The following is a 72,089-nucleotide window of genomic DNA, read 5'->3' as shown; positions in this document are numbered from 1 at the left end:
AATGCATCCGCCTCTTCTTTATCGCCACTGTTCAACTCTATTTCATTCTCTTCATCAAAGCTTGAAGCATTGATGTACTCGGTCTGTTCTTCATCGTCCTTGACCAATGCTTCTCCACCCGCTTCCTCCTCGTTCACCCGATCATCACTTGGCATACACATCCAGCACCTGTAACAATAGGTATACCATTGTCATCCTCATTGTTAGAGTGTGCGTCCCCGTCACACATTGACCGAGTCCTGTACAGTTGAGTCAAGGCTGATCGTGCCCTTTCCCACGTCGTGCACGATCACCACGATGTAACTCTGTAACCTATATATACATGAGGAATACAGACGCAGCACTCTAGGGGCTCTATCCAATTCTCTTCTCTTTGTTCACATGGTATCAGACGCGTACTGATCCTAGCACCTACTCTCGCTTCCGCTACACACTCCGGCGATCCAGCCATGGCCACACCACCTCCCCCACCTCCTCCACCACCGGCAGGCACAAGCCTCGCCGGAGCTCTCTCTCCCAGCGCCTCCAGCCCTCTGCTCACGCCATCTGCGCTCGCCGCTGCTACCAACAGCAGCGCCCTCATCACCGCGGCCGCTGCCGATTCTGCACCTGTCGCGGCACCACCCCTCTCCTCCCCACTCGCGGGCATCTTCATCAACCAACATGTTCCGCTCGTGCTGCAGCTCAACCCCCCCAACTACACCCAATGGTGTACCCTGTTCGAGGTCACCTTCACCAAGACCGGCGTCGACGACCACATCAACAACCCTCCGAGCGCCACGGCCCCATACTGGATCCAGGACGACGCGTACATCGTCTCGTGGCTGTACAACCGCGTCAGCCCTGAGATCTTCGGGCTGATCCATCAGCGTCACGCCACGGCCGCACAGCTCTGGAGCTCCATCGCCACGCTGTTCATGGAGAACCGCGAGCACCAGGTTGTCTACCTCGCCACCGAGTTCCGCCACATCGAACAGGGGACCGGCTCCATCATCAACTTCTTCGCCCGCCTCAAGGACTGCGCCGACCGCCTTGCTGATCTTGGTGCGCCCGTCACTGACCGAGACCAGGTACTGAACATGTTTCGCGGACTGAATCCCCGCCTGCACTACGCCCTGCCGATCCTCACCATGCAGAGCCCGTTCCCCACGTTCCTGCGTTGCCGCGCCTTCCTGCTCCTGGAGGAGAGCCGGATGAACGCATCCACGGGCACCTCCTCTGAGACTGCGCTCTACGCCGCGCGTGCGCCCCATGGTGGCCACTCTAGCGGCGGTGGCGGCGGATCGAGCGGCAACACCTCCGGCGGCAACACCAATGGCGGCTCCGGCAACCGCCACAACAACGGGCGCCGCAAGGGCAAGGCGCCTGCCACTAACCCTGCGCCTGCTCCACGCCCAACTGCACCGACGGCGCCTCCCTCGATGCCATGGACCGGCATGGTACATGCCTGGCCGATGCCCTGGCGCCCTCACATGCCCGGCGCAGGCATCTTGGGCGCCCGTCCCGGCGCTCCCGCACCCTTCGCCGGCACTGCGTCTCACTACGGCGCGCCGCCCCCGTACTTCTACCCCGGGGCGACACCGGCAGCCGTGGTCGCTGCTGCTGATCCTGGCGCTGCCTCGTCCAGCGCCCCGCCACCAACATGGGACCAGGCTGGTCTCATCCAGGCGTTGAACAACCTCTCCGTCCAGCAGCCGCAGCCCGTATCCGCGCCCGGGCCGTGGTACCTTGACACCGGCGCCTCGGCGCACATGTCCTCCTCGTCAGGTAACCTCGCTGCTCTCAAACCTTGTTCTTCTTCTAGCATAGTGGTCGGCAATGGTTCGTCGCTCGCAGTCACGCACACCGGCCACCAATCTCTCCCCACCTCCTCCCACCCCATCCATCTACGTGACATTCTCGTCTCCCCCAACATTCTGAAGAATCTTATTTCTGTCAAAACTCTCTGTCGTCATAACCCTGTAACTGTCGAATTTGACCACCGTGGTTTCTCTGTTAAGGATCGGCGAACCAGGATGGTGATCCTGCGATGTGACTCTGACAGCGACCTGTACCCGGTGACGCCACCGTCCATCCACCACAGCTTCCTCGCCCTCACCAAAGACCTGTGGCATCAACGTCTCGGACACCTTGGACGTGATGCTCTGGACACCATTCTTCACCATGCCGATGCTGCCACCGACAGCTCCATCACCACTCCTTGCCACGCTTGTCAAATAGGAAAACAAAGTCGTTTACCTTTTTTAGATTCCAGTCATGTTTCGTATTTCCCATTCCAATTAGTCCACTGCTATCTCTGGACATCGCCTGTATCTAGTTTATCAGGATGTAAATACTATTTGCTTCTACTCGATGATTACAGTCACTTTGTATGGACCTTTCCTCTTCGACAAAAATCTGATGCTTTGCACCATATTCAGTCTTTCCAAACCTTCATCCAATGCCACTTTAACCTACATATTCTTACACTACAAGCTGACAATGGGCGTGAATTTGATAACAACGCCAACCGTGCCTATTTCTCATCCCAAGGGATCGCTCTACGCATATCTTGCCCCTATACTTCGCCACAGAACGGACGCGCCGAACGCATCATTCGGACCCTGAACGACACTGTTCGCTCTCTGCTAGCTCACGCTGGTCTGCCGCCTCCCTTCTGGGCCGAGGCACTCAACACTGCAACATTCGTTCTCAACCGGCGACCATACCGTCCGCGCCAAAACCACTCCCCGTTCTTTCTTCTATATGGCATACACCCAGATTACTCCAACCTCCGCGTTTTTGGATGCCTCGCTTACCCAAACACATCGGTCATTGCCCCACACAAGCTCGCTCCCCGTGCCACACCCTGCATCTTCGTCGGCTATTCACCGGAGCACAAAGGCTACCGCTGTCTCAACACAGCCACCGGCCGAATCATCACGTCTCGCCATGTTTGCTTCGACGAACATACCTTCCCCTACACCACACCCTCGAGCCCACCACAGGCAGCCGATCCCCTAGACAACCACATTCCTCCCTCCTTTCAGCTATGACGCCATCCTGCTCCCGTCGCATTGCCACGACAGCCTGCCGCGCCCCAACTCACAGGCGCGGCACCCATCTCTGCCACGACCCAACCTCCCATCGCCACCAACGATCACACTCCGGCGGGGTCTGTCACTCCACCGCGCCCATGCACGCCAACCCGCTCCAGTCCTAGCTCGCCACTGTGCCCTGCCACACCTCGCCCAACCTCTGCTTGTCGTGCTCCACTTGCCCCTACACACCACATGATCACACGCGCACAGATCGGAACGTTCAAACCCAACCCAAAATATGCCAATCTCACTACCACCACCACCATATCACCCATCCCAAAATCCGTGTGTGCTGCATGTAATGATCCATGTTGGCTAACCGCTATGCAAGATGAGTACAGGGCTTTGATGGCGAACAGGACCTGAACGCTCGTGCCGCGGCCTCCCGGCACCAATGTTGTCAGTGGCAAGTGGTTGTTCTGGCATAAACTGAAGAGCGACGGCACCATGGAGCGCTACAAGGCGCGCTGGGTCGTGCGCGGGTTCTCCCAACGCCCCGGCGTCGACTTCGACGAAACATTCAGTCCGGTGGTCAAGTCCGCCACCATCCGGGCTGTGCTCACCGTCGCCGCTGTGCGCGATTGGCCTGTCCACCAGATGGACGTCAACAACGCGTTCCTGCATGGTCATCTGACGGAACGCGTGTACTGTCAGCAGCCCGCTGGCTTCGTCGGTACCTGCACCATCGACAATGGACCTGATCGCATACTCCGACGCGGACTGGGCGGGCTGCCCCGACACTCGGCGCTCCACCTCCGGCTACACCGTCTTCCTCGGCGACGCCCTGATCTCATGGTCCTCCAAGCGGCAGCCCACTGTGTCCCGCTCCAGTGCAGAGGCGGAATATCGTGCCGTCGCCAACGCCGTCGCCGAGTGTTGCTGGCTCCGTCAACTGCTCGGTGAGCTGCACGTCGTGGTGCCCAGGGCCACCGTCGTCTACTGCGACAACATCTCCTCGGTGTATATGGTGGCCAATCCTGTCCACCATCGCCGGACGAAGCACATAGAGCTCGACCTTCATTTTGTCCGCGAGAAGGTCGCACTTGGATAGCTCCGAGTTCTTCATGTTCCTACGACTCAACAGTTTGCCGACGTCATGACCAAGGGGCTCCCCACGCCGGCGTTCCAGGAATTTCGTTCCAGCTTGTGCATCCGGCCACCGGACGCTGCAGCTGCGGCGGGGTGTTAGAGTGTGCGTCCCAGTCACACATTGACCGAGTCCTGTACAGTTGAGTCAAGGCTGATCGTGTCCTTTCCCACGTCGTGCACGATCACCACGATGTAACTCTGTAACCTATATATACATGAGGAATACAGACGCAGCACTCTAGGGGCTCTATCCAATTCTCTTCTCTTTGTTCACACTCATCAAAGCACATCACGACAAGCTCCTTGTCAACCGAGGCGAGCAAATCTTTCGAAATCGATATTTTTTTTACGTGAAGAAGCATTGTTGCTTTGCATATGTGTCTTCAGGTGCCGATGGCAACTTTTTTAGTATTGTTGATTGAGCTGCACGCTTTGGCGTGTTGGCCCTTTGGCATCAGTATTATGATGCTTATATTTTGTCAAGTGTCGGCAGCAAAAAATTTAAGCGATCAGCTCATGTTGCAGGCCCAAGGGACCCGAGTAATCTCAACTTTGCTTAGAACCGAAAATGTTTTTTTTTATCGGCAGTAGCCCCCGATTCAATCAATGGAACCATGTGCACTTTCGGCTTCATAGCTTAGGTGCACCAGCGTGAGCCTTTTTTTTAATTTGTATTGTTTCCATCGATTGCAGCACTCGCATGTTCCCTGAGGCTGTCGTGGAATTTGTTTGTGTTTTGTCGTATCACTCGAATATTTTGCAAGGCTTCAGATAAAACCATTGTATACAGCCCCGAGTTTTTGTCGGGTTCGCTTGCAGTATTATGATTTTTCCATGGTCACGGTGTGTGACATCTTGAAAATTTGTCGGGTGTCCCGAGTCTACTGAATACTTCATATGGAATAGTACTTGCATCAACTAAACTTGAACTTTATTAATAAGTTTGCAACAAAGAGTAAACTAAAATATAGCTAAAAGAAATCCTTATCGAAAATAAAAATGCTAGGAAAGATAAAGATATATGCCACCGCTCATCTTCTTAAGTAAGAGGAGGGTCTCCTTGAATTTGGCAGACGTCTGTTGATGTGCCGATAGCTTCCAATGTGGTGCCGATATCTTCTGTCGAAGCTTTGGCAGCTGCTGCCGAAGTATTGGTGGCTTCTGTCGAGGCACCTACAACTTCCACCGAGGCTAATGTAGCAGGATTATCAGGCTGCTTCTTCGATTTCTTTCCATTGTCTTCCTCCCTAAGTGTAGATCCCTGGTCCTCAATAGCTAGCTTTTTTGGGAACAATATCCAAGGTCTTGATCTCTTACTTTACCCCAAGTTTGGCACCAATCTTCTGGAATTCTTGGTCACAGTTGTTTGACCGAGAAATCTTCCATGAACCGTAATATTGGTTCCATTGTTGCCTGGCATCTTGAACTTTAGATATGCATAACGAGGTACAACCATTAATTTGGCATAAGAGAGACCAAATATGCAAACCAAATTTTAGCATGCTCTATGTATTTCTTCATTAATGGGTGCAAAGTATATGATGCAAGAGCTTAAACATGAGCACAACAATTGCCAAGTATCACATTACCCAAGACATTATAGCAATTTACTACATGTATCATTTTCCAATTCCAACCATATAACAATTTAACGAAGAAGAAACTTCGCCATGAATACTATGAGTAGAGCCTAAGGACATACTTGTCCATATGCTACAGCGGAGCGTGTCTCTCTCCCACAAAGTGAATGCTAGGATCCATTTTATTCAAACAAAACAAAAAACAAAAATAAACCGACGCTCCAAGAAAAGCACATAACATGTGATGGAATAAAAATATAGTTTCAGGGGAGGAACCTGATAATGTTGTCGATGAAGAAGGGAATGCCTTGGGCATCCCCAAGCTTAGACGCTTGAGTCTTCTTAGAATATGCAGGGGTGAACCACCGGGGCATTCCCAAGCTTAGAGCTTTCACTCTCCTTGATCATGTTGCATCATACTCCTCTCTTGATCCTTGAAAACTTTCTCCACACCAAACTTAGAACAACTCATTAGAGGGTTAGTGGACAATAAAAATTAACATGTTCAGAGGTGACATAATCATTCTTAACACTTCTGGACATTGCATAAAGCTACTGGACATTAATGGATCAAAGAAATTCATCCAACATAGCAAAAGAGGCAATGCGAAATAAAAGGCAGAATCTGTCAAAACAGAACAGTTCGTATTGACGAATTTTATCGAGGCACCAGACTTGCTCAAATGAAAATGCTCAAATTTAATGAAAGTTGGGTACATATCTGAGGATCACTCACGTAAATTGGCATAATTTTCTGAGTTACCTACAGAGAAAACAGCCCAGATTCGTGACAGCAAAGAAATCTGTTTCTGCGCAGTAATCCAAATCTAGTATGAACTTTACTATCAACGACTTTACTTGGCACAACAAAACACTAAACTAAGATAAGGAGAGGTTGCTACAGTAGTAAACAACTTCCAAGACACAAAATAAAAACAAAGTACTGTAGTAAAAACCATGGGTTGTCTCTCATAAGCGCTTTTCTTTAACGCCTTTCAGCTAGGCGCAGAAAGTGTGTATCAAGTATTATCGAGAGACAAAGTGTCAACATCATAATTTGTTCTAATAATAGAATCAAAAGGTAACTTCATTCTCTTCCTAGGGAAGTGTTCCATACCTTTCTTGAGAGGAAATTGATATTTAATATTACCTTCCTTCATATCAATAGTAGCACCAACGGTTCGAAGAAAAGGTCTTCCCAATATAATGGGGCAAGATGCATTGCATTCAATATCCAAGACAACAAAATCAACGGGGACAAGGTTATTGTTAACCATAATATGAACATTATCAACTCTCCCCAAAGGTTTCTTTGTAGAATGATCAGCAAGATTAACATCCAAATAACAATTTTTCAGCGGTGGCAAGTCAAGCATATTATAAATTTTCTTAGGCATAACGGAAATACTTGCACCAAGATCACATAAAGCATTACAATCAAAATCTTTAACCTTCATCTTAATGATGGGCTCCCAACCATCCTCTAGCTTTCTAGGAATAGAGGCTTCGCGCTCTAGTTTCTCTTCTCTAGCTTTTATGAGAGCATTTGTAATGTGTTGCGTGAAAGCCAAATTTATAGCACTAGCATTAGGACTTTTAGCAAGTTTTTGCAAGAACTTTATAACTTCAGAGATGTGGCAATCATCAAAATTCAAACCATTATAATCTAAAGCAATGTGATCATCATCCCCAATGTTGGAAAAAATTTCAGCAGCTTTATCACAGGCAGTTTCAGCAGTTTTAGCAGTTTCAGGCAGTTTCTCGCGCTTTGCATTAGAAGTGGAAACATTGCTAACACCAATTCTTTTATTATTAATAGTAGGAGGTGCAGCAACATGTGTAGCATTAGCATTACTAGTCGTGGTAATAGTCCAAACTTTAGCTACATTCTTTTCTTTAGCTAGTTTTTCATTTTCTTCTCTATCCCACCTAGCACGCAGTTCAGCCATCAATCTTATATTCTCATTAATTCTAACTTGGATGGCATTTGCTGTAGTAACAATTTTATTTTCAATATCCCTATTAGGCATAACTTTCGATTTCAAAAGATCTACATCAGCAGCAAGACTATCGACTTTAGAAGCAAGTATATCAATTTTCCCAAGCTTTTCTTCAACAGATTTGTTAAAAGCAGTTTGTGAACTAATAAATTCCTTAAGCATGGCTTCAAGTCCAGGGGGTGTGTTCCTATTATTGTTGTAAGGATTCCCATAAGAATTAGCATAACCGTTACCATTATTATAAGGATATGGCCTATAGTTATTACTAGAATTGTTCCGATAAGCATTGTTGTTGAAATTATTATTTTTAATGAAGTTTACATCAACATGTTCTTCTTGTGCAACCAATGAAGCTATCGGAACATTATTAGGATCAATATTAGTCCTATCATTCACAAGCATAGACATAATAGCATCAATCTTATCACTCAGGGAAGAGGTTTCTTCGACAGAATTTACCTTCTTACCTTGTGGAGCTCTTTCCGTGTGCCATTCAGAGTAATTGATCATCATATTATCAAGAAGCTTTGTTGCTTCACCAAGAGTGATGGACATAAAGGTACCTCCAGCAGCCGAATCCAATAAATTCCGCGAAGAAAAATTTAGTCCTGCATAGAAGGTTTGGATGATCATCCAAGTAGTCAGTCCATGGGTTGGGCAATTTTTAACCAAAGATTTCATTCTTTCCCATGCTTGTGCAACATGTTCAGTATCTAATTGTTTAAAATTCATTATGCTACTCCTCAAAGATATAATTTTAGCAGGGGGATAATATCTACCAATAAAAGCATCCTTGCATTTAGTCCATGAATCAATACTATTCTTAGGCAGAGATAGCAACCAATCTTTAGCTCTTCCTCTTAATGAGAAAGGGAACAATTTTAATTTTATAATGTCACCATCTACATCTTTATATTTTTGCATTTCACACAATTCAACAAAATTATTGAGATGGGCAGCAGCATCATCAGAACTAACACCAGAAAATTGCTCTCGCATAACAAGATTCAGTAAAGCAGGTTTAATTTCAAAGAATTCTGCTGTAGTAGCAGGTGGAGCAATAGGTGTGCATAAGAAATCATTATTATTTGTGGTTGTGAAGTCACACAACTTAGTATTTTCAGGGTTGGCCATTTTAGCAACAGTAAATAAAGCAAACTAGATAAAGTAAATGCAAGTAACTAATTTTTTTGTGTTTTTGATATAGCAAACAAGATAGCAAATAAAGTAAAACTAGCAACTAATTTTTTTGTATTTTGATTTAGAGCAGCAAACAAAGTAGTAAATAAAACTAAGCAAGACAAAAACAAAGTAAAGAGATTGAGAAGTGGAGACTCCCCTTGCAGCGTGTCTTGATCTCCCCGGCAACGGCGCCAGAAAAAGAGCTTGATGGCGTGTAACTCACACGTTCGTTGGGAACCCCAAGAGGAAGGTATGATGCGCATAGCAGCAAGTTTTCCCTCAGAAAGAAACCAAGGTTTACCGAACCAGTAGGAGTCAAGAAGCACGTTGAAGGTTGATGGCGGCGGGATGTAGTGCGGCGCAACACCAGGGATTCCGGCGCTGATACGTCTCCGATGTATCGATAATTTCTTATGTTCCATGCCACATTATTGATGATATCTACATGTTTTATGCACACTTTATGTCATATTCGTGCATTTTCTGGAACTAACCTATTAACAAGATGCCGAAGTGCCAGTTGCTATTTTCTGCTGTTTTTGGTTTCAGAAATCCTAGTAAGGAAATATTCTCGGAATTGGACGAAATCAACGCCCAGGGTCCTATTTTGCCACGAAGCTTCCAGAAGTCCGAAGAGGAGACGAAGTGGGGCCACGAGGTGCCCAGACCCTAGGGCGGCGCGGCCCCCCCCCTTGGCCGCGCGGCCCTGTGGTGTGGGGCCCTCGTGCCGCCTCTTGACCTGGCCTTCCGCCTACTTAAAGCCTCCGTCGCAAAACCCCCAGTACCGAGAGCCACGATACGGAAAACCTTCCAGAGACGCCGCCGCCACCAATCCCATCTCGGGGGATTCAGGAGATCGCCTCCGGCACCCTGCCGGAGAGGGGAATCATCTCCCGGAGGACTCTACGCCGCCATGGTCGCCTCCGGAGTGATGTGTGAGTAGTCTACCCCTGGACTATGGGTCCATAGCAGTAGCTAGATGGTTGTCTTCTCCCCATTATGCTTCATTGTCGGATCTTGTGAGCTGCCTAACATGATCAAGATCATCTATCTGTAATTCTATATGTTGCGTTTGTTGGGATCCGATGAATAGAGAATACTTGTTATGTTGATTATTAAAGTTATGTCTATGTGTTGTTTATGATCTTGCATGCTCTCCGTTACTAGTAGATGCTCTGGCCAAGTAGATGCTTGTAACTCCAAGAGGGAGTATTTATGCTCGATAGTGGGTTCATGCCTCCATTGATATCTGGGACAAAGGATGTAAAGTTCTAAGGTTGTGGATGTGCTGTTGCCACTAGGGATAAAACATTAGTGCTATGTTCAAGGATGTAGTTACTGATTACATTACGCGCAATACTAAATGCAATAGTCTGTTGTTAGCAACTTAATACCGGAGGGGTTCGGATGATAACCTGAAGGTGGACTTTTTAGGCATAGATGCATGCTGGATGGCGGTCTATGTACTTTGTCGTAATGCCCAATTAAATCTCACTATACTCATCATAATATGTATGTGCATGGTCATGCCCTCTTTATTTGTCAATTGCCCAACTGTAATTTGTTCACCCAACATGCTGTTTATCTTATGGGAGAGACACCTCTAGTGAACTGTGGACCCCGGTCCAATTCTCTATACTGAAATACAATCTCTTTGCAATCTTGTTCTCTTGTTTTCTGCAAACAATCATCTTCCACACAATACGGTTAATCCTTTGTTACAGCAAGCCGGTGAGATTGACAACCTCACTGTTTCGTTGGGGCAAAGTACTTTGGTTGTGTTGTGCAGGTTCCACGTTGGCGCCGAATCCTGGTGTTGCGCCGCACTACATCCCGCCGCCATCAACCTTCAACGTGCTTCTTGGCTCCTCCTGGTTCGATAAACCTTGGTTTCTTTCTGAGGGAAAACTTGCTGCTATGCGCATCATACCTTCCTCTTGGGGTTCCCAACGAACGTGTGAGTTACACGCCATCAAGCTCTTTTTCTGGCGCCGTTGCCGGGGAGATCAAGACACGCTGCAAGGGGAGTCTCCACTTCTCAATCTCTTTACTTTGTTTTTGTCTTGCTTAGTTTTATTTACTACTTTGTTTGCTGCTCTAAATCAAAATACAAAAAAATTAGTTGCTAGTTTTACTTTATTTGCTATCTTGTTTGCTATATCAAAAACACAAAAAAATTAGTTACTTGCATTTACTTTATCTAGTTTGCTTTATTTACTGTTGCTAAAATGGCCAACCCTGAAAATACTAAGTTGTGTGACTTCACAACCACAAATAATAATGATTTCTTATGCACACCTATTGCTCCACCTGCTACTACAGCAGAATTCTTTGAAATTAAACCTGCTTTACTGAATCTTGTTATGCGAGAGCAATTTTCTGGTGTTAGTTAGATGATGCTGCTGCCCATCTTAATAATTTTGTTGAACTATGTGAAATGCAAAAGTATAAAGATGTAGATGGTGACATTATAAAATTAAAATTGTTCCCTTTCTCATTAAGAGGAAGAGCTAAAGATTGGTTGCTATCTCTGCCTAAGAATAGTATTGATTCATGGACTAAATGCAAGGATGCTTTTATTGGTAGATATTATCCCCCTGCTAAAATTATATCTTTGAGGAGTAGCATAATGAATTTTAAACAATTAGATACTGAACATGTTGCTCAAGCTTGGGAAAGAATGAAATCTCTGGTTAAAAATTGCCCAACCCATGGACTGACTACTTGGATGATCATCCAAACCTTCTATGCAGGACTAAATTTTTCTTCGCGGAATTTATTGGATTCAGCTGCTGGAGGTACCTTTATGTCCATCACTCTTGGTGAAGCAACAAAGCTTCTTGATAATATGATGATCAACTACTCTGAATGGCACACGGAAAGAGCTCCACAAGGTAAGAAGGTAAATTCTGTCGAAGAAACCTCTTCCTTGAGTGATAAGATTGATGCTATTATGTCTATGCTTGTGAATGATAGGACTAATATTGATCCTAATAATGTTCCGTTAGCTTCATTGGTTGCACAAGAAGAACATGTTGATGTAAACTTCATTAAAAATAATAATTTCAACAACAATGCTTACCGGAACAATTCTAGTAATAACTATAGGCCATATCCTTATAATAATGGCAATGGCTATGGTAATTCTTATGGGAATTCTTACAACAATAATAGGAGTTCACCCCATGGACTTGAAGCTATGCTTAAAGAATTTATTAGTACACAAACTGCTTTTAACAAATCTGTTGAAGAAAAGCTTGGGAAAATTGATATACTTGCTTCTAAAGTTGATAGTCTTGCTGCTGATGTTGATCTTTTGAAATCGAAAGTTATGCCTAATGAGAATCATCATAATAAAATTGTTACTACAGCAAATGCCATCCAAGTTAGAATTAATGAGAATATAAGATTGATGGCTGAACTGCGTGCTAGGTGGGATAGAGAAGAAAATGAAAAACTAGCTAAAGAGAAGAATGTAGCTAAAGTTTGGACTATTACCACCACTAGTAATGCTAATGCTACACATGTTGCTGCACCTCCTACTATTAATAATAAAAGAATTGGTGTTAGCAATGTTTCCACTTCTAATGCAAAGCGCGAGAAACTGCCTGAAATCAAGCTAAACTGCTGAAACTGCCTGTGATAAAACTGCTGAAATTTTTTCCAACATAGGGGATGATGATCCCATTGCTTTAGATTATAATGGTTTGAATTTTGATGGTTGCCACATCTCTGAAGTTATAAAGTTCTTGCAAAAACTTGCTAAAAGTCCTAATGCTAGTGCTATAAATTTGGCTTTCACACAACATATTACAAATGCTCTCATAAAAGCTAGAGAAGAGAAACTAGAGCGCGAAGCCTCTATTCCTAGAAAGCTAGAGGATGGTTGGGAGCCCATCATTAAGATGAAGGTTAAAGATTTTGATTGTAATGCTTTATGTGATCTTGGTGCAAGTATTTCCGTTATGCCTAAGAAAATTTATAATATGCTTGACTTGCCACCGCTGGAAAATTGTTATTTGGATGTTAATCTTGCAGATCATTCTACAAAGAAACCTTTGGGGAAAGTTGATAATGTTCACATTACCGTTAACAATAACCTTGTCCCCGTTGATTTTGTTGTCTTGGATATTGAATGCAACGCATCTTGTCCCATTATATTGGGAAGACCTTTTCTTCGAACTGTTGGTGCTATCATTGATATGAAGGAAGGTAATATAAAATATCAATTTCCTCTCAAGAAAGGTATGGAACACTTCCCTAGAAAGAGAATGAAGTTACCTTTTGATTCTATTATGAGAACAAATTATGATGTTGACACTTCGTCTCTTGATAATACTTGATACACACTTTCTGCGCCTAGCTGAAAGGCGTTAAAGAAAAGCGCTTATGGGAGACAACCCATGTTTTTATCTACAGTATTTTGTTTTTATTTTGTGTCTTGGAAGTTGTTTACTACTGTAGCAACCTCTCCTTATCTTAGTTTAGTGTTTTGTTGTGCCAAGTAAAGTCGTTGATAGAAAAGTTCATACTAGATTTGGATTACTGCGCAGAAACAGATTTCTTTGCTGTCACGAATCTGGGCTGTTTTCCCTGTAGGTAACTCAGAAAATTATGCCAATTTACGTGAGTGATCCTCAGATATGTACGCAACTTTCATTCAATTTGAGCATTTTCATTTGAGCAAGTCTGGTGTCTTGATAAAATTCGTCAATACGAACTGTTCTGTTTTGACAGATTCTGCCTTTTATTTCGCATTGCCTCTTTTGCTATGTTGGATGAATTTCTTTGATCCATTAATGTCCAATAGCTTTATGCAATGTCCAGAAGTGTTAAGAATGATTGTGTCACCTCTGAACATGTTAATTTTTATTGTCGCTAACCCTCTAATGAGTTGTTCTAAGTTTGGTGTGGAGGAAGTTTTCAAGGATCAAGAGAGGAGTATGATGCAACATGATCAAGGAGAGTGAAAGCTCTAAGCTTGGGGATGCCCCGGTGGTTCACCCCTGCATATATTAAGAAGACTCAAGCGTCTAAGCTTGGGGATGCCCAAGGCATCCCCTTCTTCATCGACAACATTATCAGGTTCCTCCCCTGAAACTATATTTTTATTCCATCACATCTTATGTGCTTTGCTTGGAGCGTCGGTTTGTTTTTGTTTTTTGTTTTGTTTGAATAAAATGGATCCTAGCATTCACTTTATGGGAGAGAGACACGCTCCGCTGTAGCATATGGACAAGTATGTCCTTAGTTTCTACTCATAGTATTCATGGCGAAGTTTCTTCTTCGTTAAATTGTTATATGGTTGGAATTGGAAAATGATAGATGTAGTAATTGCTATTAATGTCTTGGGTAATGTGATACTTGGCAATTGTTGTGCTCATGTTTAAGCTCTTGCATCATATGCTTTGCACCCATTAATGAAGAAATACATAGAGCATGCTAAAATTTGGTTTGCATATTTGGTTTCTCTAAGGTCTAGATAATTTCTAGTATTGAGTTTGAACAACAAGGAAGACGGTGTAGAGTCTTATAATGTTTACAATATGTCTTTTATGTGAGTTTTGCTGCACCGGTTCATCCTTGTGTTTGTTTCAAATAAGCCTTGCTAGCCTAAACCTTGTATCGAGAGGGAATACTTCTCATGCATCCAAAATACTTGAGCCAACCACTATGCCATTTGTGTCCACCATACCTACCTACTACATGGTATTTTCCGCCATTCCAAAGTAAATTGCTTGAGTGCTACCTTTAAAATTCCATCATTCACCTTTGCAATATATAGCTCATGGGACAAATAGCTTAAAAACTATTGTGGTATTGAATATGTACTTATGCACTTTATCTCTTATTAAGTTGCTTGTTGTGCGATAACCATGTTCACTGGGGACGCCATCAACTACTCTTTGTTGAATTTCATGTGAGTTGCTATGCATGTTCGTCTTGTCTGAAGTAAGAGAGATCTACCATATTATGGTTAAGCATGCATATTGTTAGAGAAGAACATTGGGCCGCTAACTAAAGCCATGATCCATGGTGGAAGTTTCAGTTTTGGACATATATCCTCAATCTCATATGAGAAAATTATTAATTGTTGTTACATGCTTATGCATAAAAGAGGAGTCCATTATCTGTTGTCTATGTTGTCCCGGTATGGATGTCTAAGTTGAGAATAATCAATAGCGAGAAATCCAATGCGAGCTTTCTCCTTAGACCTTTGTACAAAGTGGCATAGAGGTACCCCTTTGTGATACTAGGATAAAACATGTGCATTGCGATGATCCGGTAGTCCAAGCTAATTAGGACAAGGTGCGGGCACTATTAGTACACTATGCATGAGGCTTGCAACTTGTAAGATATAATTTACATGATACATATGCTTTATTACTACCGTTGACAAAATTGTTTCATGTTTTCAAAATCAAAGCTCTAGCACAAATATAGCAATCGATGCTTTTCCTCTATGGAGGACCATTCTTTTACTTTCAATGTTGAGTCAGTTCACCTATTTCTCTCCACCTCAAGAAGCAAACACTTGTGTGAACTGTGCATTGATTCCTACATATTTGCTTATTGCACTTATTATATTACTCTATGTTGACAATATCCATGAGATATACATGTTACAAGTTGAAAGAAACCGCTGAAACTTAATCTTCCTTTGTGTTGCTTCAATACCTTTACTTTGAATTATTGCTTTATGAGTTAACTCTTATGCAAGACTTATTGATGCTTGTCTTGAAGTGCTATTCATGAAAAGTCTTTGCTTTATGATTCACTTGTTTACTCATGTCATATACATTGTTTTGATCGCTGCATTCACTACATATGCTTTACAAATAGTATGATCAAGGTTATGATGGCATGTCACTCAGAAATTATCTGTGTTATCGTTTTACCTGCTCGGGACGAGCAGAACTAAGCTTGGGGATGCTGATACGTCTCCGACGTATCGATAATTTCTTATGTTCCATGCCACATTATTGATGATATCTACATGTTTTATGCACACTTTATGTCATATTCGTGCATTTTCTGGAACTAACCTATTAACAAGATGCCGAAGTGCCGATTCTTTTTCTGCTGTTTTTGGTTTCAGAAATCCTAGTAAGGAAATATTCTCGGAATTGGACGAAATCAACGCCCAGGGTCCTATTTTGCCACGAAGCTTCCAGAAGTCCGAAGAGGAGACGAAGTGGGGCCACGAGGTGCCTGCACCCTAGGGCGGCGCGCCCCCCCTTGGCCGCGCGGCCCGTGGTGTGGGGCCCTCGTGCCGCCTCTTGACCTGCCCTTCCGCCTACTTAAAGCCTCCGTCGCGAAACCCCCAGCATCGAGAGCCACGATACGGAAAACCTTCCGGAGACGCCGCCGCCGCCAATCCCATCTCGGGATTCAGAGATCGCCTCCGCACCTGCCGGAGAGGGGAATCATCTCCCGGAAGACTCTACGCCGCCATGGTCGCCTCCGGAGTGATGTGTGAGTAGTCTACCCCTGGACTATGGGTCCATAGCAGTAGCTAGATGGTTGTCTTCTCCCCATTGTGCTTCATTGTCGGATCTTGTGAGCTGCCTAACATGATCAAGATCATCTATCTGTAATTCTATATGTTGCGTTTGTTGGGATCCGATGAATAGAGAATACTTGTTATGTTGATTATTAAAGTTATGTCTATGTGTTGTTTATGATCTTGCATGCTCTCCGTTACTAGTAGATGCTCTGGCCAAGTAGATGCTTGTAACTCCAAGAGGGAGTATTTATGCTCGATAGTGGGTTCATGCCTCCATTGATATCTGGGACGATGTGAGAAAGTTCTAAGGTTGTGGATGTGCTGTTGCCACTAGGGATAAAACATTAGTGCTATGTTCAAGGATGTAGTTACTGATTACATTACGCGCAATACTTAATGCAATTGTCTGTTGTTAGCAACTTAATACTGGAGGGGGTTCGGATGATAACCTGAAGGTGGACTTTTTAGGCATAGATGCATGCTGGATGGCGGTCTATGTACTTTGTCGTAATGCCCAATTAAATCTCACTATACTCATCATAATATGTATGTGCATGGTCATGCCCTCTTTATTTGTTAATTGCCCAACTGTAATTTGTTCACCCAACATGCTGTTTATCTTATGGGAGAGACACCTCTAGTGAACTGTGGACCCCGGTCCAATTCTCTATACTGAAATACAATCTCTTTGCACATCGTTCTATCAAGTTTTTACGCAAACAATCATCTTCCACACAATACGGTTAATCCTTTGTTACAGCAAGCCGGTGAGATTGACAACCTCACTGTTTCATTGGGGCAAAGTACTTTGGTTGTGTTGTGCAGGTTCCACGTTGGCGCCGGAATCCCTGGTGTTACGCCGCACTACATCCCGCCGCCATCAACCTTCAACGTGCTTCTTGCCTCCTCCTGGTTCGATAAACCTTGGTTTCTTTCTGAGGAAAAACTTGCTGCTGTGCGCATCATACCTTCCTCTTGGGGTTCCCAACGAACGTGTGAGTTACACGCCATCAGGCGCCAACGTGGAACCTGCACAACACAACCAAAGTACTTTGCCCCAACGAAACAGTGAGGTTGTCAATCTCACCGGCTTGCTGTAACAAAGGATTAGATGTATAGTGTGGATGATGATTGTTTGCAGAAAATAGTAACTGGCACTTCGGCATCTTGTTAATAGGTTAGTTCCAGAAAATGCACGAATATGACATAAAGTGTGCATAAAACATGTAGATATCATCAATAATGTGGCATGGAACATAAGAAATTATCGATACGTCGGAGACGTATCACCTTACATGATTGAGATTCATCTGATGTAATCGGTGTTGTGTTTGTTGCGATCCGATGGATTGTTACGTTATGATTGTCTATCTACAAAGTTTGTGAAGTTATTGTTGCTGCAATCTTGTTATGTTTAATGCTTGTCACTAGGGCCCGAGTGGCATGATCTTAGATTTAAGCTCTATACTTATTGCTTAGATTGTATCTACAAGTTGTATGCACATGTCTATGTCCGGAACCAAAGGCCCCAAAGTGACAGAAATTGGGACAACTGGAGGGGAAGGCTTAGATATGAGGATCACATGTTTTCACGGAGTGTTAATGCTTTGCTCCGGTGCTCTATTAAAAGGAGTACCTTAATTTCCAGTAGATTCCCTAGAGGCCCGGCTGCCACCGGCTGGTAGGACAAAAGATGTTGTACAAGTTTCTCATTGCGAGCACGTATGACTATATATGGGAAATATGCCTACATGATTAATAATCTTGATGTTCTGTCTTAATGCTATTTCAATCCTATCAATTGCCCAACTGTAATTTGTTCACCCAACACTTGTTATTGGAGAGTTACCACTAGTGTAGATAGCTGGGAACCCCGGTCCATCTTTCATCATCATATACTTGTTCTACATGACATTGGAAGTAGTATCAACTATTTTCTGGTGCCATTGCTCTCATACTACTGTTACTGCTGCTGTGTTACTGTTACTACTGCTCTCATATTACTGCTGCTTTCACATCACCCCTGTTACTAGTGCTTTTCCAGGTGCAGCTGAATTGACAACTCAGTTGTTAAGGCTTATAAGTATTCTTTACCTCCCCTTGTGTCGAATCAATAAATTGGGTTTTACTACCCGCGAAGACTGCTGCGATCCCCTATACTTGTGGGTTATCAGTGCTCCAGGAGGAGGAGGAGGAGGAGCGCCTCCTCCGCCTCAAGCACGAGGCTGAGCTTGAGGCCGCTGCAGCGGAGCAGCGGGAGGAGGCGTCGCGGCTGGCACGCTTGCGCAGGCCGGCGAGCCCTCCGCACCCGCACTCCGCCTGGGAAAGAGCCCAGTGGTCGCCCTGGCCGGAGTCCCCGGCGGCCTCCGGCGTGTCCAGCAGGAACAACGCGTCGCTGCCTGGGGGTGATGTCCTCATCGACGGCGAGGATGACGAGTACCACTAGGAGTAGGTGGCGCGCCGGTGGCCACCACGTCCCAAACCCTAGCCTAGGGTTTCTACTTTTTTTTCTACTGTAGTTAAAGTCCTTATAGGGCTTTCTTTTGTGTATATTTGACCAAAATAGGGCTAAGTTTAACGAACTTTAGTTTTTTATAAAAAAATCGCAGTTCGCGTGTTGGCGCACTGCACAACCCAAACAGACTATCAGCCATGACAATGACCGCGTGTCGGTGGCCACCCAACCGGCTACAACCGGGCTGCCACCGAGGCCTGCATTGCGTCGACATCCGCGGCCCGCAGCGCTACACGATTACAAGTCAGCCTTTTTTCTCTGCCGGTTGAGAACTCGTTTGTCTCTCTGCCCTCACAGTTCAGCCGAAAACAGTATCGTCGGAACCCTAGCCTCCATGCCCCATGACTAGAGCCTCCTCCTACCCTCGTGGTTTCTCTTCGTAGACATCTGGACCGTGATCGCAAGGTACCGTTGGCACGTCAGAACATCTGCCGATGCGAACAATCCTGTCTGACCAATGAAGGTTCCGGTAGATCTGATGAGACTCCGACAGCCGTGTTGGAGCCGGTGACGGAACTCAACGTGCCGGAGGCATGGCAGGCAAGTCTCGATTCTTGTTTAACTCTTGATTCCAGATCTGTAAATTTGGGGTAAAAATCTCCTGATGGATGCAGATCTGCTCATCCATAATTGAGTTTTATTTAGTTCGCTAATGTTTCCGTCTTGGACGTAAATTTTATGCACATACCATCAGGTGATCGATGACCTCTACATGTCTGACGATAGTTTAGTTGCTATTGCTTTGAGAGAGTTAGCGTATCAGTCCTATTTTATAACCATGCTGCTAGTTCGCGTGTATCAGTTCTATTTTACCTGGATACAGGTCGGAGCAGGTCTGTTTTCTGAAAATCTTCTGTTTGCAGGATGTCCTCGCAACAGCTGAGCGAAGTCTTCCCGTTGTTCGATTGGACTGAACCAAGCTTCTGATCGAGTCGAGTTGATCCCATGGCGTTGACGACATGGCAGCCTTCACTGTGGGCCGACCTCCTGCCGGAGCTCCTAGGACGGGTCATTGCCCGACTCCCGTTTCCCGACGACCTCGCCCGCTTCCGTGCCGTGTGCCGTACTTGGCACTCGGCCGTGCGGGAGCACGCCCGTCCTGGGCTGCCGTGGGTCCTCCACTCCGATGGCACTTTCGTCACCCACGATTATGGTTTTCATCGGCGTGTTCCTTTCCCTGACAATACAAGATTCGTGGGTGCCGATGGCAGCTGGCTCGCTCTCTACCGCACCGATGGCGCCAATGGTGGACGGCGCAGCTATCTTCACCCGTTCACCAAAACTACGGTGCCGCTCCCTGGCCTAGACTCTGTCATCGGGAAGGTCCATGACAGGTTTAATATTCGAAAGGTGCTCATGCGGTCTGACCAAGATGATATCATCGCCGTGACGACCAACAGTGGAAATTACCCACTCATCTTGTGTCGTCCTGGGAAACCCGGTGCATGGTTCCCTGAACAAGGAGATGTAGCATATGCCTCTATAAATGACATCGCCTTCCACGGGGGAAATCTCTATGGGATCACCTATGACAAGGAGCTTGTCATGCTGGGCCTTGACGAGGATGACGATGGCATACCTGCTGTTGCAAGTGCTGGATGTGTTATCGAGTACATGCCGGATGATGACGAGGCATATGAGGAAGAAGCGAATGAGGATGGTGGAGAAGCATCAAGCAATGAAGACGAAGATGAGGCAGAGTACAGTGACATGTCAAGCTTTGATGAGGAGGGCGACGAGGATGGGGAATCATCGAGCAATGATGACGAAGAAGAGGCAGATTACGACGAGGGGCTGTCAAGCCTTGATGCAGGTGACGATGACCATGAAGATTTTTCAAGCAACGAGGATGAAGAAGATGCGTTAAATCTTATAAATGGTCTAGATGACTATGAAGCTAACAATTTCACATACTATGAAGGTGATGGGTTAATTCCAGAACGCGCTGAGTTCCTTGAGGATGGTTACTACGAGCACGGAGGAGACATGCCCAACGAACCAAGGGAATACATATTTATTTTTCGATATCTCATCGAGTCGAATGGCAAGTTGCTCATGCTAAGGCGACGAGAGCGCACACAAAATTGCTCCGATAGCTACATTTTAGATGTGGAGGTCCTAGAGGCAAACTTGGGCACATGCAAGTGGGTTCCAACTGATATGGCTGGCAGACTCTACGTGAGTGACCGTAACTCAAAATATGTTTCTGCGCTTAGCGGCGAGGATGAGAATGAGTTGGCCTTCTACTTTGTGGATGAGCATGACGAGATGGACCCAGAATCTCAAACTCCTGATGAAATCATGGGGAGTATGGCAACGTGGTTTTTCCCACGAGAGTTAGTTGTTTAATTAGTAGTGAGCACTAGTTTAGTTCAAATGTCCATCTTATTTTTGCGCAGTTTTCTTTATGGATTTGCATCACGCTAATACTACATAATGTGGTATTGTAAAAGACTTTTATGAGATAATATTTTAGAAGTATTTATATGGCTATATGCATCGCTTGATGCAGAGCTGGCGTCTATTTTTCCCTTTCCAGAAAAATGGACGTCTTACAAATTGAGGTGACGTCGCTGTAAAATAAAAATGTCAGATGTGAGAGTTCTTTTGATGCTGGATTGTTTGTATGATCGAAATATCTTCCCTTTATTTTGCAAATTTACTCTCATTTTATATTCTCTACTGTTTTTGATCCAACATAACTCTTTAAATGTCTCAGATTTTCTAGGATGTCATGCGTGTCTGTTGCAGTCAAGGTACAATATGCTCTTAATTAATAAAAACTGAAGTACATATATTATCCACCTGACCTTTAATTGGTTACGACAAGCATCTTCTTTGCTTCAAGTTCTTACTGTTGTTACCTCGAGGCCACTACTCTGGCTCAACTCAACAATATTTGATGCATCTGTATGTTTTTAGTGCAAAACATCACTTCATCTAGAAAAAATGTGCAGTAACAAATTTTAAATGCTAATAGTCATTGATTGGACATTAGAGCTCTATTGTCATTTTTTGTTGATTATTTTTCCAAATGTTACTATTGTGAACCATTTGTAGCATTAACCTACTCTCGCTTAATTAATTGATTTCCTGGGACTGAAGAAGATGAATGCTCACACTCTGGACCCTGTTTAAAAAAAGGTTGCCTAGACATTTTACTGGAAAACATGGTTGAATCTAATGCCTTTTCTAAATGTGAAGCGCATTCATCGAATATCTGATTAATCTGGTCATCATTGATAAATAATCTACAGTATGAAACGCTCCTCTGTATCTATGCAGGTACCTTGATGTATGTTCCCCTGTATCAGCTGCACAGTTTCTTTACATTTGCCAAACTTGATAATTAAGCCTATGTATAGCCCAAAAGTCTGAGGTTGACGAGACCGAAAATCTTATTATAGCATCATCATGAGAGAGTAAACTTCTTTGCCGGCACCTTGAATCGGTTAAACATTTCCCCATTATGGTTGTATCATAAGAGGTATATGCTTATTGGTTTTTTTCTATGTCTGTTCAGAAATCAGATTGATTTATCCTCTTATGCGTTATGAACACAGTGAACCTCTTAGTGGATAATACTGGCAGCATACAATTTTTATGTACTTCCTCTGGACATAAGTACTTGTCTCTGGTTTAGGTAAAATGCTGGCTAAAATCTGTCTAGGTTCAGTAAACCTGCAATAAGTAGTTAGGGCCGGATGAAGTAATTGTTGTTTACTACCAGCCCACCAGGAGCCTTTTGTACATAGATATAAGAAGGTTTTTATGTTCTTCCGGGCAAAGATGTAAAAGAAAGTACCAGTGACAAGACATATAAATAGAGGTATAAATCCACATTAAAAGATAATCTCGAAATCCTGGGCTCTGAGCTCAAGGATCTTGCTACATTTGTTTTGTAGAAATCAGCTTTCGGTTGGCAAAGGTCGCTAATGGTGCTACTTCAACCGTCAAAGTTGTTTTGTCTGCAGGTCAGGTCTTCTCTTGCTCTGAGAACATGAAAGAAGTTCAATGGAAGCAAGGGACTGTTCTTCTCCCAGTAGGACTCCTATTCTTAACACAAATATATCCAACATTTTATTCAGTTTTTCATCTCATGCGGTTCCAGACAATCCATTTGTTAACCATTTTCTCTGTCGTGTGCCAACGGTATGAGTTATTGTTAATCTGAGGGCTCCTTTGATTCAATGGATTTGCATAGGAATTGTGTAGGATTTGGTTCCTATGGAAAAATTTCCTATATATGTTGTTTGATTCATAGGAACATATCATGTAGGAAAAATTCCTATAGGAATCTTGTAGTGTAATTCCTATAGGAAAAAAACCATTAGCTCATACCTCATGAAAAAAATTCCTTTGCTACAATCAAACAAACTTCATCTTCCTATAGGATTCAAGTAGACATGCCATTCCAATCCTATGCATTTTCTATTCCTATGCTTTTCCTATCCTTTAAATCAAAGGAGCCCTGAATGGTGCAATGCCATCATGTGTTGACCCTACACAAGCTTGTCCAGCCTCATGTGGACAGATGATAATAGCATTTCAGTGTACAGCAACCAAAACAGCATGAGAACCAACGCCTAAGAGCATCTCCACTCGTCTCCCCGACGAGGCCCCCGAGTGACGTTTTCTCCATCCGGACGGCGTAATTCGGCCCAGTCGCGTCTCCGGTTCCTCGTTTTCGTCCGGATTTGGCCCTTCATCCATCCGGCGAGCCCACGCCATCCCCGGTCCCCCGGGGCGCGCTCGGGGACTCCGGACGAAAGAATTTGGCGCGAAACGTCATGTGGACCCGCGTAGTCGGCGACAGGAAAACCAAATCCTGTCGATTTTTCCTCCAATTTGCTTGCATATCCCCATTCTCTCCCGCCGAATTTGTCCATTCTCCTCCTCGTCTTCCAGTTCCAGTTCCCGGCCTCGTCTTCTCGTCCACCACCGCTCTCCTCCTCGTCTTCTCATCCACCACAATGTCGCCGAAGGCGACGACGAGGAAGCCGCGGGCGAAGAAGGAGCGGCCGCCGGGCATGACGAACGCAGAGTGGGCGGCGGATGAGAAACGGCGCGAGGTCGAAACAAGCGGCAGGGCGGAGAGGGTGAAGAAAGCCGCCGCCAAGAGGGCGGCGGCGGCCCTGGACGAGCAAGCGAGGAAGATCAGCATGGCCATGAGCATGGGCCATGTTCCCGGCGGCGGCGGCGGCGCCATGTTCCCCGGCCAATGGCCGACGCAAGGTACAAGCAGTTCCCCGTCGTCCTTCTCCCCTTCGATGTACTCGCCGTCGCCGCCTGCCATGTTCCAAGAGGGCGCCTACGTCCAACCGTCCAGGTTCACGCCGTCGCCGCCCGAGCTTGACGGCAGCGGCGGCCAGTTCGAGGGCACCTCGCCGGCCCTGCGACGAGGGCCGCTCCCGTTCGGTGCGATGGCGGCGCCGAACGACGAGGAGATCCACGAGATGATCACCTCCGGCTCCATGGCCGCCGCTGCGAGCCCAGGGTTCTTCATGGCCGCCGCCGCTGCGAGCCCGGGGTTCTTCACGCAAGAGGAGGCGAGGGCGACGGCAGCTGTCGCGGCGCGCAACGAGTATGGGGAGGATGTTGCCGACAGAAGCTAAGCCGTCGAAGAAGAAGACGAAGAAGAAGAACAACCAACTCAAGCCGCCGCCAACCTGTCGAAGGGGAAGAAGAAGAGGAAGAAGGACTCGCCGCCTGCCGAACCGCGTATCAAATGGATGCCGAAGGAAGAGGAGTGCCTCGCCGAAGCATGGATGACCGTGTCCATGAACGGCATAACCAGGGCCAATCAGTCGTTCAACACATATTGGCTTCGAGTGAAGCAGGCGTTCGACGAACGCAAACTCGTCGATCCCTACTTCAACAAGACGAACATGAACGTGTACCGGGGAGACAAGGCAATGGCCACCCATTGGGGGATCATGCAGACGGCGTGCAGCAAATGGCACGGCATACAGGAGGAGGTCGAAGAACGGCCGATCAGCGGCCACGACTTGGAGCAAAAGGTATGCTCCGTCGACCCTGCATCACCGAGGTTAGCTGTGCACCGTGTACATCGTCGTGAGCTGACCCGTATCGCCGTACTCTTTTTCCCCAGCTGCGCCGTGCTTTGGACATGTACATGGACGACACCGGCATGCAGTTCAAGTTCCTGAACGTCTACGCCCGCCTCGAGAACTGCGAGAAGTGGAAGGAAACCCGCAAGACCCTCTCGAAGAGCAAGACCGAGCAGTGCAACCCCGACGCTCCGGCGGCTGGCGCGGCGGAAGGGCGCCCTGAACTCGGCCAGAAGAAGCTCAAAGAGCTCAAAAGGACGGGCAATCCCGCCGACAGGATGCAGGCGTCGATCGACAAGTGCTGGGCCGACTTGAGGACGCACGCCGACGGGAGGAACGACAAGTTCGACGGCAGGTGGCGGGAGATGCTCGCCAACCAAGGCGTCTAGATCGCCCTGCTGAAGACGACGGCGGCGGCGAAGAAGAGGAACACAGACTTGGCGTTCCTGATGGGCGGCGGCAACATGGAACTGATGGCCGAGGAGACGAGGAATTGGTACCAGGGCCACCGCAGCGACATCCTCCGAGCCACTCCGGCCAGTCCTTCGTCGTCTCCGCCGGCTCCTACCTCGTCTTCCTCACCGTCTACCTCGTCGACTGCCGCTGCTTCGACGTCGACTGCCGCTGCTTCGTCGTCGACTGCCGCAGCTGCTTCGACCACGGCGTGTGACGAAACTGGTCCGTTGGACACCGCTGTGCCGGCCGGGACTGCCGATGAGCCTGTTTCCGTGTAATTTCCCTCCGATCGCCGATCTGTGGCTGATCCTTTTGCTTCTTTTTCCGATCAACTGGCCGTACCTGTAGCGCGGGACGACGCTTTGTTTGAATTTAAACTATGTCCGCCGAACTCCGGGTGGATGACTGAAAATACGGTACTCCCCACGACTTTATTTCGTCCAATCCGGCGGTTGTTTCATCCGGATTTCGCCGTGAGGAGCGCCAACGAGTGGAGATGCTCTAAGGATCATCCTATACACGTTATCCAGCTTCAAACTGCGTCCACACATATCTGCATTTTTGTTTGATTCGTAGCTATATTGTGGAATGTAGTATCACATAGAATTGTCATCTGTGTGTTCTGACTTGTCAGTGAGCCTAGTAGATGGTGTTGATATTGTTGAACCAAATGGAAGCGTACACAAAGTTTGTGCATACCGATGTGATGGACTCTACTCAATGCAGGTATATATGTAATATTGTGTCGGATGGAAATTGTGTCGAACTAATAGGAGCGTTTCTTCAGAAAATTAATACAAACATGTATCTTTGATGTGCCTGATCATTGAACCCCTAATTTTTACTTTCCAAACATTATAATGCAAAGTACAGCGGGTTACACGTGGAAATACAACGGGTTACTGTCAAGTTGTATCTTTTGAGGGAAAAAAAGGTTCATAGTTTTGTTTAGGGAAAAAGATTCCATAGTTAATCAAGCTAGGTCGGTCGTGGCTGCTGAGGATGTTCACCATTTACTTTTTTCTTGTCCGGTGGCTGAGGAAATATGGAAAGAGCTAAGGCTGGACTCCATTATAAATGAGGTAGTTGGTGAAGACAGATCTGGATCAGTAGTTCTGGAGATACTGCTGAGACAACCAGCTAGTTCTATGCCAAATATGCCTCAAATACGAGTTCAAGAGTTGATTGGTGTCACATGTTGGTATCTTTGGTGGTTGAGGAGAAAAAGAACTCACGGTGAACCTGTTCCGCAGGTGAAAACATGTGCTACATCCATACTTGGACTGACTGCAAATTTTATGAAATCATACACGTGTGATGCAGGTCCGAGTATGATGAAGTGGTCTCGTCCTCTCTCCAAATTTGTGAAAGTGAATGTGGATGCTGCTTTTCAAGTTGATATCCAAGCTGGTGCTACGGCAGCTGTTATTAGAGATACGCAGGGAAGATTTATAGCTGCCTCCTGCTATTATTTACAACATATTGATTCGGCAGCGGCAGCAGAAGCATATGCCATGCGCAATGGTCTTGCTCTAGCAGCTAGTTTGGGTTTTAATGCGGTCCAAGTAGAATCAGATGCTTTGGATGTGGTGAATGCTTGCAATGGAGAAGATTTCTGGTGGAGTTCTTCAGCTGCTATCTTCGTTGAGTGTATGACGTCTGTAACGGCTATAGGGAAAGTCGAGTTTAAACATTGTCCACGGGAAATTAATGTAGTTGCTCATACTCTTGCTAGGTATTGTTTTGAATCTAAAAATTCTTGTAATTGGGTCGATGAGCCTCCTAGCTGTATAATGAGCAAGCTACTAGACGATGTAATTGTGGTTTAATTTCTAATAAAGTTGCCGTGGTGGCTTTCCCTCAGTAAAAAAAAAAAAAAAAGCTAGGTCGGTCGTAGTTGCCATCTTCTGTTTCCTATCGGGATTCTGTCTTCTTGCTGGCATCTATAAGTGCATCCATCCGATCTCTTTTTCTCTGCAACAGACGTGTTTGCGAAACCGACAGGTCTTTGGTTTCGACCCATCGACGATGGGGGGAAATACTCTGCCGCTGGAGTCCGCAGATGTTGTCCGCGAGATCTTTCTCAAGCTGGCGACCAGGGACGTCGCCGGCTGCTGCTGTGTCTGCAGGCTATGGCGCGACCTCGTCGCCGACCCCTCTTTCAGAAGCCTCCACGCCAAGACCGAGGCCAGCCACCTCTCCGCCGCCTCGGAGGCTTTGCTCGTCATGGAGACCCGCGAGGTTGGTAGGTCCGACGAGGCCAGGGTCTTGAGCGTCTCTTCGTCAAGGCCCATGCCCTACCATCGCTTCCCCATCCCCAGCAACTACAGCCTCTCCAACATCTGCAACGGCCTCCTCTGCTTCTCCGTCGACCAGTCCGATTCTCCGGTCTTCCTCTGCAACCCTGTCACCGGCGAGACAGCAACCTCTCCCAAGGCGCCTCCTGCGCCCATGGAGCGCCGGTTCGGCACCACCCACAATCTCTTCGCCTTGGGGTTCAGCCCCTCCACCAAGGAGCACAAGCTGTTCCGCTTCTCCTACTATCCCTGCCAGTGGAATTGCAGGAAGTACGTCGACCAGATGGTGTGCACCTTAGAAGGAGCAGGCGGCGCCGGCGGGTGGCGCGAACGTTCGTACCCTACCAAGTGTCCCCCGTTGCGCACCTTGCCACCTCTGTTCGTTGATGGCAAGCTCTACTTCGTGACCACCGGCCGTACAAACCCTGGGCAACGCCGGGGCGCTGACGAGTTGCTGGAGGTCGACGTAGCTACTGAGGCGCACCGCATCTTTTGCCTCCCGTTTGGGGCCGACTCGTACCACGAGACCTGTGATCCTATGGTGAAAACGTTCGAGATGAGCGGGCGGTTGTGCCTGGCTGCCGATCTCCCCAGGGGCCAGCAGACCATTGTCCGGAAGCTCAAGTTCTGGGTCTTATCTTCGCCGCCGCTGAACAAGCAGCTCGAGGAGGAGGAGAGCAAGCTGTGTTGGGTCCTGTGCTACAGCTTCGACGTTGGCGACATATTCTTTTTCCATCAGAGGAGCGCCTGGTTCGACGACCACGAGATGACAATGTGCTTCAGCGATTCTAAGGCCGTGTTCAAGCACCACACGAGAGCACGCGCGCCGGAGCTGTCTCCCGATGCCGACAGTCCACAATGTGACCGGCGACTCCAGCTCCCTCCTAAACCGTCCAACTGCAAATGGCGTATTTGCGGGGGATATCGCCCCGGCCTCCTCTCGCCGCTCACCTTGGCACCACCACCGCCGTCTAGTGACGGCGAGGAAGAAATACAGGAATTCGAGCATGCCATGTTACTTGCGCTGCGGTGACACGAACCAAAACGTATACGCTGAGCTAACTTAAAAATCCTCATTCGGCGGGCGGCGGGGCCATGCTCTGTTGCACCGGCTTTTCTCGGAACTAATCGGCGGGGCCATGCTCTGTTGCGGCGGCTTTTCTCGGAGCTAATCGGCGGCGCATTTGGATGTCCGGCCCTCCTCTGTGACGCGAGTGACGGCTGGTGTTGGTATGGTGCTCGATCTGGGGCCTTGCGGGTCGCGGTGAAGACAGTGCCGGCGTGAGGAGGCCAGTTTGTGGTGCGACGCAGGGGCTGGGCACACTGCATCACGTCCCAAGATCACCGGCCCAAAAAGAAAGTGCCGGGAGTTCTACTAAAAATACCAGAAATTCTATTTGTAGGCAGAAGAAAAAATGTTGCATTTACTCTCGTGTCGCTATAATTCATTGCTAGCAGTTCACTCTTTCGGCGTTCTAAAAGTACCTGAAATTTCTTCGCACACACTTCTATAAGAAGCCTTCCATTAAAATTTGAGGCAGTTTTATGGAATGTCAGCATTTTACTAAATTGAGGAACAAAAATAAGAGCATCTCCACTTGGCCCCCATACATCGCGGCGTCCCCCATAAACGAAAGTTCAAATTTTGAATTTTATTAAAATAGTGATTTTATGGATAGTTCGGCGATAGTTTGTACAATTCAGAAAAAAACCATACAAATATAAAAAAAACTTAAACCTAATGGCGAAGATAGCCGAGGCCTAGGCGTCGGTACATCGCTACAACGTAGTCCTCGTCGTTGCCGTCGGGCTCCTGCTTCGGTGGCGCGTAGTAGCTGATGCAGGTGACGGAGAGGAGACGAGGCCGTCTCGCCCTGATCTCCTGCCGACGCGCAATGGGAGAGGACGATCTCTCTGGTTCATGGAGGACGTGGACCGCCTCGCGGAGGAGGTTGGGATGGTCGTGCGGTGGCTATGTGTTACACATTGTCGACGACGTGGGACGACCGGATCCGACGGTTCCTCGACTCATGGAGGAGAACCACCGCACATAGATTCAGAACTACGCCAAGAACATCAGGCAATGGGAGGCGGGGGCCTCTGCATGGTGGGGTGGCTGGCTTGGTCGCCTCAATGGGGAAGAGGAATGAGGGAGGGAGTTCTTGTGTGGGGGTGGATGGTTATCTCTCATGGTCGAACGCGGCATCGGTTGTTGGGGCCTCACCCCGATGGGAAGAGGTATGAGGGAGGGGTGCTCGGGGGTGGGGGCTTTTCCCATCCATGGGCCATACTGCCAAATTTAGCTTTGGTGGGGTTTTAATTGTAAAACATCTAAACATTTCACTGGTGGACTTTTGCACGAATCTCCAACAAATAAAGGCCACATATAGTGCGGTGGGGAGTGGAGGGTGTGTACTTGTGGAAAATCTGCGTCCCCTCGCAGGAGGTGGTCAGTGTGATGGCGATGGAAGGCGAAGTTGGGGCAGCGGCCCCGAGACAAGGCCGAAATTGCAGCGGCATCCGCTATGGCAGGAGGTGCCGATTTTGTCCGTGTGGTGGAGCTCAGTGGTCAGCCACAACGTTCCTCTGCTTGACTTGCTGCTCCTTGAGCTTCGCGGTCGGGTTGTACTCCGGGCCAAAGCCTTACACTGACCCTAAAATCCTATTGTTTTGATACTTCCCCAACATTCAACTAAATCTTTGGGTGGCTCTCTTGATCAAGCATTGGTGGAGCATCATGACGAGTGGATCCACACCTAACCGCAAGGCCGTCGCCTCCCCCACGCTACTCGTCACTTGGGAGAGATGGAGCGAACGCAATGCGCGGGTTTTCCTCAACAAGCATGTCCTGCCCTTAGTTGTGCGCGGATTTTCCACAACAACAAAATTAAGAGGGAAGTCCATTCGTGGGTAACCATGGGAGAGTAATCCCTTGTATTTTTCTTTAAGTTCGAACTATCTTGTCAAAATATTTCTGCTTAATTAATAAATTGGGGTAAAAAATTGCCCTCGTTACTAAGAAAAAATGCAAAAAGCTCCAGCATGAAAAAAAAAAAGTTCAGGTCCTCAATGTCCATCCACATAAAAATAAGCTCGAAAATTAGGAACCAGACAAGCAGGTACTTGAGCACACGGCATAGGGATCTGAATCCTATTTTTTTTTCTGATTTCGATAGCACAAGCTAGTAGTAGCCGTCAAGCCGCAACTAAGCAACAAAAGAAAATTCAGTAATAAAGGATCCACAAGTGTACGTGCGCTACCAACCCCACCGGGTCACCACCACTGGCATTGGACGGCAGTGGCACACGGAGGAGGAGGAACGCAAGAATGATTGGGATACCTGAGCGAGTTGATAGGCCAACTGGATTCCATCAGTTGCTAGCTACAACACCCCATGTGACTATGTGCGAGATCAATGTATGATTGGTGGCGATTGATTGAACAAGTACAAGCTAGTAGTATAGATCATAGAGGAATTGCATATTCTGGCGATTTGCACAAAAATAACCCAAAAGTGAAAGAAAAGTACAGACTAACCCTCCGGCGAAACTATTTCACCAATCTAACCCTTTTGTGTGGCGCCCCTTCCACGGGCGTCACACATGCCCATGTGGCTCCCCTCCTGCCGGTGCCACTGACCCAGCCGACGTGACCCCCTCGCCGCTGAGCTGGTGCGCCCATCCGACGTGGCAGCATGTGTGGCGCCCCTCCCAACGGCGCCACACATGCACTTGGAATTGCCCAAACATACTGTGAGACAAATGCTCTGGGACTTAGCCGTTTTGCGAGGCTCGATGTGTGGCGCCGACTCCACGGGCGCCACACTAGCATGTGTGGCGCCGATGCGACAGGCGCCACACATAGAGGCTCGCGAAAACGGCTAAGGACTTATCGTCCGGAGCCCCTGGATGTTTTCGACCCAATGTTTGATATAAGTTGGCATGTGTGGCGCCGATGCCACGGGCGCCACACAAGCACTTGTGGCGCCAGTTGGAAGGGCGCCACACAGTGACTTTTGTTAAAAACATGAAAAATCCTACCAAACTCCAACAGTTACGAGTACAACATTTCATAGGTCACATTTCATGACATACACATATAACACTTCATAGGTCACATTGGAGCACGTAGATTCAAACAACAAGTAGCATTACAGACCATGGTTCGACATGACATAGGGTTCACAACAACACGTGGGCACATCCTAGTAGCGTCCTCGACGTGCCGTCCTCGCGGGCTGCTTCCGGACGGCCATCCTCTTCGTCCGCTGCCGTGGCTGCTCCTGCTGCTGCTCCTGCTGCTGCTGCTCCTCCTCCTCCTCATCCTCCTCCTCCTCTGAAGAGAACGGCTCGTCGTTCCTCATCTTCGACAAAGCTGATCTCCGCCGCGGCCCCTCATCCTCCTCAGTGACAACCTTCTTTCCTCGGTTGACATAATCTTCCGGAGTGTACCGGTTTGGACCCTTGCCCCTTGGCTTGAACTGGTAAGCTGACCGTGAGGCTTGCTTCGAGGTACGCTTTGGAAGTATGCCTTGACTCAGAATTAGCTCGTCCTCTGGAATCTTCACAAACACGAACACATGAGATTACAAAGTTGAAATTAGTAAGAACATGTTTGACAGCAACAAAATAGTCCATACCTCCCGCTCTTCTGAAGAGGAAGATGTAGCGATTTCGGCTTCCCGGCAACCTAGCAAGCTGGCTAACCGCCGCATCTTTCGTGCAGTGTTCTGCGTCATCCCGTTCATGGTTACAAATCCACCACATCATAGTATCGTACATTCAAAGTTGGTGATCATACCTTAATGAAATACCGCAACGGTCGGACAGGCTTGTCATCTCTCCCGCTCTGCTCCCACATAACCTCGCACTCCTCAGCTGTTTTTTCGATCTCCTTCCGCTGTGACAAATATAGCATACACAATTGAAGCGTTCACATGGCAATGTAGATGATGTATGATGACCCACAAGTATAGGGGATCGCAACAGTCTTCGAGGGAAGTAAAACCCAATTTATTGATTCGACACAAGGGGAGACAAAGAACACTTGGAAGCCTTAACAGCGGAGTTGTCAATTCAGCCGCACTGAAACAGACTTGCTCGCAAGAGTTTATCAAGAGGTAACAGCTTTATAGCGATGCGAGTAGTGAAATAACGAGCAGAGTAACAAAGACAGCAGTAGTGATTTTAGTAAACAGCAGGATTAAAATACTGTAGGCACGGGGACGGATGAACGGGCGTTGCATGGATGAGAGAAACTCATGTAACAATCATAGCAGGGCATTTGCAGATAATAATAAAACGGTGTCCAAGTACAAAGCAATCAATAGGCATGTGTTCCATATATAGTCGTGCGTGCTCGCAATGAGAAACTTGCACAACATCTTTTGTCCTACCAGCCGGTGGCAGCCGGGCCTCAAGGGAAACTACTGGATATTAAGGTACTCCTTTTAATAGAGTACCGGAGCAAAGTATTAACACTCCGTGAACACATGTGATCCTCACATCGCTACCATTCCCTCCGGTTGTCCCAATTTCTGTCACTTCGGGGCCATTGGTTCCGGACAGCGACATGTGTATACAACTTATAGGTAAGACCATAAACAATGAATATCTTGATGAAGCAATAACATGTTCAGATCTGAGATCATGGCACTCGGGCCCTAGTGACAAGCATTAAGCATAACAAGTTGCAACAATATCATCAAAGTACCAATTACGGACACTAGGCACTATGCCCTAACAATCTTATGCTATTACATGACCAATCTCATCCAATCCCTACCATCCCCTTCGGCCTACAGCGGGGGAATTACTCACACATGGATGGGGGAAACATGGCTGGTTGATGTAGAGGCGTTGGCGGTGATGGCGGCGATGATCTCCTCCAATTCCCCGTCCCGGCGGAGTGCCAGAACGGAGACTTCTGGCTCCCGCGACGGAGTTTCGCGATGTGGCGGCGTTCTGGAGGGTTTCTGGCGACTTCGACTTCTTCCCGTGCGTTTTTAGGTCGAGGCGAATAAGTAGTCCGAAGGAGGGCGTCGGAGGCCGGCCGAGGGGGCCACACCACAGGGCCGCGCGGGCCCCCCCTGGGCCGCGCCGCCCTATGGTGTGGGGCCCTCGGGCCTCCACCTCAATTGTCCTTCTGGCTCCGACATTATTCTGGGAAAATAGGGCCTTCTGCATAAATTCCGAGGATTTTCCCGAAAGTTGGATTTCTGCACAAAAACGAGACACCAGAGCAGTTCTGCTGAAAACAGCGTTAGTCCGTGTTAGTTGTATCCAAAATACACAAATTAGAGGCAAAACAATAGCAAAAGTGTTCGGGAAAGTAGATACGTTTTGGACGTATCAACTCCCCCCAAGCTTAGCTTATTGCTTGTCCTCAAGCAATTCAGTTAACAACTGAGCGATAAAAGAACTTTCACGAACACATTTGCTCATATGATGTATATATTCTCATGCTATGGCTAATACTTAAGCAGTTCATAATGAGATACATGCAAATAAGATCATCTAACAGCCATGTCAATCATGAAGAGGTACCAACAATTAATAATAAGCATCATGAATCATGTATATAAGCAGGATTGCAATGTTCATAAGAGAGTATGATAAAGTGGTATCTCGCTTGCCTGTGTTTGATTGGCAAAATATAAATGCCCGGGCACCTCTGGAGTTCATAGAAAGACTAGAAGTAGTGATTGTCAAAAGATAAATGCATCAAAGTTATACCACAATCAATCATATTTTGAGACAAGCATATTATACTAAGAATGACAGTTGTGCTCTCAAGATAGTGCTCAAAGAAATAATGGAGACACAACATAAAAGTAAAAGATTGACCCTTCGCAGAGTGAAGCAGGGATTAACATGCGCTAGAGCTTTTCATTTTTATAAATCAGGAGTAAAATTATTTTGAGAGGTGTTTGTTGTTGTCAACGAATGGTAATGGGTACACTAACTACCTCGCCAACCGGACTTTCAAGAGCGGCTCCCATGAATTATTGCATATTTATTTGGCACTCCTTCCAACCTTTCTTTCACAAACCATGGCTAACCGAATCCTCGGGTGCCTGCCAACAATCTCATACCATGAAGGAGTGCCCCTTTTTTTTAATTTTAGTTTTATTATGATGATGACACTCCCCCCAACCTTTGCTTACACAAGCCATGGCTAACCGAATCCTTCGGGTGCCGTCCAACAATCACAAACCATGGAGGAGTGTCTATTTAAGTTAATTAATTCGGGACTGGGAATCCCATTGCCAGCTCTTTTTGCAAAATTATTGGATAAGCGGATGTGCCACTAGTCCATATGAGAGTCCGTCAAAAGTAAATGACAAGGTTGAAAGCTAAACACCACATACTTCCTCATGAGCTATGAAACATAAACACAAATTGAGAAGCATTTTGAAGGTTTTAAAGGTAGCGCACGAGAATTTACTTGGAATGGTTTGAAAATGCCATGCATAGGTATTTATGGTGGACGCTTTTGGAACAACTTGGTTTTCAGGTGTTTGGAAGCACGAGCAGCGTTCCCGCTCAGTACAAGTGAAGGCTAGCAATAGACTAGGGAGCGACAAATCAAGAGAGCAGTAACTGTCATAATCATGCTTGCAGCAAAATAAATTAACGGAGGCATAAAAGTGATACAAGAACTCTGAAGCAATATAGATCATCGAGGCTTAATTGACTTTTTGTTCAGTCATATGCATGCGTGAGCATGTGCCAAGTCGATATGAATGAATTATTCAGAGGAGGATACCACAATGCCATACTTACTTATGAATAAAACAATGCAAGCAAACATCCATGACATGCTACTCATATTAATAAATTGGTGCTAAACATGAGAGATCATGAACTACTAGACTTTCTCAAATAACATATACCTCACATGAACCAACTAAGCATGCTCACATGGATGAGTATATGTACAAAAATGAAAACAAATAGAGTTCATACCAGCCTCTCACCACAATCAGATTGTCGTAGATCGTCATTATTGCCCTTTCACTTGTGTAGCTTGGATAATATGAAATGAAAACCACGCTCCAGCCACCGAAGACCATTGAACTCATAAAGAACTTTACAAACCAAAGAAGAATAGCAAATATTTTTGGTGTTTTCAAATTAGAAACAAGAACAAGAGGAAACAAGCAAACAAAGCAAAATCTGTTTGGATTTTCTTATGGCAAACTGGCAATAGCAAATAAAGTGAAACAAATGCAAGAAACCAAAGCAAACAAATGGTGAAGAGAAACAACAGAAATATTTTTGGTTTTTTTGTGTTTTGGGAAGGAAACAAAGCAAGAACAAGAAATAGCAAACTAAAAGAAACACATAACAGCAGGATGACAGAAATCTGCCAAAACCTGACAGCAGTACAGAAATCGATTTTTACAAAAATCTTACGTTGCTCAGATCGAAAAGTGTTCAACTAATGAAAGTTAGATAACAACCTGGGGAACCTGCAAAAAAATTGGAAGCTCAAAATGACGCTCTGGCTATTTTTGAGAATTTTTACGGTAACGTTCCAGAATCTGTTTTCAGGCAGCACTTCCCCAAATATCATCTTTCTCTCATTAGAAAACCACCCAAACGAACAAAACAAGTATGTGCAAGTATCCAGCAACCATAATATACAAAGAATGAGTGATGCCGGTATACCTCCCCCCAAGCTTAGGCTTTTGGCCTAAGTGGAGCTCAATCCCATCGATCCCATGAGGTAGTGTCCCCGTAGTATGACGAAGATGGATCGTATTCCGGGTATGTGCTAGAAGAAGCACCCGGATACGTGACGGTGTGGTCGTAGGAGGCCCCGGCGTCCTCGGAGTCATGTTGCTGGTGGAAGTCTTTTATCTTCAAATGCTCATCCACTTCCTCCTTAGTGCACGACCATGATTGCCTGTCAATACTTAACAAACCTAGTTGGGGAAGAGGAATTTCTTTCTCATCCCCGTCAGAAAACAACATTCTATACACCATATTATCTAAAGTAGAGTCAGTGGTAACAAAATGATGACTCTTCATAGCAGTAATGTCGAGTCTCCTAGGGGCCAATGGCACATCATTAGGATCAATAGGAAGATTAAGATATGTTAAAACACGCAGTGCAATAGTTCCTCCAAAAATAGGCCCCCTGGTAGTCAGGCGGCGAGCAATAAGAGCACCAAGGTGATAGGATGTCTGACCAGTAAGTGCAATATTCAAGAAAGCAAGATGGTAACTAGAAATGTTGCTAGTGTTCTCCCTACCAAGAATGCTAGTAGCAATGTAGTATGCAAAATACTTAATAGCGGGGAGTTGAATGTTCCTTATCTTGCCCCGCTGAATGGTGCGACAATCATCATCGGTGATCCCTCGGTAGAGCTCCAACAAGTCCCGGGGGTTGTCATCAATCCTACTTGCTGTACCTACAGGCGCAATATCCAATGCACGACAAAAATCCTTCAATTGCATAGTAACAGTATTACCATAGATCCTGAATGCAACCGTCGGCTCATATTGTTTGTTGTTGAACTGGAAACTCTCGACGAAGATCTTGGTGAGCATATAGTATTGCTCCCTTTCATCTTCCATATAGGTGGTTAACCCTGCCCTGTTGACGAGGGTTAAGAAATCCTCCAATATCCCTGCATTCCTTAGAAAATCATAGCATGGAAAAGTAGAAGCATTAGGAGGCCCGTTGTCCTCTTCAGGCGCGAAGCTAGGCGCGAGGATGTCTTCATTGTATGATCGCCTAATCCGGGTGGCGGCCCTAGAAGGCCTCCCGGTGCTGGTTGTCCCTTTCTTGAACAACTCCCCAAAGTTGAACTTCTTCATAGCTTCTCTGAAATTTTCAACAAGTGATATAAAATTTGGTTTGGTGACATATAATTGAGGGAAACTACCATAGGAACTTGCTAGAGTACTAATCATGCATCAAAACAAGTTTATATATCTTAGAACAAGCATGCAAGCTCACTAAACATGTTACCTACAGCAGCAAAATATTCAAGATATACTCAACCAAACAAAATTCTACTTGGATGGGTGGAGGAGTCACATACCGAAGAGCAAATGTGCCAAATTTCAGCAGGAAATCTGGGCTCAGCAAAGAGATCGAGAAATCTGGAGCTCTGGAGCAAAAACGCGAGAGAGAGGAACTTGGTACGAGTTTTTTCGGGAGAGAGAAGGTGCTGGGAGAAAGAGATGACAAAGTGGGGCAAAGGGGGGCCCACACCACATGGTGGCGCGGCCACCTCCTTGGCCGCGCCGGCCAGTGGTTTGGCGCCCTCTGGTGCCCCACAGGTCATCCTCTGGTGCTCCCAGGTGACTCATCGAAAAATAGGACCAACGGTATAATTTTTGTGAATTTTTGAAAACTTTGAAAAATGCACATTTCTGGGTATTTAGTTTATTCCAGGAAATTTTTTGAAATCTCCAAATAACTAAGGAACTTTGCAAATTAAAAATGCTACAGCAACTAGAGCAAGTGGAGGAAGAAAGAGATGTTGTTTATCCTCTCTATGCATGTAAAAGGTATTTGTTAACAAGGTTGATCAAGTCTTGCCACCAAATAATTTTTACATAGCATAAGAAGAAATAAACCTCAAATCAATCATGTTACCTTGAATTGTATTGATATGGATCCAATCACGAGAGTTTGATATTCTTCTTTAGGCTCATATATAGGACAATCAATAGTTCCCACTTTAATACTTCTCACATTAGTAATAGTATTGACTCCACATACTTTATCAATCTTCTTGGGGAAATAGACGGTATGCTCCTTATCATCAACATTAAAAGTAACCTTTCCTTTATTGCAATCAATAACAGCCCCTGCGGTGTTAAGAAAAGGTCTCCCAAGAATAATAGACATATTATCATCTTCAGGCATTTCCAACACAACAAAATCAGTTAATATCAAGCAGTTAGTAGTAACTTGAACAGGAACATTCTCACATATACCAACAGGAATAGCAGTAGATTTATCAGCCATTTGCAAAGATATATCAGTAGGTATCAACTTATCTAAGTAAAGTCTCTTATAAAGAGAAAAAGGCATAACACTAACACCGGCTCCCAAGTCACATAGAGCAGTCTTAACATAATTATTCTTGATGGAACAAGGAATAGTAGGTATACCTGGGTCGCCCAACTTCTTTGGAATTTTGCCATTGAAAGAGTAATTAGCAAGCATAGTGGAAATTTCCTCATTGGGGATTTTCCTTTTGTTAGTAACAATATCTTTCATATACTTTGAATAAGGTGGCAATTTAATAGCATCAGTCAAAGGGATTTGCAAGAATAAAGGTTTCATCCAATCGCAAAATTTATTATAGTGTTCTTCTTCCTTTGATTTTAGTTTCTTAGCAGGAAAAGGCATTTGCCTTTGCACCCAAGGTTCTCTTTCATTACCATGTTTCTCAGCAATAAAGTCTTCTTTAGTATACTTTTTATTTTTAACATGCTTTTCAGGTTCTTCTTCTACCTCTTCTTTATCAGGAGTATCATTCTTATCATTATCTTTATCATGTTCATTACCACTTTCAGTTTCAAAGCATCGTAAATAGAAATACTATTAGGATCATTAACAGGTTCAGAGGATTCTACAACATTTTTATGTTTCTTCTTCTTTTTCTTCCTAGAATGAGCACTAGGTTCAATGCGTTGAGAATCTTGTTCAATTCTTTTGGGATGCCCTTCAGGATATAGAGGATCCTGGGTAGAGACACCACCTCTAGTTGTTACTTCATAAGCATGTTTCTCTTTTGAATTATTCCCTAACAAGTCATTTTGCACTTTAGTGAGTTGATCAATTTGAGTTTGAATCATATGAAAATGTTTAACAAGCATCTTAACATCATTGGAGGTTCTCTCCACAATACCATGCAATTCACTAATAGCTCGAGAATTTTCCATTAAATGATTCTCTACTCTCATATTAAAATTTTCTTGCTTAACAATATAATTATCAAACTCATCTAAGCATTGTGCAGGAGGTTTCGAATACGGAATATCTTTCCTAGTAAAGCGTTGAAGGGAGTTTACCTCAATCATGGATGAAGGGGGAATTATCTCACATATATCTTCTATAGGAGGTAGATTCTTCACATCTTCAGATTTAATACCTTTCTCCTTGAGAGACTTCTTGGCTTCCCTCATATCTTCATCATTCAATTTAATTAAACCCCTCTTCTTCAATATTGGCGTTGGAGTTGGTTCAGGCGTAGTCCAATCATCATGATTCCGGCTTATTTTAGCCAATAATTCTTCAGCGTCATCCGGAGTTCTTTTCCTGAAAACACAACCAGCACAACTATCCAGATATGCCCTAGACTCAATGGTTAGTCCACTATAAAATATATCAAGTAAATCATGCTTTTCCAGATCATGCTCAGGCCGAGCTCTAATAAGAGAGCAAAATCTCGACCAAGCCTCAGGCAATTTCTCTTCATCTCCCTGGTCAAAATTATAGATTCTCTGCAAAGCAATATGTTGAGCACTAGCAGGAAAGTATTTGCGGAAGAAAACATCAAGCAGTTCTTTTGGACTTTTAATACAATTAGGTGGCAAATTATTATACCAAGTTTTAGCGTCATCCTTTAATGAGAATGGAAATATTTTAGCAACAAAGTAAGTACGCATCTTGACATCATCAGAAAACAAGCTGCTAAGAGTAGATAACTCAGTCATGTGTTCAACAGCACTTTCTTTTTCAGTACCACAAAAAGGTGTTTTCTCAACAATAGCTATATGAGATAGATCAAGGGAAAAATCATAATCTTTATCCTTAATGTTTATAGGAGATGTGGCAAACTTAGAATCAGGAGACAGTTTATATCTAACAGCATGTTCTGCAAGCAACTTTTTAATTTTTCTTGCATCAGTAGTAGCATTGCATTTTTTAATAAAATCATCATTAAGCTCCACATAATCTTCCTCAGGATCATCACTAAAATAATCAAGTTCAGGTGAACTAACAGGTGTAGTAGCATTAGGAGTTTCAGTATTTTCTATTTGTCTAGACCTAGCAATTGTAGCATCTAGAAAGGATCCCAATGAACCACTATCATCAAGCACAGCAGAAACATTATCAATATTATGAGAGTTTTCAGATTCAGCAGAAGTACCCGCATGTGAAGCATGCGGCGGTGAAACAAGTTTATCAATCACAGATGGTGAATCAAGAGCAGCAGAGGTATTCAGAATTGTACCTTTTCTTGTAGTGGATGGTAATATGGCGATCTTAGTATCGCGAGGTTTACCCATGATGGAGAATTTGCAGCGAACAATATTAATCCAAGTGAACTTCCAAATAAAGCTATGCTCCCCGGCAACGGCGCCTTAAAATAGTCTTGATGACCCACAAGTATAGGGGATCGCAATGCCTTCGAGGGAAGTAAAACCCAATTTATTGATTCGACACAAGGGGAGACAAAGAACACTTGGAAGCCTTAACAGCGGAGTTGTCAATTCAGCTGCACTGAAACAGACTTGCTCGCAAGAGTTTATCGATAACAGCTTTATAGCAGTAGCGATAGTGAAATAACGCAGAGAGTAACAAAGACAGCAGTTGTGATTTTAGTAAACTACAGGATTAAAATACTGTAGGCACGGGGACGGATGAACGGGCGTTGCATGGATGAGAGAAACTCATGTAACAATCATAGCAGGGCATTTGCAGATAATAATAAAACGGTGTCCAAGTACAAAGCAATCAATAGGCATGTGTTCCATATATAGTCGTGCGTGCTCGCAATGAGAAACTTGCACAACATCTTTTGTCCTACCAGCCGGTGGCAGCCGGGCCTCAAGGGAAACTCTTTTGGATATTAAGGTACTCCTTTTAATAGAGTACCGGAGCAAAGCATTAACACTCCGTGAACACATGTGATCCTCACATCGCTACCATTCCCTCCGGTTGTCCCAATTTCTGTCACTTCGGGGCCATTGGTTCCGGACAGCGACATGTGTATACAACTTATAGGTAAGACCATAAACAATGAATATCTTGATGAAGCAATAACATGTTCAGATCTGAGATCATGGCACTCGGGCCCTAGTGACAAGCATTAAGCATAACAAGTTGCAACAATATCATCAAAGTACCAATTACGGACACTAGGCACTATGCCCTAACAATCTTATGCTATTACATGACCAATCTCATCCAATCCCTACCATCCCCTTCGGCCTACAGCGGGGGAATTACTCACACATGGATGGGGGAAACATGGCTGGTTGATGTAGAGGCGTTGGCGGTGATGGCGGCGATGATCTCCTCCAATTCCCCGTCCGGCGGAGTGCCGAACGGAGACTTCTGGCTCCCGCGACGGAGTTTCGCGATGTGGCGGCGTTCTGGAGGGTTTCTGGCGACTTCGACTTCTTCCCGTGCGTTTTTAGGTCGAGGCGAATAAGTAGTCCGAAGGAGGGCGTCGGAGGCCGGCCGAGGGGGCCACACCACAGGGCCGCGCGGGCCCCCCCTGGGCCGCGCCGCCCTATGGTGTGGGGCCCTCGGGCCTCCACCTCAATTGTCCTTCTGGCTCCGACATTATTCTGGGAAAATAGGGCCTTCTGCATAAATTCCGAGGATTTTCCCGAAAGTTGGATTTCTGCACAAAAACGAGACACCAGAGCAGTTCTGCTGAAAACAGCGTTAGTCCGTGTTAGTTGTATCCAAAATACACAAATTAGAGGCAAAACAATAGCAAAAGTGTTCGGGAAAGTAGATACGTTTTGGACGTATCAATGTACTACTTAGTGAGAGAATAGAATACCACGAAGTTCAGCTCGGAAGCAATAGAAGTCGATCTCCCTCTGCGAGCAAATCTGTCGTGCTGGCTTTGCCCAACCTCATCGAACTGGATGGGGTCGTCCAAGATCTCCTCAGGATACGCGTGCTTAACTAACTCGATACGCGTGTTCTCATGGAACCACTCGAGGTAGTTGTTGAAAGCGGCGAAGTTGTGAGGCACAATCTGCTCAGGGCCAGCATTCCGTGCCGCTGCCAAACACTGTTGGAACGCTGCGATGTGGCCGCTATGATGGACTGGCCAATTTGTGATCTTCCTCTGCCGCTGCCTATCAAGCCTGCAAGAATCAACAAGTTAGTTTGTACCTTTTCTATCAAGAATCTTCCATCGCATGATTCCAGAAGTTTACCTATGAAGCGCCTTGTCCGTGTCTTGCCACACTGGTGGGCACTCCTGATACAGCCCAAACTGTCTCATCACTCTTTGCGGCTGGTGGTGTTCAACAAGCCACATGCATATGAGTGGGCAGCGCATACGCCAGAACCGCGCCTCCTTCGTGCACTTGTGGTTGAGGTCAGTCATCGACGCGCCAATACGGTAGTAGCTACCATATGGCTCCCATTCCACCTGCAGCATACAAACATCTCAGAATTTAGAACATGCCAGTAGAATCAATGAAAACTAGGATTGCAAAAGAGTGATCGGTTACCTGCTCAGCGGTAAGAGTGTCCAACTCCGCAGTGTACTGCATGTACATGATCTTTGGATCGCCCGACATCTCCGAGACATTGTCCCAAAGGTATGCCCAAGTGGGCTCCCGATCAGGAAAGTGAGGGTAATGAGGCCATGGCCTCTCGTTCAGTACCCTAGGCCGCCCAACTGATAGGCGGTCCCAGCTCCATACGGAAAGTAGGAGCATGCATCCACCAATACCGCCGCTCCCAGTCCTGCTCCCAGTTCTGCGACAAGCTTCGTCCAACTGCGCACGTAAGACATTTGGTTAGTACTCTGTCTAGCACACTACTATAGGAAAATAGTACATAGAGCAAATCATCACCTGCCGGTAGAGGTAGGCAAGTGCCGCTGTTCCCCAACTCCAACGGTTATCCAACACCGTTAGCGCCTTCAGCCAACACCAATGGGCCAGCTTCCCCCACCGTCGGGAAAGAGAGTCCTCGAAATCATGTACCATCCGTACACGCGGGCGGACGTCCACCGAGTGTCCTCGTCGGCCTCTTCCGGGCATTCTCCAAAGTTAGTCCTGATCCATTCGAAAGACGCGCCGGCGGGAGCTCTCTTCTTTGGTTCTGTTGGCAGCAGAGGAGCCATGCCAATAAGCACCTGCATCTGCTCGCGCCACCCATCAGAAGCTGTGTTCATACACAGCGGCTCGCCCTGAATAGGTAGTCCAAGGATCATGGAAACATCCTGGAGAGTAGGGGCCATCTCGCCGGCCCTCAAGTGGAAGGTGTGAGTCTCCGGCCTCCACCGGTCGACAAGGGCGGTGAGTGCCGAGGGGTTCATGAGTGGCCCCCCACGGCTTACAAGGGATATGAACGGGAGAAGACCGGTAGGCCGGATGAACTCCGTGTACCTCTCGTCATACGGTATATCCGATGTGCCATGGTAACGAATCTTCAAAGGTTGAAGATCCGTTCCCTTCTCCGTCATATGAACAGCCCGGTGCAACCTGTCGTACTCTTCATCCAGAAGCCACACCATCCTACATGTATGAGCAACACATACAACATATTATGAGCCATTCTATATCAACATATTATGAGCAAAAATATGAGTTATTCCATCACAAATAATAGACATTTCAATACATACATACATAGAATTTGAACACATACATAACCATTTTATATCTACATAGCCAAATCTAGGGTTCATATCCAAATCCACCAACATATCCAAATCTAGGGTTCATATCCAAATCAACTAACATATCTAGGGTTCCTACACATACACATTCAACACTTACATATCCATTTCAACACATACATGTAAAATTTCATAATATAGTCAAGAACAACATATCAATGGTTCATATCTAAATCCACCAAAATCTTGCACCAACATATCAATGGTACATATCTAGGGTTCCACCAAATCAATGGTTCATATCCAAATCCACCAAAATCTTGCACTAACATATCAATGGTTCATATCTAAATCCACCAACATCAATTTCCATGTCTAGGGTTCATACCCAAATCTACCAAATCCACCAACAATAGTGGACGAATCAGAGGGAATCGAAGGGGAATACCTTGAGGAATGGAGGAGGAAGGACTTGGCCGGCCTGATCTGACGATTGCTTGGTCGATTTGGTGGGGGGGACGAAGGGGAGTCGGGCGGCGGCGGCGGTTTCCTGGGAGAAGAGAAGAAACAGAGAGAAGAACCATTTGGAGTCGGGTCAAGGCGCGCGGCGCGGCGCCACACTTAAGTGCATGTGTGGCGCCCGTGGCATCGGCACCACACATGCTAGTGTGGCGCCCGTGGCATCGGCGCCACACATCGAGCCTCGCAAAACGGCTAAGTCCCAGAGGTTCCGGAGCCCCTGGATGTTTTCGACCCAAAACTTGATATAAGTTGGCATGTGTGGCGCCGTTGGGAGGGGCGCCACACATGCTGCCACGTCGGATGGGCGCACCAGCTCAGCGGCGAGGGGGCCACGTCGGCTGGGTCAGTGGCGCCGGCAGGAGGGGAGCCACATGGGCATGTGTGGCGCCCGTGGAAGGGGCGCCACACAAAAAGGTTAGATTGGTGAAATAGTTTCGCCGGAGGGTCATTCTGTGCTTTTCTTTCACTTTTGGGTTATTTTTGTGCAAATCGCCCATATTCTGGTGTGAACCAACCACCTAGCTGCAGATGCTATGCGTTTTATACTAGCTAGGCTGGTTGTTGTGTGTATGATGATGATCTGCTAGTGCAGTAGGGTTTAGTACTATATTAGCAGTGTGTTTATGGAAGCATTGCTCATGTCAAAGTCATGGTTTGTTTAATCAAGTGCTGCCTATGTGACCAGTCGATCACATCATAGACTGTCACCATGGGCTAATCAGACATTGTTTGTTTGAGACTTTGGGTGCCACACTGAGAATTGAGTATTGTACTGCATTTGGATCTGTATTATTGTTTGATGAGTATATGGGGATTCGAGAGAAAATAATTCAGAGAATCTTGCAGGTCTGATATGCTGGCCTACCATTGGATCTCCATTATTGATTTCAGTTCTGGAGTAGATGATGATACTGTAGTAGTTGGAGTCAGCAGCATCAAACACTGAAGAACCAATGAAATTGAATGTATATTGAATTCAATTCAGGTGGGCACAACTCCAGACATGAAGATGGAAGCGGAACACGACTAGAGGCAGGGAAGGATGGAGGCTGCTGGCAGGAGCTGAACATGAAGAGGCGACTGGCGACGAGCTTGGATGTTTGGCCATCGATCACGCCGGCATTCTTCTCCCGAGAATTCAGAGGTCGAGGAAGCCGGTCTGGCGGAGCACGGCGTTGCGGACGCGTCGGAGGTCGCGGCCCTTGAGCGTGCGCCCGGCGCCCTCCAGCACCGACGACGACCGCGCGGCCCGCCGCGCCGTCACCACGTGCGGCGGCACCATCTCCTCCCCGTCCTCGTCTTCCGACTCCTCGGCCTTCTTGACGCTCTCCACGGCGCGGCGCCCGGACGTTGATTTCCCTGGCCACACCGGCACCCTGACCGGCGCCGACTGCCTCGGTGCCACGGCGCCTTGCTCCGGCGCCCCAGCCCTCACTGGCACGGCCACCCCCGCGTGCATGTGCAGTTGCTGCTCGCCGCCGCCCTCGGCCAGGAGCGACGACAGCCCGAAGCTCTGCGGCACGGCGTGCGCCGCGTGACGCCGCGCCGTTGCGCGCCGCGGCGCCGTGTTCTCGAGCGCCGGCGCGGACGCCCAGCCGTCCACGCCTCCACCGCCGCCAGCGCCTGCCGGCCAGACGACGTCGCGCTCGTCCAGCTCGAAGCACGCCCCCGCCGTGTCCTCGGCGCCCGCCTCCGGCAGCTTCAGCAGGCCAAGGAACCGGAACGAGCCCGCGCTTGTCGACCGCGGCATCTCCATCGATCGCCGGCTCACGGCGGCCTAGTGACGACGTTCTTGCTTTGGCCCCCTGCCCAAATGCGTGCCCTGGTTTCGGCAGCTTGTTTTGCCACTCTCGGCTTTGAAGGGTTTCGCTTTGCTTATATGAGCGGTGGAGCCGGAATCGGAGAGGAAGGCCAAAAGGGCAGGAGAGCGACGGTGCTGACTCACTCACTCATGCATGCATTGTCGAGGTGGGTCCCACGTCGAGAAATGACTTGGAATCTCCAGGTAGATGCAGTTGGATTCTTTTGGTGGAATTTGGATCTACTCTCTAGTATTTCACGAGGAGGATATGGCTAAATGCTGAGAAGATCGTGGGATCTCCATTTTCGTTAAGGGCAGCACATGTCACAATTCCTTTACCAGCTGTCGTTCTCGAGTGAGCATGTGTTCACACAATCTTTCGAGCTCCAGTGATTCTTTTACTTTAAAAGAAATTTAAAAGACATTTTAAGTTTTGAAAATATATGGGAGAAAATCTAGAGTTAGTAAATATTCTTAAATTGTGATATAAATTTATTTAAAGGCTAACTTTTCATTAGCGGAGCGAGACCCGTCACCAGGAGGCTTGGGTAGTGACGAATGCGAAAATAATCTGAGGTAGCAAACTCTAAAAGAAGATGTAAAAGGCCAAAATAGTTTCGAGACATTAACAATGCATATAATTCTAACTCAATCCCTAAAAATAGTGTTATAAACGCGATAAGCAAATAACGAAGAACGATAAAGAAACCCACACAGGGGACACAAGATTTTAACGTGGAAAACCCTCTCCAACAAAAAGAGGTAAAACCACAAGCACTAGGCAGCAAAACTTCACTATACTGGGGAGTGTTTACAAACGTCGTGGGTTATCTTATAATCTGATAAACCCTAGCCGACGTCTTACAAGAGGTATACATAAGCTTCGGCCCAAGCCTACCGGCGACGGGTCTCGCTCCGCTCGTCAGAAGTTAGCCTCCCTTTAGAATGAATTTGGATCACAATACAACAAACTCCGCCTTGAGATAAATTTCATGTTGTAGCATGAACTTCAATAATCTCCTGAATCAACAAAGAAAACACTTGCTAACGCCAACAGACACTTGGACTAAACAGTTATACAACTAAACTCGAGCAAAGCTTAAACTTGGAAATATGAAATGACTTTATCATCATATCAGCAGGATTATCATGAGTACTTATCTTGCATACCTTCAGTATACCTTGTGCAACAATGTCGCGAACATAATGATACTTGATATCAATGTGCTTTATTCTCTCATGAAACATTTGATCTTCGTAAGGTATATGGCACTTTGACAGTCAGAAAACAAGTTAATGCAAGAATCATCTCCACAAAGCTCAGCATACAAAGCTTTCAACCAAACAGACTCTTTGCAAGCTTCAACAATAGTCATATATTCTGATTCGGTTGTAGATTGGGCAACAAAAGGTTGCAACGTTGCCTTCTAACTCAAAACACATCCATCAACACTGAACACATAACCAGTGAGTGATCTGATCTTATCCAAATCGGCAGCAAAATCTGAATCCACATAGCCTGCGAGTCCCTCACCGATCTTGCCAAACTTCAAGCAAGCTTTGGATGTGCCACCAAGGTACCTGAAAATCCAATGAACACCTTTCCAATGTTCTTTACCAGGATTATCCATGTATCGCCTGACCAAACTCATAGCATATGACAAATCAGGACGAGAACAAACCATGGCTTACATCAAGGAACCAACGACACTAGAATATGGAACTCGTGACATGTACTCAGTATCTCCATCAGTACTAGGCAATTTTAAGTGAGGAGCAATTGGTGTACTAACATATTTTGCATCATGCATGTTAAATCGATGAAGAACTTTCTAAATCTAATTTTGCTGACTAATAAATAACACACTAGATTCCGGTCTCTTGTAATTTCCATACCTAGTAGTTTCTTAGCATCACCAATATCCTTTATCTTAAACTCACTACTTAATTGTGACTTTAAAGTAGTGATTGCTTTCTTGCTCTTGGCAGCAATCAACATATCATCAACATATAACAACAAGTATATTGGTGATCAATTAACAAACTTGATATAAACACAACTATCACACTGAGATCTCTTAAACTCATGTGCAAACATAAATGAATCAAACCTTTTATACCACTATCTTGGAGAGTATTTCAGACCATAAATGGACCTCTTCAACTTGTAAATAAGATCCTCCTTACTAGGCACAACAAAACCTTCAGGCTGGTCCATGTATATCTCCTTCTCAAGCTCACCATGGAGAAAATAAGTCTTTACATCTAGCTGCTCAAGCTCAAGATCATGCATAGCCACAATACCAAAGAATGCACGAATAGAACAATGATTCACAACCGGATAGAAGACATCATTGTAATCAATACCTAGAATTTGACTGAAACGTTTTTTTACTAACCTTGCCTTAAACCTCAGAGGCTCACTAGGATACAAATTTTTCTTTCTTTTAAATATCCACTTACAGCGGACGACCTTCTTTTGTTTAGGCAAGCACACAACATCACATGTGTCATTCTTGTCAAGCGACTGCATCTCCTCTTGCATAGCAGAAATCCACTTCTCACGGTCAATGGATGCAACGGCCTCAGCATATGTAGCAGGTTTAGTATCATGCTCCACCTGTTCAGCACAACTCAGAGCATAATGAACCAGATTACACTCTTCAATTAAACGAGGACGTGGACCTTTGTTACGCATCGGTCTATTAGCAGCAATTGAACTATTTGTTTGCTGCAAAACTGGTGGTGAGTGCTAAACAACAATAACATCAGCAACACCATTTTCTTTCTCCTCCACGTGCTCCACCTGCACGCTAATCCTCTGTTGCTCATCATCAGAAACAACAGAAAAATCAATAGCAACAGAAAAATCTGTAGATGAACTCTTATGAAACATGACAGTCACATTAAAGACAACATTTCTGCTACGCAAAACTTTCTTAGTTTCAGGATTCCATAACATGTATGCCTTAACTCCTGAACCATAACCAAGAAACACACACTTAACAGCCATAGGCTCTAACTTCCCACTATCAACATGAGCATAAGTAGTGCAACCGAAAACTCTCAACTGTGAATAATCAGCAGGTGAATCAGACCATACCTCAATAGGAGTTTTATTATTAAGCGGAATGCAAGGTGACCTATTTATCAAGTATCAGGCGGTGAAGGTTGCTTCAGCCCAAAAACGTCTATGCATACCAGCATTAGACAACATGCAGCGAGCCTTGGAGATGATGGTTCTGTTCATACTCCACGCCACACCATTCTGTTGAGGAGTGTATGGGATGGTGTGGTGCCTGACAATGTCTTCATCGCTGCAATAATCATTAAAGATAGAAGAACAAAATTCCATGCCATTGTTAGTGCGAAGCAATTTAACTTTCTTTTATGTTTGCTTCTCTATCAAAAATTTCCACTTTCTAAAGGTCCCCACACATCAGTATGCACATAATCTATAATCCGTTTGGTGGTATGAAGGAAGCATTGAATTTAACACTTTTATGCTTACCGAATGCAGTGCTCACAGAACTCAAACTTACTAAAATTTCGGCCCAAGCCTATCGGCAACGGGCCTCGCTCCGCTCGTCAGAAATTAGCCACCCTTCAGAATAAACTTGGATCACAATACGGCAAATAAAAATATATTTGATTATAAGTAGAATGCCAACGGAATGGAATTTTTTTCTTTTCCGAAAACCATTTGTATTTCTATCGATCCAGAATTTTTAATATCTCTAGATCGACGCACAACTTGATGTTGATGATCTCTGTTGTTGGGAAATCCCTTGAAGTTGTCTATGTCACCCCCCCCCCCCCGGGTAAAAGCAACACCAACTCAATGAGGTGATAATGTCATCAGAGGAAACACGACATGTCTTTCAATTATCAAGAAATCTCCGAAATCTTCAATTCTACGTGTATGAATAATGAATAGCTCAACACTATCTATCTATATATAGTAAAATCAATGATAAAATCTCTGCAAGACAAGAAATCATACGGAGTCTGTTTTAGACGTATGATCACTCAAAATACTGAGACAAAAAACATGCGCCTCGAATCTATTCACCAAAGATCAAGATAAAATTGCACACAACACCAATGTATGACAACATTGTTGTATGACTACGGCCCCGCCTCGGGTAACTGCGCCCTCTGTGGCCAAATGGAAGATGCGGGCCATATTTTCTTCGCTTGCTCTATTGCAAAATTCGCCTGGAGTGCAATCCGTGAGATCCTCGACTGTAACTGGAACCCTGGAAATTTCCCACAGTTCCATGCTATTCTTTCCAGCCTTGCGGGAAGGGCCCGTAGGCTTTTGTGGTTTCTCTTTCTCGCCCAATCTTGGGCCCTGTGGAACATTCGTAATAAACTCACTATTGAAAAGAAAGTGATTAACCATCCCGCTAACGTGATTTTCAAAACTGCTCTCTTTATACAGCTATGGAGCGTCAAGGCAAAGTCAAGCGACAGGGAGGGCCTCCGGTGGGTGGAGAACAAGCTGAGGGAGCTATACGCCGCCGTGAGACCAGGACAACCAAGCCAGTGAAGACTTAGCATATCTTGTCCATGGAGCTTGCCCCTGCTTTTCCTGTGTTTCGTCTTATCACCGTTGTTATTCCCCTAGTCTGTTGTTACTTTTGGCTAAGCTGTATGCCGCAGCACTGTAAACCTTGTTAAACCTCAGGGCTTTATTAATTTAAAGTCGGGCACGCTGTTGCCTTTTATCTAAAAAAAAAAAGAAAATACACAATCAAAACAACTTTTGCATCTAACCCCATTTTTTTGGGTTTAATACTTGCAGCCCAAATCAATGTTTTAGAGCTCTTAAGTGCGCATCAAACTGGTGGGCTCAGATTACTATATCATACTACCATAATTATACTACACTTCTTAGAAAATGGGCCATGTGATTTTAAATATGGCCCAGAATATTGCAGTATACCATTTTAAAAATGAGCCACGTAATGGTACAAAGCATAGACATTATGCACATACAAAATATCATGGTATGCCTTTTTCTATTATTACGCTGCCTACTTTTCAAAGTTATTGTATAATTGTGTCATACAATCTTCATTCAGAAATAAGTGATTCAACTTTATCTTATCGTATAAGGAAGTATCGACAAAAATTAGTCACTTATTTATGAATTGAGAGAGTGCTATTTTAGAATTTGTTGAATGATTGTGGTGTATACGATACAAAAATCTTGGGTCACATGTTAGAAACGGTGTTAAGGGCCCTAAACCATCTGAGAGCTTCGCCCCTATGCTTGGACCGAGTGGATCATCATCGACCTAGGTTGCCACCGCTATATATACCGCTTTGTATGCTGCCGCACAAGATAAGTTGAATCTCTGAGATTCATAGCGTTGTGTAACCGCACGACAGTGAAATTTGTTAGCGGGCGCCCATAGGTTTTTTTTTTCCTTTTGTTGGAGGGGTTTTCCACGTCAAACTCGTTGTGTTGTTATGTATAGATTTGATCTACTTCTTCCTCTTTACCTGTCACGATTGTAACAAATATCATGAGCCACCAACATGGAAAATCGCAAAGCTAAAATTGTTCTAATTGTGGGGTACACAAAAATAGCGAATTTGATAAAATTTGGTGATTTGAAACTGCGTACTCAGATCCACTTACAGAGCTGATATTAATAATAAGAAAGAAGATCGAGTTCAGTTTGGCTCTACGGGCGGGGAAATGTTTCCATCAGGATGTTAACAGCCCGAGATCCGCTCCACTTTCACAGCCGCCACCAGAAAGCACTGCTGGACGATGGAAACCGACGGTTGGTTACGACTGATCGAGCTCTTCTCTCGTCTGCGGTTAAGAAGACGACGCAAACACGAGCACGAGTTGCGGTCTACCGTGGTGGCTACCTGTAGGCTAGGGGAAATTGTTTCGATGGTGACAGTGGCGTTACCTGCACTTTCTTGGCCTTTTCTTCCTTCCTTCCAAGTTTTTACTTTCATGTGTGACGTCGAGCGTGACAGCCCACTCGACCGAGACATGAAAAACGCATGCGTATATGTATCACGTCGGCCAAATGCCATTTTGTGTTTGCTCTCTAGTAGCTTCTTTCCTTGGGCATAGTACAGGGACCATTGGTGCACTGCAAAGTGACACGATCTTGCTGCTGACGTCGTGGAGATCCATCACATGTCAAGGTGGAACCGGCTGGCGCACGGACGGCTGCGCTGGCCGGCTGGCCGGTTCCATCCATGTCGCTGAATGATTGGAGAGAGCGGCGCGCGATGGCCGGCCGGAGATGGTTGGGATGACGGGACAAGGTACTGGTGACGCGACGGCGGGTCCGGCCGGAGCGGAGCGGGCCACGCCGCCGCTGCTCCAGGCCACCTCCCGGCGCGCTGTGCGCCACTGTGGGTGTCGCGAATGGTCGGCGGGCGCCCACGGTGCCGTGCCGTGCCGAGCCGAGCGGCGCACGCAGTTTACGTGTGTCCGGGCACACTCTGCAGTGGTGTCGCGTCGTGCCCAGCTGTAGCCGGTGACCGCAGCAGACGTCCGAGATCACTGTGACGATCGATCCAGGGGTTTGCTCTGCATGCATGCCCGGCGAGGCGGACGCCCACCGTGCCGTGCGGCGCACACAGTTAAGTTGCGTGGCGTGCGTGTGTGTGAGCGAGCACACTGAGCAGCGTGTGGTGGTCGGGCACGTCTCCGGCCATCACATCGTGCTCGGCGCCATCCGGCGCGCGGCCACACAACGTAAGAGGTCACTGTATCGAGTCCATCCAGGGCTTGCCCTTGCATGCTCCCGATGTTTTCCCAAGGATACATCCTGCAAGGTGGGCGCGCGTCAAATTGAATACTCCGCAGAAGATGTCAAGACGGTCGATACAATAGTATCAAGCAAGCAACACTACAGAAACATGTACCACGTGGTTTACGACACAACCTACGTGCTTTGAAATTCCCAAGGCGGCGATCCACCCAGCGTCAAAGCCGTGAGGGCATCTCCAACCGGGCGACCCATCCCGCGCCCGCGCGTCCGGATGGGTCCAGCCGGACAAAAACCCCGGCCCAACGCGGGGACGCACCGCAAAAGCGGACGGTCGCGGCGTCCGGAACGACGCAAACCCGGTCCAAATCTGAGCCGGGTTTGCGTGGCCGCGGATGGCACGCGGCGTCCTCGCGTGTCTGCCTGTCCGCGTGGCTGGCCCACCAGTCGGTGCCCCAGTCCTATTAAATATGGACTGGGGAAGGGGACTGTCCCTATCCAGTAACCACTTTCCACTCCGGCCGCACGCGCGAGCTCGAAGCTTCCGCGCCGCCATGGCCCCGAAGCGCGAGTTCTCGCCATCCGCCAACGACCACGAGGCCGGCAAAGAATCGCCGGTCGCGCCGCGCCGTTCGCCATGGGGCCGCCGGCGACGCCCGACGCGGCCGGATCTACGTCACCGTAGCGGCGGCGCGGATGTTGGGACGCCGGCGTCCCAATGCCGTGGGGACGTGCACCTCCCCACGGCGGCACCTGAGCCCGGATCGGGTTCCGGTGCCGCCCATCCGGCTCCGGCCGCGCCCGCTACGCCGAGATCCGGAGCGCCGCGCTCAATCCGCCGGTGGACCTCCGGCGGGACCCCGCGTACGGCGACGCAAGTCCCAATCGGGACTTGTGGTTCGAGGTGGAGCACGATCCGCGCCGGCGCACGTGCTTCACATCCGCGACGGCGCGGCCTCGCGCGCAGCCACGCACACCGCTAGGCGGGCTGGCCGCCGCCCGGCGGCCTCTACATCAACGAGCCCGCGCCCCGGCCCCGGCCACGGCCGCAGCCCCGGGAGGAGGAGGACGACCCGGAGGCTGCAGGCGGCGCTCGCGGCGTCCGCGAGCAGGCGACCTCGACGAGCTGGCCAAATGGCCGCACCTCGCCGAGACGTTGCGCACCTCCGCGGCGGAGGAGGCGGCCGCAAGGCCCGGGGAGGACGCCCAGGCGGAGGCGTGGGGCTTCCTCGAGCTGGCGCGCCGTCAGGAGGAGGCAACGCGTCAGGCGGCGCTCCGGGAGGAGGAGGAGCGCCGGGCCGCGCGCCTGGCGGAGGAGGAGCGCCTAGCCACGCTCCGGCTACAAGCGGAGCTGCAGCCGCAGCGGAGGAGCAGCTCCGGCAGGAGTCCGCGCGGAGGGCACGGCTGCGCAGGCCGGCGAGCCCGCTGAACCCGCACTCCGCCTGGGAAAGGGCGCAGTGGGAGCCCTGGCCGGAGTCCCCGGTGCCCTCCGGCGTGTCGAGCCGGAACAGCGCGTCGCCGCCGGGGGGCGTCGTCGTCATCGACGCCGACGATGACGAGTACTACTGGGGGTAGTACTGCCGGCGGCCACCGTGCTCGCAAACCCTGTCTAGGGTTTTTTTTTTAGTTTGAAGCCCATATAGGGCTTTCTTTTGTGTAAAAATTGCCCAAAATAGGGCTAAGTTTAATTAACCACTAGTTTAATGTTATTTTTGGCTGTTTTCCTTTTTGATTTCGTTGGGCGCAGCGTGCGACCCAAACGGACACGCGGACGCGGGCCGCTGTCCGGGTGTCCGTTCGGCCACCCAAACGGCCCAAAACGGACGGCCCAGCGCGTCCGTTTGGGTCAGCCGGTTGGAGATGCCCTGACACCATAGGAAAACACAACTTCATATGCCAACTCCAAATATCAGATGGCACATGCTAACGGCACCAACCGCTCATAAACAGCTAAGAGCGTCTAACATATCCTCTATTTTCCTGCCCCTTAAAACACGAGTAGAGGATCCTGTATTTACTTTTCACCGCCGAAAACTCGTACGAGCTAGCAGATCACATATCTCCAGCCCGTAAAACAGAATATTCTGTTTTACGGGCTGGGGATACGGGGTCTGCTAGTTCGGACGAGTTTTCAACCTTTCAAAACAGGGCTTTAGACAACAATTTCAGACAACAAGATCAAACATAGCACATCCAAAACATGTGATGCATAATTCATAGTTTTTACACGACAACGCGATCAACGTGATCATAGCAAATGTTCAAGTCACGGAGATTCCCAAAATGTTGCCACCACCAACACCATAAATGCGATCAACCATCAACGAGTTCATCACCAGCGCCGCCACCACTCGTCGGAGACTCACCTCGAGGAGTCGACGCACCAACAACACTTGCAGCACGAGCTTGACGCGCGAGCATCTTCCTCGCCATGATGTCCGCCTTGGTCTCCTTCCACCACGCCAGCTTCTTTCAGTGGGATCATCCTCGATTCCAGTTTGGCCTTCACCTTGGCATCTCCCCGCCTTGCTTCCACCATGGCAAGCTTCACCTCCTTCTTCTTCTCGGTGATGAGGAGCTTGGTCTCCAATGTCTTCATCGTCAATGCCTCCTTGGGCTTCATGAATTGATCCAACTTCTCTTTGAAGCTAGCTGCTTCGCCTTCTACTTCCATCCTCGCCTTGGCTTTCTTGGAGCCCTCGGATTGCCTTTGTTTCTCGCACTCATGCCCTCCCCTTCATCATTCATGGTGAGCAGTGCTTCCTTCTTGCACTTTGGTTCACTGTCCCTCAACTTCCACTTAGGAAGATGTTGAAGCAAGGAAAAGCAATGTTGGAACTGAATGAAAAACTTCCTCCACATGATCATTTCATTCATATACCAAATCGGCGATCTGGATCTAAGCGGAGCCCCTCCGGTGATGGTGGCCTAGCCGCCTAAACCTCCGCGTCTCTTCTCCGGTGAGTCCCCCTGATCTCCTCCCTATGGAGAAGCCCTTGCGCTGGTCTGTGGTTTACTCCTCCTTCATCTCCTCGGTTCCGCCCATCCGATCCTATGATGGATTCCTATATCTTCGTCCTAAGGCTCGGAGGTTAGTTCTGCTTGATGGCAAGGGTGCGTCCGTTGATACTCGATTTCTTAAGGTTAATGAGTTTGTTCGATCGGGGATGGTTATTGAGATGCCATGCCATCGCATTTCTGTGGGTGACCGTGATCTTGATCTGCCGGAACCTAGTTCTCTGCAAGAGGCGGCTCCCAGCCCGCCTGTTCCAAAGCTTGACCTCTGCCCAGGCCTTGACATTCAGCATAGAATCTGGCGTCAGTTTCATTGCCCAGTTGCGTTTTCTGCTACCTCTTCTGCTTTGGAATTTTTTATGGTTGCCTCCTTCGGCCGATCGACCCTGCGGCTTGATCCGTTCAATGTTAGCCATTTGCTGCAATCATGTCTGGGAGGTATTGCAGAAGACTTCAATGTAGTTCATCTGCGTGATAGATCTTACAGGTTCTCTGTTAACAGTCAGCAAGTGGGCTTCTTTGTGCATAATCTTCGGCATTTCAAAAGTTCAGAGTTTGTTGTTTATTTCTCCCTATGGGGGAAAGGAGGTCCTAACTTCATTCGAGAATTTCGCCAATGGGAATTTGAAGAACAGCAATCCTGGTCGGTTGTTAAGCCAAAATCGACTGACAGCCTCAAGGAGCATCCGTTATCAGGAGCGAATACTGTTCCTCTTGGACCAGCCAACAGATCTGCCATGAAACCCTCCCAAGCTTCACAGTCTGTCCCGAAGCACTACTCGTTTTTGAGTCGTCTGACTGATTGGGAGAAGGATGACCTTGAATCCGCCATCTCTGCAGGCTATGATTATGCACAAATTTTGAACTGTTTCCGTTTTGATCACAAGGATCAGCCGGTGTATTCTCCCTTAGATGATTTCTCGCCAAAGGAATTGCAAGATTTACGCTCCTTAATTGCGCAGAAATTAACGGATATTCAATTGGCCACCATTTTTTGCCGTGATCTCAGCACTACAGCTCCTCAATCAAGTGTTCCTGCTTCGTCGGTGTTTAATAGGGTTTATGCTGCGCTGGCCACCCCAAGCGGGAATCCTAGTGCACCTGTTTTGAATACCTCCTCTGAGGAGCAGTTTTCTCTTCAGCATCAGCCCGTGGCCCGCGTATCGGCCTTTGATCGCCTACAACTTCCGACCCAGCAGCCCGTTGAACTGCCAGCTGAGCGTGTGTCTGCTTTCCAACGGCTCCAGGCTCCAATTGCCCCACCGCCTACTAGTGGCCCAAATTGGCGGCCTCCTGCAGCTGCTCGGGTGGAACAAAATCCTCGCCAATCGACACAGCAAGGCCCAAAGCAGCCCAATCTTGGTCCAGCTTGCCCGAGATGCCTTTCCTTTGGACACCTGCGACGAGACTGTTGGAAAAAAATTAAATGCCATTCCTGTAATAAGGAAGGTCATGTTAAAGTTGACTGCCACTTTTATCCTGATTCGGGTTTAAAAACTCGCTGGGTACGTAAGGAAGCTCAAGCTGTTTATTTTGGCAGTAATAGATTGCAATCTCAAGGAGGTAATGCTGACCGTCCGATCAATGACTCAAGGGTGCAGATGGAAGAGCCTCTTTTGGACCTCACCATGAGTTTATCTCTTTTCCCAAATAAGCGCAGTTCCCCTTTGGCAGCTTCTGCTCCTCTTTCTTCCCAAAAGCAAGACCAAGCCGTTGCCCCTTCATCTCCCAGTAAATCCCCCCCACCAAACCCTGGTGCGCACTGTAGCACCTCGCCGGTACCGCCTCCATTGGTGACCGATTGTGCCGACCTCATGGCCAACTTTGCCGTCGACCCCGCGCCGTTCCTCCCCGGGGACTATCAGGTGCTGCATGTCGATGGCAGACCGCAGCAATGCCGCAACCATCTCGCTGGGGCTATTCGGTTGCGCCACGAGGACCTCGCCATTGCGACCATCCAACCAGATTTCCCAGGTGACCATCCTTTTGCTACTACTAGACACTTCCTCCGTCAGTTTATGGAAGAAGAGACACACTGCACGCTTCAGATTTCGCAGCGATGTCCCCTGGGTTCTGCCTATGTGCGTGTTAGTTCAGTTGCTGATCGAGATTGGCTAGTTGAGCGTAGCCCTCACCTTTATCAAGGTCGACAGATTTCATTTGTCGAACACAACAAGGGGATAAATCATAGAGCTTTCTCATATAATCGTGAATGCTGGCTCATGCTTTTGGCTTACCCGGCAGATTTGTGGTCTGATGAGCATATTAGAGGTGTTGTCCGTGATTTTGGTGTCTTGGTTGATTGGGACAAAGAACTTAGTTCTTATGCTGCGCTTATTGTTAAGGTTCGTGTGGGGGAGCTTCACCACATTCCTCACAGTTGTGTTGTTTCTAATGGTACTGGCATGTTTGCTGAATCTTGGTCTGTGCCTGTGTTCATCCTGAGTCAGAAGCTCCTGGGAGCTGCACCTGCAGATGAAGACATGCCCCCAGCAGATGGTTCCTCCCCCCACCCCCTGCCTGCAGCACCACCACAACAACAACAACAGCATCCTGGTAATCCTTGGGGGCAATGGCAACCGGCTCCTCAACAACAGCAACAGCAGTTCTTCCCACAGCAGCAACAGGAACACCTCTTTCCGCAGCAAGGAGGGTTTGCTGGTCAGCACAATCATGTTGGACAGCCTCTTGATGTTATCTTTGGACAGAATGGTCCTGCTATCAACCTTAACCAGCCACCTCCTCAGCCTATGCCTGATCTGAATGATCTGCCTAATCAACTGAATGAAGGTGAATTCATGGAATTGAATGATCTTCTCAATCCTCTACAGCCCCAGGCTCATCAAGTGCCAGATTTCCCTATGCCAGACCTTGCTGAAATGCTTAATCCAGTGATTGTTAATGGACCAGTTAATGACATAAATCTGGAGCAGGATGAGGATAATCGGAGTGATCTTACACTTACCATCAGTACTGATGCTTCCAATGCTTCAGATGCAGCTCTTGGAGTGGTTAATCAAGGTGTTGTTCAGCAGAACCTTCACATTGGCATGGTTCTTATTCAAGAGCAAGTCCATGACCTTTCACTGCCAGAATTGGGAGGACATATTCAGCCTGTTCAGGATTCCTTTCTTTTTTCTAAGGAAGGTACTTTGGCTTGGGCCTCATTTTTCAAGCCCACCACTTCCTCAGATATATCAGTCACTGTGCCAGCCCAATGGGCTGATTTCTTCACTGCCAAGTTGCTTACTCCAGAGGACTTTGATTGGGCCAAGAAACTGATGCAGTCTCAGGTTTGGCAGATTTTGAGTGATATGGATAATAATTCCTCCTCTAGGGATTTTGTGCTACCTAAGCAGTGCCCTGCATCAAAGGCACCCCTTTGTCTTCTTAGCAAAGCTTGCTTGGACATTACCCAAGGCTTCTCAACTCCACAGACTGTGAAAAGTAAGCCTCTGCTTGCTCCACCTGTGTCTACTTCAGTGGTTAGAGTCAAGAGGAAGGTCTGCTCTGCCCCTCTCTGTGCTTCAGATGTGAGGAGAAGTCCCAGAATTTCAGCTGCTAATAAGGGATATAGGGCTAAAACATGCTTTGACAAGAACTGCCTTGCATGTGCTTCAGTTGCCCCTCCTATCAAGAGGTCAGTGGTCAAAAACCTTTGCACCAAATTCAATATCCAAGTCCAGGAGGAAGAAGAGCAGCCAACAGCAAGTAGCTCCACTTCTAGGCAGACTAGGTCTACCAAGAAGCCACCAATGCCCTCTAAGAAGCAAGTTTCAGATGATGATAAGAAGTCTAAGAAGAAATAGTTGGCTTATGAGGAAGTTGCCCAATTATATGCTGCACTCTGCAGTTCTTTTGGTAGTGTTATGGGGCCTATGGCTGCCTGTTAGGTTTCATTATCTTTTGGACTTCCCTTTTGCTATGGACTGTAATAATTTAGAACTATCTGTGTTAAAGTTGTTATGGTCTTATTGCTCTGGCTTCTGGATGATATGGCTACAGTTTACAACTGTGCTCTTTGTTCGATTCTCTCTTTGCTCCCATGGATAAATTATTTTGGAAAGTTTTGAACTGGAACATTAGGGGCACTAATGACCCAGAGAAATGGCCTCTCATTCTCAATAAAATTAAGGAAAGTGGCTGTCATGTTATTTGTTTCCAAGAAACCAAAAGAGAACATATTGACTTACAAATCTTGAGAAAATTCTGTCCAAGCAACTTTGATTCTTTTGCTTTTTCTCCCTCTGTTGGAAGATCAGGAGGGTTGGTTACCATTTGGGATAGTTCTGTTTTTTCTGGGAGATGTGTGAATCAGAATAGATATTCTGTCTCAGTGGAATTTCAATCAACCAAAACAGATACTTTTTGGACACTCACTAATGTTTATGCTCCCTGTCAAGACAGTGATCAGTTGGTCTTCCTGCAATGGCTTAACAGTTTGGTTATTCCAGATGATGAGAATTGGCTTCTTATGGGAGATTTTAACCTGATAAGATCTCCTCAGGATAGAAACAAAGCAGGTGGCAATATCAATGAAATGTTATTGTTTAATGAAGCTGTCAGTAATCTAGGATTGGTGGATATTCCACTTAAAGGCCGAAAGTTCACATGGAGCAATATGCAGAACTCCCCTCTTCTTCAGAGGTTGGACTGGTTCTTTTCTTCTGTGGCATGGACAACCACTTTTCCCAATACCATGGCTACACCTTTAGCTATGACAACCTCTGATCATGTGCCTTGTGTGATTTCCATCCAAACCTCCATACCAAAATCCAAAGTCTTTAGGTTTGAGAACTGTTGGCTTGATATGCCTGATTTTCTGGCTATGATAGAAAAGTCTTGGACTCAGTCCATCCATTATGCAGATGCTGCTAAGAGGATCACTGCCAAATTCAAAATCCTGAGAAAAGATTTGAAGCAATGGAGAGAATCTATTTCCTCGGTCAATAAGGACATTGATGATTTGAATGCCCGTATCTCTCTCATGGATGCTATAGAAAATTTTAGAGATCTTACCTCTATGGAGAGACAATTCAGAATTTCTATGAAATTTCATCTAGCTGCTCTGTTGAAAAAGCAATTGGCTTACTGGAAGCAAAGAGGGAAAATTAAATGGATTACTCTTGGTGATGAAAATTCCAGATTCTTCCACTCCATGGCAACTACACAAAAGAGGAAGAATCATATTCAGTCTATTACAACTCCTACTAGAGTCACTCTCACAGAACATAAAGATAAGGCTGATGTGCTATTGCAGGCCTATAAAGAAAGATTGGGACAAACAGATAATACTTCTGGTGCTCATAATATCACATGTTTACTGAATAGCTCAAGAAACTTGGAATTCTTGGAAGCACCTTTTTCAGCCAAGGAAATAGATGAGGTTGTTGCTGACTTCCCTCATAATAAGTCACCTGGTCCAGATGGGTTCAATGCTGAATTTCTGCAAAAATGTTGGCCCATTATCAAGAAGGATTTTCATGACTTATGCAATCAATTCCATCAGGGAAACCTATGTTTAGAGAGCATTAACAGTTGCTATATTACACTTGTCCCAAAAAAGATGATGCAAGTACAGTACATGATTATAGGCCTATCTCTCTGCTTAATTGTACCCTTAAACTTATCACAAAGCTGCTTGCTAATAGATTGCAACTGGTGATTATGGATCTCATTCATGAAAATCAATATGGGTTCATTAAAAGCAGGACTATTCAGGACTGTTTGGCATGGTCTTATGAATATATTCATCTCTGCCATAAAAGTAAAAAAGGAAACTGTTCTCCTCAAATTGGATTTTGAGAAGGCCTTTGATAAGCTGGATCACTCCTTTATTCTTGAGGTTCTGGAAAAAAAGGGCTTTGGACAAAAATGGTGTTCTTGGGTTAGGCAGATCTTGGCCTCTACAACTTCTTCAGTGATGTTAAATGGAGTTCCTGGTTCATTGTTCAAATGTAGGAGAGGGGTTAGACAGGGTGATCCCCTCTCTCCCTTGCTCTTTGTCCTTGCAGCTGATACTCTGCAAACCATGGTTAATCATGCTATGAGGGAAAACTATCTTCACAGGCCTCTGGCTCTCCAATGTTCTCCTTCTTTCCCAATAGTACAATATGCAGATGATACCCTGGTTGTAATGCAAGCAGATATTTCTCAGTTGCATTACTTAAAAGTTTTGCTCCAGAGATTTGGAGAGGCTACTGGTCTGCGAGTTAATTATGAAAAATCCAACCTGATCCCCATTAACATCCCTGATGATAGAGTGAGTCTTTTCACTACTGCTCTTAATTGTCAGCTTGGTAACCTCCCTTTTATATACCTGGGATTGCCTCTTAGTCTCTCCAAGCCGCCAAAGGAGTACTTCCTACCACTTATACAGTGTGTACAAAGAAGATTGCCATATTGTGCCATGTATCTTAACTATGGAAGCAAATTAAGGCTGTTAAACTCAGTCCTGTCCTCATTGCCGATTTTTTCTATGAGTACTCTTAAACTGTATCAATGGGTTCTTGATGAATGTGACAAATATAGACGACACTGTCTCTGGAGAAATAAAGATCTCAATAGTAAAACTCCTCCCTTAGCCTCTTGGGATTTAGTTTGTCGTCCCAAAGCACAAGGTGGTCTGGGCGTGCTCAAGTTGTCAGTTCAGAACAACTGCCTTCTATTGAAACATCTCCATAAGTTCTACAATAAAGAAAATATTCCATGGATACATTTAGTATGGGAGTCTTACTATCATCATGCTCTGCTGATACGTCTCCGACGTATCGATAATTTCTTATGTTCCATGCCACATTATTGATGTTATCTACATGTTTTATGCACACTTTATGTCATATTCGTGCATTTTCTGGAACTAACCTATTAACAAGATGCCGAAGTGCCAGTTCCTGTTTTCTGCTGTTTTTGGTTTCAGAAATCCTAGTAACGAAATATTCTCGGAATTGGACGAAATCAACGCCCAGGTTCCTATTTTCACCGGAAGCATCCAAAACACACGAGAAGGACCAGAGGGGGGCACAGGCCCACCAAACCCTAGGCCGGCGCGGCCAGGGGGGGCCCGCGCCACCCTATGGTGTGGGCACCCCTTCGACCCTCTGGCGCCGCCTCTTCGCCTATTTAAAGCCTCCGTCGCGAAAACCCTGATGCGTTCGACAAAACCCACAGAAACCTTCCAGAGCCGCCGCCATCGCGAAGCCAAGATCTGGGGGACAGGAGTCTCTGTTCCGGTACACCGCCGGAACGGGGAAGTGCCCCCGGAAGGCTTCTCCATCGACACCGCTGCCATCTCCACCGCCATCTTCATCACCGCTGCTGCTCCCATGAGGAGGGAGTAGTTCTCCATCGAGGCTCGGGGCTGTACCGGTAGCTATGTGGTTCATCTCTCTCCTATGTACTTCAATACAATAATCTCATGAGCTGCCTTACATGATTGAGATTCATATGATGATGCTTGTAATCTAGATGTCGTTATGCTAGTCAAGTGAATTTTACTTATGTGATCTCCGGAGACTCCTTGTCCCACGTGTGTAAAGGTGACAGTGTGTGCACCGTGTGGGTCTCTTAGGCTATATTTCACAGAATACTTATTCACTGATGAATGGCATAGTGAGGTGCTTATTTATATCTCTTTATGATTGCAATGTATTTTGTATCACAATTTATCTATGTGCTACTCTAGCAATGTTATTAAAGTAGTTTTATTCCTCCTGCACGGTGTAATGGTGACAGTGTGTGCATCCGTGTTAGTACTTGGTTTATGCTATGATCATGATCTCTTGTAGATTGCGAAGTTAACTATTGCTATGACAGTATTGATGTGATCTATTCCTCCTACATATGCATGAAGGTGACAGTGTGCATGCTATGTTAGTACTTGGTTTAGTCGAATTGATCTTTCATGCACTCTAAGGTTACTTAAATATGAACATTGAATTGTGGAGCTTGTTAACTCCAGCATTGAGGGTTCGTGTAATCCTACGCAATGTGTTCATCATCCAACAAGAGTGTAGAGTATGCATTTATCTATTCTGTTATGTGATCAATGTTGAGAGTGTCCACTAGTGAAAGTCTAATCCCTAGGCCTTGTTCCTAAATACTGCTATCGCTGCTTGTTTACTGTTTTACTGCGTTACTACTGCTGCAATACTACCACCATCAACTACACGCCAGCAAGCTATTTTCTGGCACCGTTGCTACTTATTCATACCACCTGTATTTCACTATCTCTTCGCCGAACTAGTGCACCTATTAGGTGTGTTGGGGACACAAGAGACTTCTTGCTTTGTGGTTGCAGGGTTGCATGAGAGGGATATCTTTGACCTCTTCCTCCCTGAGTTCGATAAACCTTGGGTGATCCACTTAAGGGAAAACTTGCTACTGTTCTACAAACCTCTGCTCTTGGAGGCCCAACACTGTCTACAGGAAAAGGAGGGGGAAGTAGACATCAAGCTATTTTCTGGCGCCGTTGCCAGGGACGAATCAAGACACTCCACCAAGCCCGTCAACCGCCATTAAACCTCCCACGTCAACTACGCGCCAGTTGTGGACAGCAAGCTATTTTCTGGCGCCGTTGCCGGGGAGGAAAGGTAAAAGGTACTCACACTCCGGATCTCGGCTACTAAGCTATTTTCGCCGTTGTAAGTACTCGAAGCTATTTCCTTTAGATCCTGCAATTGCATCTTTTTGTTTCTTGTTTACACTAGTTTGGCATAATGGACAAGAATGAGCTTCTTATTCTATTTCCTGATTTAAAACATGGATTGTTTGATGCGAAAATTAAAAAACCTATGGAATCTTATTTGCATGCTGGTAGTAATATTAGTATGAACGCTTTGAACACCATTGTTGATAATGATATAGAAAGTTCTAAGCTTGGGGAAGCTGGTTTTCATGATCTTTTTAGTCCCCCAAGCATTGAGGAGAAAATTTTCTTTGATGATACTTTGCCTCCTATTTATGATGATTATAATGATATTGGTCTTTTAGTGCCGCCTACTATGGAGAGTAATTTCTATGATGATAATGTTATCACCAGATTTTGGACAAATCCAGAGGTGGGCCGTAAGAGAGATGGGCTTAGAGGACTACACGTGGAAGATCTCTGAAGCGGCCTTGCACGGAGAATTTGGGCTAGTTTGCCCGTGTATCTTTAATTGTAGTAGGTTATATCTTAGATCAAGATTTAGAGTTTGTATCGCACACGGTGGGATATTCCCACGTTAGAAAGTCCGCTGGACTATAAATATGTATCTAGGGTTTATGGAATAAACAACAACACAACGTTCACCCCAAAACAAACCAATCTCGGCGCATCGCCAACTCCTTCGACTCGAGGGTTTCAATCAGGTAAGCGACATGCTGCCTAGATCGCATCTTGCGATCTAGGCAGCACAAGCTCCACGTTGTTCATGCGTTGCGCGTACTGAAGCGTCTTTGATGGCGCGCAACGTAGTTATCATTAGATGTGTTAGGGTTAGCATAGTTCTTCGTATAACATGCTTACGTAGTGCAACCCTTGCATGTCTAGCCGCCCTCACGCCTATCTCAGGTGTGGGGGCGGCACCCTGCTTGTTCATCATCTAGTAGATCTGATCCGTTACGATTGCTCCTTGTTATGCAAGGATTAGTTTAATATCTGCAATAGTTAGGCCTTACAAAGGGGGGGAGGATCCAGTGGCATGTAGGGTAGCGTTCGCAAGTCCTAAACAGGATGTTCCGCGGATCAACATCATTGTTGGTTCTTTGGCCTTGTTTAGGATCGGCTTATGAGCACCGTGCGTGGCCGCGAGGCCCAACCTGGAGTAGGATGATCCGATTATGCGGTGAAAACCCTAAATCGTCGTAGATCTCATTAGCTTTATTTTGATCAAGCAGGATCACCAAGTATTCGTGCACCCCGTACGAATCATGGGTGGATCGGCTCTTTGAGCCGATTCACAGGATAACCTGAGAGCCGATCGAGGCTCGTATTTAATGTTTACGTGTATGCCATGCAGGAACTAAGCGAGGCATCCCCATCACCTTCCTGACCAGGTATAGGTCAGGTGGCACGCCCTTGCACTTCGCATCGCCGCGTGTGACCAGAAGAGCATTGCGGGCCGTCGCTCGGAGGGGTCTCAGCCAGCCGCAGCTCTAGGCTCTTCCCGGCTCTACCGTGTTGACAGGCCGCTGCCCGCCGGTGGGTTTTGGCGATCAACAGATAATACTATGCCTCCTACACTTGATGAGAATAATAATGATAGCTACTTTGTTGAATTTGCTCCTACTACAATTAATAAGAATAACTATGCTTATGTTGGGAGTAGTAATAATTTTATGCATGAGACTCATGATAAGAATGCTTTATGTGATAGTTATATTGTTGAGTTTGCTCATGACACTACTGAAAGTTATTATGAGAGAGGAAAATATGGTTGTAGAAATTTTCATGTTACTAAAACACCTCTCTATGTGCTGAAATTTTTGAAGCTATACTTGTTTTATCTTCCTATGCTTGTTACTTTGCTTTTCATGAACTTGTTTATTTACAAGATTCCTATGCATAGGAAGCATGTTAGACTTAAATGTGTTTTGAATTTGCCTCTGGATGCTCTCTTTCGCTTCAACTACTATTTCTTATGAGTGCATCATTAAAACTGCTGAGCCCATCTTAATGGCTATAAAGAAAGAACTTCTTGGGAGATAACCCATGTGTTATTTTGCTACAGTACATTGTTTTATATTGAAGTTGTTTACTACTGTAGCAACCTCTCCTTAACTTAGTTTTGTGTTTTGTTGTGCCAAGTAAAGTCTTTGATAGTAAAGTCAATACTAGATTTGGATTACTGCGCAGAAACAGATTTCTTGCTGTCACGAATCTGGGCCTAATTCTCTGTAGGTAACTCAGAAAATTATGCCAATTTACGTGAGTGATCCTCAGATATGTACGCAACTTTCATTCAATTTGAGCATTTTCATCTGAGCAAGTCTGGTGCCATTTTAAAATTCGTCAATACGAACTGTTCTGTTTTGACAGATTCTGCCTTTTATTTCGCATTGCCTCTTTTGCTATGTTGGATGAATTTCTTTGTTCCATTACCTTCCAGTAGCTTTGGGCAATGTCCAGAAGTGTTAAGAATGATTGTGTCACCTCTGAACATGTGAGTTTTTGATTATGCACTAACCCTCTAATGAGTTTGTTTCGAGTTTGGTGTGGAGGAAGTTTTCAAGGGTCAAGAGAGGAGGATGATATACTATGATCAAGAAGAGTGAAAAGTCTAAGCTTGGGGATGCCCCGGTGGTTCATCCCTGCATATTTCAAGAAGACTCAAGCATCTAAGCTTGGGGATGCCCAAGGCATCCCCTTCTTCATCGACAACATTATCAGGTTCCTCCCCTGAAACTATATTTTTATTCCATCACATCTTATGTGCTTTGCTTGGAGCGTCGGTTTGTTTTTGTTTTTTGTTTTGTTTGAATAAAATGGATCCTAGCATTCACTTTATGGGAGAGACACACGCTCCGCTGTAGCATATGGACAAGTATGTCCTTAGTTTCTACTCATAGTATTCATGGCGAAGTTTCTCCTTCGTTAAATTGTTATATGGTTGGAATTGGAAAATGATACATGTAGTAATTGCTATTAATGTCTTGGGTAATGTGATACTTGGCAATTGTTGTGCTCATGTTTAAGCTCTTGCATCATATACTTTGCACCCATTAATGAAGAAATACATAGAACATGCTAAAATTTGGTTTGCATATTTGGTCTCTCTAAGGTCTAGATAATTTCTAGTATTGAGTTTGAACAACAAGGAAGACGGTGTAGAGTCTTATAATGTTTTCAATATGTCTTTTATGTGAGTTTTGCTGCACCGGTTCATCCTTGTGTTTGTTTCAAATAAGCCTTGCTAGCCTAAACCTTGTATCTAGAGGGAATACTTCTCATGCATCCAAAATACTTGAGCCAACCACTATGCCATTTGTGTCCACCATACCTACCTACTACATGGTATTTTCCGCCATTCCAAAGTAAATTGCTTGAGTGCTACCTTTAAAATTCCATCATTCACCTTTTCAATATATAGCTCATGGGACAAATAGCTTAAAAACTATTGTGGTATTGAATATGTAATTATGCACTTTATCTCTTATTAAGTTGCTTGTTGTGCGATAACCATGTTCACTGGGGACGCCATCAACTACTCTTTGTTGAATTTCATGTGAGTTGCTATGCATGTTCGTCTTGTCTGAAGTAAGAGAGATCTACCACCTTATGGTTAAGCATGCATATTGTTAGAGAAGAACATTGGGCCGCTAACTAAAGCCATGATCCATGGTGGAAGTTTCAGTTTTGGACAAATATCCTCAATCTCATATGAGAAAATTATTAATTGTTGTTACATGCTTATGCATAAAAGAGGAGTCCATTATCTGTTGTCTATGTTGTCCCGGTATGGATGTCTAAGTTGAGAATAATCAATAGCGAGAAATCCAATGCGAGCTTTCTCCTTAGACCTTTGTACAAAGCGGCATAGAGGTACCCCTTTGTGACACTTGGTTAAAACATGTGCATTGCGATGATCCGGTAGTCCAAGCTAATTAGGACAAGGTGCGGGCACTATTAGTACACTATGCATGAGGCTTGCAACTTGTAAGATATAATTTACATGATACATATGCTTTATTACTACCGTTGACAAAATTGTTTCATGTTTTCAAAATCAAAGCTCTAGCACAAATATAGCAATCGATGCTTTTCCTCTATGAAGGACCATTCTTTTACTTTCAATGTTGAGTCAGTTCACCTATTTCTCTCCACCTCAAGAAGCAAACACTTGTGTGAACTGTGCATTGATTCCTACATATTTGCTTATTGCACTTATTATATTACTCTATGTTGACAATATCCATGAGATGTACATGTTACAAGTTGAAAGCAACCGCTGAAACTTAATCTTCCTTTGTGTTGCTTCAATGCCTTTACTTTAAATTATTGCTTTATGAGTTAACTCTTATGCAAGACTTATTGATGCTTGTCTTGAAGTGCTATTCATGAAAAGTCTTTGCTTTATGATTCACTTGTTTACTCATGTCATATACATTGTTTTGATCGCTGCATTCACTACATATGCTTTACAAATAGTATGATCAAGGTTATGATGGCATGTCACTCCAGAAATTATCTGTGTTATCGTTTTACCTGCTCGGGACGAGCAGAACTAACCTTGGGGATGCTGATACGTCTCTGACGTATCGATAATTTCTTATGTTCCATGCCACATTATTGATGTTATCTACATGTTTTATGCACACTTTATGTCATATTCGTGCATTTTCTGGAACTAACCTATTAACAAGATGCCGAAGTGCCAGTTCCTGTTTTCTGTTGTTTTTGGTTTCAGAAATCCTAGTAACGAAATATTCTCAGAATTGGACGAAATCAACGCCCAGGTTCCTATTTTCACCGGAAGCATCCAGAACACACGAGAAGGATCAGAGGGGGGGGGGCACAGGCCCACCAAACCCTAGGCCGGCGCGGCCAGGGGGGCCCGCGCCACCCTATGGTGTGGGCACCCCTTCGACCCTCTGGCGCCGCCTCTTCGCCTATTTAAAGCCTCCGTCACGAAAACCCTGATGCGTTCGACAAAACAAACAGAAACCTTCCAGAGCCGCCGCCATCGCGAAGCCAAGATCTGGGGGACAGGAGTCTCTGTTCCGGCACGCCGCCGGAACGGGGAAGTGCCCCCGGAAGGCTTCTCCATCGACACCGCTGCCATCTCCACCGCCATCTTCATCACCGCTGCTGCTCCCATGAGGAGGGAGTAGTTCTCCATCGAGGCTCGGGGCTGTACCGGTAGCTATGTGGTTCATCTCTCTCCTATGTACTTCAATACAATAATCTCATGAGCTGCCTTACATGATTGAGATTCATATGATGATGCTTGTAATCTAGATGTCGTTATGCTAGTCAAGTGAATTTTACTTATGTGATCTCCGGAGACTCCTTGTCCCACGTGTGTAAAGGTGACAGTGTGTGCACCGCGTGGGTCTCTTAGGCTATATTTCACAGAATACTTATTCACTGATGAATGGCATAGTGAGGTGCTTATTTATATCTCTTTATGATTGCAATGTGTTTTGTATCACAATTTATCTATGTGCTACTCTAGCAATGTTATTAAAGTAGTTTTATTCCTCCTTCACGGTGTAATGGTGACAGTGTGTGCATCCGTGTTAGTACTTGGTTTATGCTATGATCATGATCTCTTGTAGATTGCGAAGTTAACTATTGCTATGACAGTATTGATGTGATCTATTCCTCCTACATATGCATGAAGGTGACAGTGTGCATGCTATGTTAGTACTTGGTTTAGTCGAATTGATCTTTCATGCACTCTAAGGTTACTTAAATATGAACATTGAATTGTGGAGCTTGTTAACTCTGGCATTGAGGGTTCGTGTAATCCTACGCAATGTGTTCATCATCCAACAAGAGTGTAGAGTATGCATTTATCTATTCTGTTATGTGATCAATGTTGAGAGTGTCCACTAGTGAAAGTCTAATCCCTAGGCCTTGTTCCTAAATACTGCTATCGCTGCTTGTTTACTGTTTTACTGCGTTACTACTGCTGCAATACTACCACCATCAACTACACGCCAGCAAGCTATTTTCTGGCACCGTTGCTACTTATTCATACCACCTGTATTTCACTATCTCTTCGCCGAACTAGTGCACCTATTAGGTGTGTTGGGGACACAAGAGACTTCTTGCTTTGTGGTTGCAGGGTTGCATGAGAGGGATATCTTTGACCTCTTCCTCCCTGAGTTCGATAAACCTTCGGTGATCCACTTAAGGGAAAACTTGCTGCTGTTCTACAAACCTCTGCTCTTGGAGGTCCAACACTGTCTACAGGAAAAGGAGGGGGAAGTAGACATCATCTGCCACCACTCAGACAAAGAGAGATTTCCTTCTGGTGGAGGGACTGTCTGAAAAACCTGGATGTTTACAAGGCCAAATCATCTTGTACATTGCATAGTGGAGAAACTGTTCTCTTCTGGACAGATTTATGGAGTGATACAGTGCTTTCTACAAAGTGGCCCTATCTCTTCACTTTTGCCAAGGACACCACAATTTCAGTCAAGAAGGTGCTACTTACTGAGGAGATTTCATCTCTGTTCCATTTACCCTTGACTATTTAGGCTATGGATGAATATCAACAGCTTTTAGGCCTCATACAAGATACACAAGTCTCATTGGAGAAAGATAAGTGGACAGTAACTTCGGCTGCTCCAGGCTACAAAGTTTCATCCATGTATAAGGATCTGATGAACCAAGGACCTGTGTTACCTATCTTTTCTTGGCTTTGGAAAAGTTGCTGCCAAGAGAAGCACAAAGTATTTTTTTGGCTTCTATCTCACAATCGTCTGAATACTAGGGCTATGTTGCAGCGCAAGAGCTTCTTCCTGCCTGACTACACTTGTGTGATGTGTGGTGGAACTGATTTAGAAACAAGGGATCACTTGTTCTTCACCTGCCCCTTTGCAGTTCATTGCTGGCAATACTTATGTCCTGGGTGGGTGCTACCCCTTTCTAATGGGCATCTGGTACTTCAAGAGGTGGTCCAGAGCCTAAAATTACAGATAAAACAGCCATTCTTCATGGAA

General features: G+C 46.0%; 4 protein-coding genes across 4 annotated transcripts; 2 read left to right on the top strand and 2 right to left on the bottom strand.

Annotated features, from left to right (window-relative positions):
* The first annotated feature begins 253 nt into the window (after positions 1-253).
* LOC127297526 (uncharacterized) lies at positions 254-2,351 on the top strand. The gene is made up of 2 exons (XM_051327854.2): positions 254-1,767; positions 2,001-2,351. The coding sequence occupies exons 1-2, from the start codon at positions 450-452 to the stop codon at positions 2,033-2,035; spliced, it is 1,353 nt and encodes a 450-aa protein (XP_051183814.1). The 5' UTR covers positions 254-449; the 3' UTR covers positions 2,036-2,351.
* Positions 2,352-19,201: 16,850 nt separating this feature from the next.
* On the top strand, positions 19,202-21,546 carry LOC127297525 (uncharacterized). Its single transcript, XM_051327853.2, has 2 exons — positions 19,202-19,493; positions 19,817-21,546. The coding sequence occupies exon 2, from the start codon at positions 19,899-19,901 to the stop codon at positions 21,300-21,302; it is 1,404 nt and encodes a 467-aa protein (XP_051183813.1). The 5' UTR covers positions 19,202-19,493; positions 19,817-19,898; the 3' UTR covers positions 21,303-21,546.
* Positions 21,547-29,515: 7,969 nt separating this feature from the next.
* Positions 29,516-43,716, bottom strand: LOC127349296 (serine/threonine-protein phosphatase 7 long form homolog). The gene is made up of 8 exons (XM_071818375.1): positions 43,582-43,716; positions 43,234-43,503; positions 42,934-43,151; positions 42,549-42,861; positions 32,579-32,677; positions 32,418-32,507; positions 32,059-32,339; positions 29,516-29,612 (listed from the first exon to the last, which is right to left on the bottom strand). Exons 1-8 carry the CDS (start codon positions 43,714-43,716, stop codon positions 29,516-29,518), a joined length of 1,503 nt encoding a protein of 500 aa, XP_071674476.1.
* A 2,100-nt stretch (positions 43,717-45,816) lies between these two features.
* LOC127297524 (uncharacterized) lies at positions 45,817-46,755 on the bottom strand. The gene has a single exon (XM_051327852.2). It carries the CDS (start codon positions 46,627-46,629, stop codon positions 46,012-46,014), a length of 618 nt encoding a protein of 205 aa, XP_051183812.1. The 5' UTR covers positions 46,630-46,755; the 3' UTR covers positions 45,817-46,011.
* Positions 46,756-72,089: the final 25,334 nt, after the last annotated feature.

This window comes from Lolium perenne, chromosome 4 (assembly GCF_019359855.2).
Source record: "Lolium perenne isolate Kyuss_39 chromosome 4, Kyuss_2.0, whole genome shotgun sequence".
NCBI classification, from domain to species: Eukaryota; Viridiplantae; Streptophyta; class Magnoliopsida; order Poales; family Poaceae; genus Lolium; species Lolium perenne.
This window is presented reverse-complemented; position numbering and strand designations above follow the sequence as displayed.

Bases quoted from the DNA above. Each gene is read 5' to 3' on its own strand.
- LOC127349296 (XM_071818375.1), bottom strand. From the start codon at position 43,716: ATGGTACATGATTTCGAGGACTCTCTTTCCCGACGGTGGGGGAAGCTG. The intron at 43,504-43,581 runs GTGATGATTTGC...TTACGTGCGCAG, and splicing joins TTGCCTACCTCTACCGGCAG to TTGGACGAAGCTTGTCGCAG. The intron at 32,508-32,578 runs GTATGATCACCA...GGGATGACGCAG, and splicing joins CGTTGCGGTATTTCATTAAG to AACACTGCACGAAAGATGCG.
- LOC127297526 (XM_051327854.2), top strand. From the start codon at position 450: ATGGCCACACCACCTCCCCCACCTCCTCCACCACCGGCAGGCACAAGC. The intron at 1,768-2,000 runs GTAACCTCGCTG...TTCTCTGTTAAG, and splicing joins GCACATGTCCTCCTCGTCAG to GATCGGCGAACCAGGATGGT.
- LOC127297525 (XM_051327853.2), top strand. From the start codon at position 19,899: ATGGCGTTGACGACATGGCAGCCTTCACTGTGGGCCGACCTCCTGCCG.
- LOC127297524 (XM_051327852.2), bottom strand. From the start codon at position 46,629: ATGGAGATGCCGCGGTCGACAAGCGCGGGCTCGTTCCGGTTCCTTGGC.